The sequence below is a fragment of the Dermacentor albipictus genome, chromosome 2 (assembly GCF_038994185.2).
Source record: "Dermacentor albipictus isolate Rhodes 1998 colony chromosome 2, USDA_Dalb.pri_finalv2, whole genome shotgun sequence".
Lineage (NCBI taxonomy): Eukaryota > Metazoa > Arthropoda > Arachnida > Ixodida > Ixodidae > Dermacentor > Dermacentor albipictus.
In genome coordinates, this window is record NC_091822.1 from 111739797 (window position 1) to 111801772 (window position 61976).

General features: G+C 46.2%; 1 protein-coding gene across 1 annotated transcript; it reads left to right on the forward strand.

Annotated features, from left to right (window-relative positions):
• Window positions 1–930: 930 nt before the first annotated feature.
• On the forward strand, window positions 931–51515 carry LOC139055764 (nose resistant to fluoxetine protein 6-like). The gene is made up of 15 exons (XM_070533296.1): window positions 931–1015; window positions 4069–4280; window positions 5886–5994; window positions 15024–15080; window positions 22899–23078; window positions 26086–26179; window positions 26659–26745; window positions 28287–28452; window positions 30887–30969; window positions 31715–31837; window positions 32856–32976; window positions 35590–35779; window positions 42727–42869; window positions 49966–50025; window positions 50821–51515. Exons 1-15 carry the CDS (start codon window positions 931–933, stop codon window positions 51052–51054), a joined length of 1944 nt encoding a protein of 647 aa, XP_070389397.1. The 3' UTR covers window positions 51055–51515.
• Window positions 51516–61976: the final 10461 nt, after the last annotated feature.

Genomic DNA, 61976 nt, shown 5'->3' on the forward strand with positions numbered 1-61976 from the left:
TCTGGAATGATGAACAACAGACTGCCATTGCGGAGCTACAACGTCGATTGTCTTCTCCTCCTATGTTCGGTCATATTGATGAGGATCCTGACAGAGAAGTGCGCACTGACGCCAGCAATATCAGCCTCGGAGCTACCCTGGTGCAACGGCAAGACGGGACTGAACTAGTTATCGCGTACGTGAGGCGCACTCTGTCACGGGCAGAGTCAAATAATTCCCCCACAGAGAAGGAGTGCCTCGTGGTTATTTGGGCTACCACAAAGTTTAGCCCGTATCTCTACGAGCGGCCATTTAAAGTTGTGACCGATCATCACGCTTTGGGCTGGTTGACCAACCTCCGAGACCCTTCTGGACGATTGGCGCATTGGAGTCTGCGACTCCAGGAATTTAACATCACCGTCGTATACTAGTCAGGTAGGAAACATGAAGATGCTGACATCTTCATGTTTCCTACCTGACTAGTATGTTGTACTGACTAGTAGTAGTACTAGTAGGACTTGTAGGACTAGTAGTAGTACCTGACTAGTATGGCACCTGTTGAATCTCAGAATCCTGACGAGGCAGACGACAGCGCCTTCCTGGGAGCTCTCAGCAGACCGGACCTACTCACTAAACAACGATCGGACGCTGAGTTAAGGCCCATCATTGATCACATAGAAGGGGGCATCGCGTCCATTCCTCGCCCACTTTCGCGACGGTTGTCATCATTTTCCCTTCGAGAGGGCATCTTATACAAAAGAAACACAGGTGCCGGTGACAAACCACATCTTCTAGTAGTGGCTCAAGCCCTTCGCGACGACATCCCATTAGCCTGCCATGACGAGCCGACATCTGGTCACTTGAGCTACTCAAGGACACTGCACAAGGTACGGCAACTGTACTACTGGCCTAGACTGACTGCTTGCGTCAAACGCTACGTGAAGGGATGACATGAATGCCAGTGCCGAAAGTCACCACCCTTCAAGCCTGCAGGCCTTCTATGACCCATCGACCCTCCGGTACGCCGTTTCATCAAGTTGGAATGGACCTTCTTGGACCATTTCCCTTTTCTTCCTCCGGCAATAAGTGGATCATTGTGGCATTTCATTACTTGACGCGTTACGCTGAGACTAAGGCACTAACACGCGGGACAGCATCTGAAGTTGCCCAGTTTTTTATGCATCACATTGTGCTTGGGCATGGCGCACCATCATTCATCATCACTGACCGAGGGACGGCAATAATTAATCAGAGACGATTCTCCTCTTTCATACCCCCAGGGCGGTTGGACACCTACTTCAAAAGTCTCATGGCGTTGGCTGTATTCATCTTGATTTTGGCGAGGGACATGTCGTTCGATCCGTTCACCTCTATGAGCATGCGAAGCACACGGATATTGGTGACGAGGGGTGCGGGGTTGCCATCTGTGAGATTAAGTGCGATATTTTCATAATGGCATTTAGCAGTGGAATATTTCGGATGGCCGCCACGGAGAGTAGCCTGTAGAGGAGGAGTTCGCACTTCGCCGGTGAGCAGTGAAGCTGCAAGCGTTGGAGATAGGTCTCGACTGTTTCAACGGCGGGTTGTAGTGCCGTTTCTACTTGGCCGTCACTGCCTTGATGGGCCCAGCTGGTTATATCGTCAGCGTAGATGGTGTGGGTGACGCCATTCACTTGCTTCAACTCTTTGCCGAGATCGATCATGACGCGATTAAAGAACATCGGGGAGATAACAGAGCAGTGGGGGGGTGTCCGCGCTACCCAGAGTGTGGGCATTGTAGCAGAGGTCCCCAGCGAGAGGAAGGCCGTGCGATTAGAGAGAAAGTCTGTGACGTAACTATAAGCGCGCGCTTCGAGATTAAGGCGTGAGATGCGGTCAATAATGGTGGCATATAGGCTATGCTGTCAAAGGCTTTTTCGAGGTCGAGGCCGAGTATAGCTTTAGTAGTACGTGTTCTACCTTATAGTATATGGTGCTTAAGTTGTAGCGTGGCGTCTTGGGTCGACAGGTGGGCCCGGAAGGCAATGACCGAGTGAGGATACGCTGCAGTGTCTTCCAGATGGGTGTTAATTCGGGCGAGGAAGGCATGCACTGTAACCTTACCCACACATGAGGTTAGTGAGATGAGGCGAAGATGATCGAGGCTAGGTTTGCCAGCTTTTGGAATAAGCCAAGAATTTAATTAAATTTTTGGTAATTCCTCTACTGATTTATTCATGGATTGATTTGTGATTGTTGTCACTGAATCTTTTTGCCGCAAACGCATTTCGACGCTGTGACTTACATTGATTGCTGCTGTAAATCTAGCATTGGAAATCGGAATCTCTAGGTAGGATGTACATAGGGAAAGGATCGGAAAAGGCTTACCGCCTTCACAAACATTCACAACATTCGTATTGTTCGTGGCTTCAGTATTGTGTCGTATAGTAGCTCTGTTATTGACGTACCAATTTCATTTTGCGCCATTCAAACGTGCTCGAACCTGTAAACAGAAAGAACTTCTTCCAGTACGTGTTAGGAAATTCGAGGCACTGTTAAAGGTATATTTTTCCAGCTATTTCCAATGTGTTCTTAACCTAAATAGGAAAAAAATCATTCCGGGGTTTAAGTGCTAAAAGTACAAAAAGCGTGATCTGACCATAACGCACGGGAAGGATAGCGGATTAGTAGTGACGACCTGGATTTTTCTTGATTGGGCACCTAAATCTAAATGGCAAACGGGTGCTTTTTTTTGCATTATGCCCGCATTGAAATGCGGCAGCCGCGGTGGGCATCGAACCAGCGACATCGAGCTTAACAGCGTAACGCCATAGCCGCGAAGCATATTGTCACGTAGTAGTGACGGTAAAAATAGCAGCAAAACTGTGATTAATGTGATTAATGAAACGAGCGTTTTATTGGGCGAAGTTGTGCCCTCGAAAACAGGCTACACTCAAAGAACAACCATAGCGGCAAACACGATCGGCGGTAGTCGAAATCTGTTCAGTAGGTCAAGCGCGTCGGCTTTTATACAGCAGTCGTCGAACGTTCAAGGCTAATCGCTGGGACCCGCGTGTCTTCCACAAAGTTCTACACCATTCGCGTCACGCGATGAAATTAGACAACACAAGGTTTGGCGACAACAGACAGCGGATAGAAGCATTGATAACATTCCAGAAACTTCCATACATGCAGGCGCGTCCCACGCTGTGCGATAATATTTGTTAGGCGGCGAAACGTGGTCGCCCGATAAAGACAAGTGCACGTGTCAATCCCTCCCTCTTAAAAAGCATCGACACGATGCTGCAAACAAACGAAAGTAATATAGAAATGCACTCGTAGCAAAGAAAACAACAAAATAAGGAAGTTCGTCAGCATCCATCAACATACGATGTCTTTTGTTCTCTGGCGCGGTTGTTGAAACGGTGTCCAGTTTCACCCACATGAACTTGCCACATGAAACATGCCACATCCTAGTCAACACCCGACGCACAACGTACGTACGGTTTTGTGTGTTTCCTTCCACATGCGAAAGTCCGAGGGCCGCCACTGCGACTGCAGAGAGGCGACGCGTGCGACAGCACCACTTCGGCCTCTTTTAGTGCCAGTGAATTGAGAAGATTAGACAAAGGGTGATAATATGCAGTCCACTCACCTCAATCTGCGGTTTTCTTAGTGTTTATTGGGTTTATCCTGCAGCCATGAATGCGCATACGCTGAGTGCCTTCATTATTCATAAGTGTAACATGTGTAGGTTTCAATAAATATATTTTGAGTAGCACCTGTACTGGCATGTCTTTCTGTGTCCTTGTCAAAAATAGTAGCGCTGAATTGCTTTCTTAAGAAAATAAAAAAATACACATCACCAACTACCCCCGTGAGCTGTTTTCTTAAGCGAACATAGACAGTTTTGGGTAAGGGCCGCAGGTGAGACCGTCCCACTGTTTTCTATCGGGTTTGTGTGGGTTCATGGATGTACGCAAGTACTGTGGAGTTATGATTGGCAGGTCCGGTATGGCCCGCCCCCTCCCCCCTTCCTTCCCAAAGGCGCAAACCATTCCTACCGACAGCTCTGCGATCTCAGTGTAAATATAATTGTTCAATGCGCAGTGTTCGACGCTTCCGGCAAGTACCCCACGGGCCTGTTCGAGGGCACCCGCGCGGATATGGGAGCATTCGACGAGTGCCTCAGCATTGTACTACGCGACGACTATGGGAACATGCTGTCGCGAGGGCAGTATTGCAACCTGATGATATACGTCACGAACGGCTCAGCTGTGGAGGAGATGGTTCGCTCATTCTCGGATGTTTTGCACCCAAGGGTAAGTGAGACTGAGTTTTATTTGTACTATATTCCCCAGGACAACGCTATATGGAGTAGCACGTTTTTTTAATGCGATGCAATTGTTCGTCTAGTCGCAGCCAAGGTCACAGCAAGGTCATGTGTAATGACGTGCCAATATTTTCTCCAAAATACGCTGGTGAATCCAGGAGATAAGGCAACTTGAAATGCCGACAGGCATAGCATACAAACTGCACTTAGAGTGCGAACTAAAGCGACGCGCGGCAGCAGGTGGTGCACATGAGTGCATACGTGAGATCAATGAGAAACCTGTCTTCGTTGCTGTGGACGCCATTTCATTGGCTTCATGACAATGTGATCATACATTCGTTATCATGTCGTCGTCATCTTTCCGCCATTTTATGTATTACACGAAACGGTCTTCAGCTCGTTAGAGGCAATAGATAGCGTTTGGCGACAAGATCAATTTTTGGATTAGTAGCTACGTACAAACGAGATTCGTTTCCATACTTACCGAGGATGGCACAACCTCCGAGCATTACAGCAACCGCGTGGTCGCTCAGCGTGGAGTACTGAGCGTGACGCTGTTGAAGCTAGCAGCCATTGCACTCGCCGGCATCCTTTCATGCACAGTTAGGCTCTCTATCTATGCCGACGACATCTGTATTTGGGCATTGGTTGTGACGCGACTTCATCTTCACGGGTGGATTCAGAAAGCAGCCACTTTACCATCATCCTACATTCGGAAACAAGGAGTTCCAATATGACGGGAAATATGTGCAGCGGTAGAATTTACCTGGAAATAATTGTCTACATACGTGTTATCGTTCGACGCACCGCTAATTTTGCACAACACAAGTCACAAATTTTTGGGGTGGATATTGACAGAAATCTTTCCTGTACCAGTCATGTGAATGTGAAAAAAATGTTCCTAACAAGAGAGCCTTGGGGAGTGTCAATACACTATATCCTGCAACTGTACAGGGCCCTCTTTATTGGATTCCTGCGGTAAAATCTACAGCTTACATCGAAAACCTGAAGAAATACCCTCAATACAATCCAAGGTATCCAGGCCGATGCATTCAGGATATTTATTGATTTACCACGGAGCGCTTCAACGTGTGAAGTCATTGTAATCGCTTAAGACTACACTATAAGAACGCACATTACCATTGTGTAAGGAAGAAGAGCACCAGGACAAGGCCAGCCTCTCAAGGACACAAGAGCAGAAGGACACAAGGACTCATTAGCACAAGGACAAGGCGTTGTCCTCTTCACTCCTTCGGAACTCTTCATAACCCGCAATGATGTTCCCCTCCCTTTCGCCACTGTGGATATATCAGCCGGTTTCAGCTGAATCGTTGTCTGCAATCCGCTTCCTACAGCTCTGAAGGCTCTTTGCGGCGAAGCACTTGGCCGTGTTAAGCTTCTTGATGACATGTTTATAGCCTACGTGCCGGATGCTTCGTATGCAGAGCTCACTGACTTCTGTGCACTTTCCACGTCTGCTTTGCCATCAGCTAACTTATTCACACCTTTCATTGCCGATGACCTTACTTTCGAGCAGCGTTTCCAGCTTCTTCACCGGCTTGCCCAATTCCGTTCTTCTTTTGATGTCGCTCAGCCTACTCTGGATCGCACGTCAACCGTCAGCCACAACATCGACACTGGCTCCAACGCGCGATTGCGGCAGCGCCCACACCGCGTCTCCGCCAAGGAGCGCCAGGTGATCAGTGAGCACGTGGGCGATATGCTTCAGCGTGTCGTCATTAGACCTTCCAATAGCCCGTGGGCATCACCGGAGGCTCTCGTCACAAAAAAAGATGGTTCCATTGGGTTCTGCATCGATTATCGCCGTCTTAATAAGATAACGCGAAAAAATGTCTACCCTCTACCGCGCATTGACAACGCTCTGGACATCTTGCAAGGAGCTGAATTCTTCTCTTTGTTGGATTTACGCTCGGGCTACTGGGAGGTCCCGATGTCAGCATTTGATCGCCCTAAAACTGCGTTCATTACTCCAGATGGTTTATACTAACTTAATGTGATGCCATTTGGCCTATGCAATGCGCTTGCTACGTTTGAATGTATGGTGGACAATATATTGCGCGGCCTAAAATGGAGCACGTGTTTATGCTACCTCGACGACATCATTGTGTATGCCCCTGATCGCATCTTCTTCGCTTTGTGCAAGTGTTGACGTCCTTTACCAATGCAGGCCTGCAATTGAACCTGAAACAGTGCCAGTACACCGCGCGCAAGCTCATGATTCTAAGTCACGCCGTATCATAAGACGGCATTTGTCCCGACCCATCAAAACTTTGCGCTGTGGCAGAGTTTCCTAAACCTAAGACGCTCAAAGAACTCCGCGCCTTCATCGGCCTCTGTTCTTACTTCAGACGCTTTGTTCGCATTTTGCATCGATTATATCACCTCTGACACAACTCTTAAGTGGGGCCAATGACCTATCCTCCTTGTCTCCTGCATGCAACACCGCATGCGGGACCTTACGCCGTCTCCTGACGTCTCCGCCTATGCTGCGACAGTACGACGCCACCGCCCCAACTGAAGTGCATACCGATGCCAGTGGTGGTGGCCTTGGCGCTGTCCTTGCGCAGCGCAAGCCTGGCTACTCCGAGTACGTCGTTGCTTACGCCAGGCGTGCGCTCACCAAAGCGGAACGCAATTGCAGCGTCACAAAAGAAGAATGCCTGGTCATCGTTTGGGAACTCGGGAAGTTTCGCCCTTATTTATATGGCAGGCCTTTCAATGTGGTTGCTTACCATCACGTGCTTTGTTGGTTACCCTCTTTAAAACACCTTAATGGACGCCTTGCCCGATGGGCTCTACGCATTCAAGAATACGAGATACACGTCATCTGCCGCTCAGGTCGCACGCAAACTGACGCTGACGCTTTGTCCCGCTCTCCGCTGCCAGCCGACACGGCCTACCGCTCCAGCATTGAGGCGGTACCCTCGGTCGACATCGACACCTCCGCATGAAAACAGCGCAAGGATCCTTGGGTGGCCTCTCTTTTGTATCTCCTTTCTGGCTTACCTGCATCACCCCTCTCCCGCTCCCTGTGTCGCCAGGCTGCCCATTTTGCTGTGCGGGATAACCTCTTGTATCGACGCAACAGCCCGATGGTCGCAAGTGGCTCCTGGTTATCCCTAGGACTTTGCGTTCCGACATGTGTGCGTCTTTCCATACTGACCCAAAATGTGCACACGCAGGCTTTTTGGAGATGTATGAGCGCCTGCGGCAACGTTACTAATGGCGAGGAATGTTTACTTTTGTCCAAAAGGTTGGCCGCTCGTGTCCGTAATGCCAACGCCGCAGATCTCCGCCTTATGCGGCCCACGGTTTATTACAGCCGCTTCCGTGTCCTGCTCGTGCCTTCGACCGCGTGGGAATTGACCTATACGGGCCGCTACCGCTAACACCCGCTGAAAAAAGGTGGGTTATTGTCGCAGTTGTTCACATTACACGCTATCCTGAAACCGCTCCTGTACCTACAGCGACCGCCAGGGACGTTGCATCCTTTCTGCTCCATCGTTTCATTCGTCGTCATGGCCAACCTCGGGAGCTGCTGAGTGATAGAGGGCGTGTGTTTTGTCGCAGCTGGTTGAAGCTGTGCGTGCTCAATGCCGTATAGTTCACCGGACTACCACGGCGTACCACCCTCAAACTAACGGGCTTACGGAGCGCTTCAATCACACCCTTTGTGATATGCTCGCCATGTAGGCTTCATCGGAGCCTACAAACTGGGACATCGTCCTCCTATTTGTCACGCACGCATATAATACGGCTACAAAAAGTACTACAGGATTTTCTCCATACTTTCTTCTCTACAGCCGCGATCTTTCCCATACCATCGATGCGGGTTAGCTTTATACACCAGACACGTCAGAATGTGCTCCCGTTTCAGCCATCGCCCGATGCGCCGAGGAACGCCGTCATGCCCTAAAGTACACCTCCGCCGACCAACATCGACAAAAAGCCAATCGTTATCACGATGCTACGAATCCGAACTTCACTCGCGGAACACTTGTCTTGTTGTGCATGCCTTCTACCTCGCCTGGACTTTCGACAAAACTTCTCTCGCAATATGATGGACCATACTGCATCGTCGAACCCATCTCTCACATCAACGGTGTCATAAAGGCGCTTACACCGACATCCGACAAGCGCCGCCATGGGCGGGATGTTGTTCACGTTCACCGCCTGAAACTATTCTATGACCCACTCGACTCCACGTTGTAACTCGCCAGGATGGCTCCGCTTTTTCACCAGGGCTAACTGTAATGAAGAAGAAGAGCACAAGGACAAGGCCAGCCAGATCGTCTGTTCTATGCCTGCAGTGCAACCAGTGGGCCAGCCGGATCGCCAGTGCATAGCAAGAGTGTGAGCCGTTCGGGCAACCAGCTGTTCCTGCTCTGCGTCACCTGCCTTCTCAGTTACGAACAGACGCTGCCATCTGAATTGTTCAATACACCGCATTACAATTGAAACAATGCGTGTGTAACGAAGGCACTTTGCCCGGAGTCCTACCTAGCACCTCGCAAATGTTCCATTAGAAAAGTCCAACATCACATGCAGTGCGACTCCCTTTGCGCACTGTGCCTCTCTTACATCAGAACACGCACCTGTGGAGAGACCTTCAATTGCAACATGGTCTGCAAGCCATACTAAATAGGCATCACAATCCCAGGACTTCAGAAAAACTCGGACATACCGTCTTATGCACTCACGAAACTTAGTTGACACCTCTTGTGCGGGAAATACAGCCCCTGCACACGCGTCTATACTCCCTACCATCGTTTTATATTTCTGTCTTACTCTCTTGCGGTCACTGCGTTGTTATTTCATCGTCATCACACCATCTTGAATCCGTCGTCATCGTTCCATCATCGTCATGCCATTGTTGACAGCAACTCGTCATCAAAAAGGCAGCATCATGCTGTCGTTGTCGTTCAATTGTAGTCATTTTCTCGTAGCGATTGCCATGTCGTCAACCCATTGTCGTCATATTTTTGTTTTGGCACTATCGTCGTGATTCAACCATCGTTATCACATTGTCTTCATGCATCTTCGACAAACCGTCGTCGTTGTACAGTCGTGATCATATTATGGTAGCCATGCCTTGGCCGTCGAACCATCGTAATCATTTTAACATCGTCATCTTTTCGGTATCGCTCCAGCATCGGCATCATGTTGTCGTCACACCATCGTCGTCACTCAAGCATGGACATCTCATGGTTGTCATAAAGTCGTTGTCACAACATTGTACTCATACCCTAGTTTTCATGCCCCCATCACACCATTGTCATCATAACATCGTCGTCACTCCAGTTTAATTATTGCGATGGTCGTCATGTAGTCGTGAAACCGTCGTCGTATACCATCATCGTCCCTCCTTGCACGAATTTGCGCCGTCGATACCTTTAAAAATGGTTCACATGACATAGATAGTAACCAATATGATTACTGTATTAGTTTCTTTAGCTACAAAAGTGCAAGATCCTAGAGAAAAGCTCTAAATTAGCTAACACTTGAGGGCATAAAGTTACCATGTACAAAAAGATAATTTCCTTCTTCAGCGCGGATTGCTGCTTGTTCAGAATGCTTCCTTTTTTGTTGTGTAAGTACGCGTGATAATGCACCGAAGACCCACGTGAAGGTTTCTGCTAGCCAAGCTACGTTCAGGTACACCTCCCCCCTCCCCCCCCCCCCCCAATTCCCCTCCTGAGCAGCCACTCGGATTGGTTTACAGAACCACATTCTGAAGCATTTAAGAAATGTCGTTAAACTGAGAGTAGTAGACGGAGTTCAGGTAACATCTCATGAGAGGTCACGTGAGAGCAATATTAAAAGCAAAACCATGACATATCTACGTGAGCAGGATCTTTACAGACGAAATGTCAGATATCGAGAGGACGTCCCACAATGTTTAGTCGATAGGCTGTCGGACAGGTGGTAGCCTCAGTGAAAACGTTCAGCTACTCAATCGAGCTAAGTCCAATAAGCATATGAGCGGAGCTAGCTTCTCTGTTAAGAATAACAGATTAGCATAAATACGGCACCTAAGACATGAAAATTGTTTCATCTTTTACCGTTGCTTCGGAGGTGGTCGTGAATATATAAGGTCGCTTACTTTGTGCATCTATATTATATGGATATGTACAACCATGCCGCACTAAGGTCCTGCCTTCATGTATGGGCTCTTGTTTGTCGCAATAATTTTCTACCTTTTTTGCAGCTACTATATTTCAGGAGCTACTTTTCCTACACGAAGCTACCTCTTGGTCGCCTGGCAGTCTGCTCTTTAAACGACTGCAACCAACAAGACATGCAAGCCTTAGTGGCCATCGGTGTGTACTATACGTAGTCCTGTGCTGAAAACCATTGCTGGCGCTGAAGACTGTTGTGTTTAACGCTAGCATTTCGTTAAGTGTCCATAGCAGCTGCTTAAGTGCGTCTTAGGCATGTTTGAAGGAACCCACAAACTAGCGCTTTATTTCATACATGATTAAGTGCACTTGGCGGTATCTAATAGTTTAGGAAAAGTCAGGAGTGAAAGCAAAGAGACAGCATAGATATGCCCATGCACTGCTCAAGGGGTATAGAAAAGTACAAGCGCCGGTAACCATATAAGTCGGCTGCTGCAAGGCTGGGTGATATTACACTTGCCAGAGGGAAAAATTCATATGTGCTCTACGTTCATGTGTTTCCTTAAACGATACACCGCCCTGTACATATGCCCTGTACCGAGCACAGCGTTCGCTGAGTTCTTGCTCAAGTTATGCCAACAGCATGAAAAAAAAAAATACATACACTACGAGAAATCCGCGGCCGAATTTCAGAGCTCATACATATGTGCGTGTTATTGTGACCTGAGCAGCCAAGTCCACCTTTGGTAATTTCTGCAAGGTCAAGGTTTGTTATTACGAGCCTAGGGATTCTGCTGTTCTTTAGGCAACGGCAACGCTGAGGTAATGATAGCGAACTGGCACAGATCTTCAATCTTGGTATCATAACGTTAGAATTTCTCTTAACATGCACAAAGGCTTGGGCACACAAAACAAATGCTAGCGAAAAAAGAAATCGAATAGGAAAAAACACAGGCCGCTTGCGTGAAGCGTTCTCTCCGTGGGCACATTAACCGATCAATGAAACCTGAAGATACTCCATGCTTCTATAATGTGGCACGAAGCTTCCTTGAGACACGCCCGCTGCAAGTTTGTGTCGGGCACTGAACGTGGCATTGTACTAATCGCTTGAGACTTCACATGTTGACAAAAAATAAAAATAAAAAGACCATTCAGACGTCCCCGGTGGGTGAAAATCTCAGAGGGGCGTTCTCTAGCTGTGCGCATGCACTTGCGTCTGCGACGCCAGCGTGAATTTATATACCCTGTTTCGCTTCGACCGTGATGGCGTTGCTTTCATCGCCGAGCTGCTGTGAGAGCAGCGAGAGCTGCGCATATGGGTTGTCATGGTACCAGTGCGAGAATTTCATTACAGAAAATTTTCTCTTTCGGAGAGGGGCGTGTAAGGAAGAGAACGAAACGCATCTGATTTTATTACGATGCAATTAGGAGAGCTGCACGGCCAACGCTCTGCGCGCCCTTCCAGTCCCTGATGTCTTTATTGAGACGGTTCAACACGCTGCCTCATCGTCCCAATTCGTAGCGTCGTTGCCATATGGCGCCGGCGCTGCACCTCGCTCCCGTGCATTGTCTTAAGCCCTATCATGATCCTCTGCCTCCTGTTACATCGTAAGCCACAAGGATGGCTCTTTTCATGCGGGGCATAAATGCGCGGAATGATTTCACTTCAAGTATTTCAGGCATGTTCGTTCCGTTATTATTGAAACGGAAGAAGGTTTCCTTTCATGCATGTCCGTTTCACGACGACAGGCATGGAATATTTCTGAATACAAAAGAGAGATTATTTTCCTTTGTTTCTTTACAATCGGCAAATATTAGAGGACGAAGAGCACGACGTCGACTAGCGCGTTAGCGCAAGTGGCGCGCTCGTGTTGTGATTCGTGTCTGATTGAAACAGCCGCCACATGGATGCATGCTAACTGTTCTCTGAGTAATAAACTCCATTTCCCACCCTTCTATTGCGAAGACTTTGTTTCACAACTATCCTCAGTTAGCAGTTGAGTGCAGCTACATCAGCTCAACGTAAGTGTTGGCCGACGTACCTTCATATTCGCAAGGCAAACAGCCTGAGTTCTTTAAAAAAGAAGTAGACCTGCTTTGTGGATGAGTCAATACCACTCCGTCAATGGCTAAATATACTTGTTGAATTCACCTTGGCTTGTACCTGGAAGTGCCGTTTGTCCTTCGTTTCTCATTTATTCCCCATGTAGTTCGGTTATTCGTAATTGCATTATCTGTTTCAACCGGATTTGTGGCAACCATGAACTTTCGAAGCAGTAAGGTGACTTGTGTGCGTGTCTGCTTTGTAAATTACTGAATGAGCTAATATTACTGAGTACCGGTGCTGCGTGATATTAGCAGACTTTCCATTTCACGAAGTGTTTGTTTTCATAAGCTTGAGGTTTTATAAATAGGGATATGGAGTTTGAAGTATTACTGGCTTGTTTGTCCCTAAGGAAGGGGTTTTTTCCGTGCACACCAAGGGCCCTATAACGCAAAACTATTCCAATATGTTTCTATTCCAATCTCCTGACGTGAAATTTGCGTAGCCGCTAACGCAAGCACCGGGCGGTCACCCGCAGGGTTGTCTGAACAGACCAATCAAACGCTCTCCTCGTTCATAGGAGGTCACTTTTCCTTGCTTGAAAAACAAATAACATTGCCTACACTGAGCGGCTTGTCGTACCTAATTAGATGACAAGAGGCGAGGAGCACGCTCAAGTGGAGAGGGATTCGATGGGGCCGAGCCACTGCACTGAAAGTCGATAACCAGATGAAGAGGGTGGTGCCGGCGTCTACGATTGGTCGGCTTTCTCTTACTTAGCTTGCGGTGGCTGGTTGAAAATCGCGGCGGCATGCAACGGAAGCTCAAGAATGACGTTGAAGCGGACCCTCAGCAAAGAAGAGTTGGCAGAATGAGGCGGTAAACGTGCCGAAAGTGCTCGAAAACATTACACGGCCACGCAAGAAGTTTTATTCTACGCAAATACACCCCTGCTGTCCGGCAGGTGCGAGTAGCCAGCGTCTGAGCGATCGGCGGCAGCCATCTTCTATTCCTTTCAGAACGGCGCAGCCTGCGGCTGTTCCGAAGAAAATCCAGTTTTGTTCGGCAGATTAATGCATCTTTATCGCGTACACGTCACTTTGACGCGTGGTGTTCTTGCGGTTTTGCGACATCGCGTGACAGGCAGGTGAAGTGGGTGCAGCCCGAAAACATTTTACCGATAGCCGAGGGCTAATGGCGAAAAGGGGTCGAATAAGAAATAACTGTTTTTCTTTTTTCTGTCAAATCATGCATAAGCATTGTGTACACATCATATCAGATGGGGAGGTATCGCGGTTTTTGTGACGTCGCGTGAGGACAGGTGAAGTGGGGGTAGTCGAAAGATGTTTTTGACCAATCGTGGAGGGCTGATAGCAGAATTGGAATAGAAACGTTTGGAATAGTTCTACGTTAGAGCGCCCCAATTCTCACTATGCGTGGGATCGGCATAATTCTTCAGTTTTGTTAACTCTTTAGTGTCGCCCCCTTTCCTACGCCTCGAAGTGTCTGATTGCGTAACAGGGGAACCGGGACCATGGAGCAGAAGAGAAATAGGAATTTGGTAAGTCACTTTGACTGAACTTTACTTCACATGATGCCTACATGGGGGTGGGGGTGGGGGGTGGAGTTATAGAACACACTGGTTTGGTCGCCGGGAGCTCTTAATTTTGCCGCAAGGGAAAGAAATAGCAATTAATTACGTCGCCAATAAAATAACACCCGTAAAACCAACATATCATTTTAACGGACGTCTGTGTCGGTGCTCCGAACACTGTCAGCCTGCCATAGAGCAAGTAGTGGCTTTGAGTACGAACTTCGTGTACTACTCAGCATCACCGCGCCACCGCCAAGAGATCCAATTGGCGGTGTAGCCAAGTGCCACTAGAAGCAGCTACTTTTAAGACACTCATATAGCCAAATGAGGGGGACACTCTTCCTAGTTGTGCATACGCGTCGTATGCTTTGACGTTGAGATGCAGGGACAAGTAAAAAAATTTGCTTACGTTCTCGAAGATCTATTGACAGGTATAGTTTGACGAGAACAAGTGTTTAGTTCATAGCGTAGCTTAGAGGCTGCGAGAGTGTCAGTGTGCTTTTGATTTCACAGTAGGAGAAGCTGATGGGTTTGCCTCAAAACAGTCTATACAGGGAATGAGTGCCGGGTAATTTAACTGCGCTTCTTTTTCTTCTATGGATAAATAAAATTACAGTTTTGCATTCTTAAAATATTGTGTTTCACCACTCAAATGTTTAAACATAGTCACATAGCACAGGTAGCAACAGACAATTTTTAAGGACATGACATACCATACATGCTGGCCATTGTTTCCAACAACCCCTCTGAGACAACTAGTTATTCCGGCTGTAGTGTTATTTAATTTAGTTCGCTTATTTGAACTTTGTTACATTATCACAGCATAAATGCTTCACTTTTTTGTGCTGACATCAGGCTTTAAGAATCAAGCTGTCGCTTTTGAATCATTTTGTTAAATATAGGGTGCTTCCTATTACAGGGTGTTTTTATGTATTCTACTCATCGCCGTCGCAGCTGGTACCTATGTCGACTGCTTCATGAACATAGAGCCGAAGAGCAAGAAAAACCGCAGTACGTACGGTCTATGTTTCTGTATTTTACGATACCGTAGCGGGCAGGCAGTTAAAAACACGTTTAGACAATGATGTTGCTCGACCTGATGCATTGTACTTGCGCACTGTTTCCTCTGCTGGATAGAAAGTTATTATAATACCGTACAATACGAAGCCGGTTTTTATCGGTGCAACGATCGATTGTTCTTGACCCAGTCGCGCTGTAGGCAATGCCTTGAAGGAGGGAGAGGTGTAATAAGCGAAACGATCAAGGTTAGCCCTTTCAGAGTCGCTTGTTTTCCAGACGTGACGAGCTGCCAGTGTCGGGTTTCTCTCTCGGATACTGTATAACAAACACAACTGTTTGTATTTGCTTGTGAAGAAGTTAAAAAAAGTATATGGAAATTGGCAAGTGCTTCTTTTGTGTTGTCCTTATGTTACTGCCTGACAAGAGGAATTTAAAAAAAAATATGGTGGGCCGAAACGCAGAGCAGTGCCGGTACGTCAGTGACGCTGAAAGGGTTAGTGAATCTAATAGGCAGGATGGATCTATAGGTGCTGTGAGTAAATTCATTCGTCCATCCGTTCATCTTTTGGTTCAGTCGTCCCTATGGCACTAAGCAGCGTTAACAAGACAGGAATTGTTCCGTGAACGAGCCACATGTATAGCTCACAGCCGCCGAATCGCAATTCGTTGCCGCTCGTGACGCGATTCTGTGGACTGGGGCCGAATCTTATAACGGTTTGGTTGGGAAACCGTTCGTCTGGCCTCACCTGATTGGTTAAAATTTTAATTGCGTCACTGGTCGTCAGAGGCAGCCGGGCGGTATCGCAATTTATGAATACGTCACGCATCTGCCAATCATCTTCAAAGCGAACCGGTCGTAGGAACCGGCGAAGGGGTAGTCCGCTTTGGGTTCCGTTTCTGTGGTTTGGCTGATGGCTTGCGACCACGGCCGCGCGCGCCGGTCGCGTAACACCGGAAACCCGCGGGCGTCGCGCGCGCGTTCGTTGGTTGCTTCGGAGACTATTCAGAGCTCTTCGTCGTCTGCTTGGCGTTGCTCTTTCGTGTTCGACCACGGCTGGAAGTGCGATATGTGTTCGAAGAAGTGACGGATAATGAGTTGTACCGCCCTTGCCGGCTTTTTAAATAGACCTTTTGCAGGCTACGCTATCATATGGAGGGGACTCGGGTGCAAGCGTGCCAGTGGTCACTCCACACAAAGGAAGGAATTGCACGCTGCGGTTTATCGCCACCGGCCTCCAGCTCCCTGAGGTCGGTCGGAGGCGAAGGATTCATCGGAGTGGCCTAGATCTCTGCTGCCGATACTGTCCGCAAAGTTGCTCTCACAATTACTGTGTTGCCCGGTAGAAGGGCTGGGTCAGCTTTCCCGTGACATCCGCATCGAAGCCAATGCCAAGAAGATATTTGCACGGTGAGATCGAATTCCCAGTGCTATCGACAGCGTGAGTAGCTCCCAGATCGCCGTTCACCAATCAGAAAGGTTCAAGCTAGGCTGGTTCAGCGCTTCCTTCGTTCGGCTGATAAAACTATACAGTCTGGATGGGAAGACATTGTGGAGATCTCTTATTTGGCTGCCCTTTGTCTCTAGTTCGGGAGTGCCACACTTTGCTGCTCAATTTCACGGCACAACGCGCACCATCAGCACCATACCCTTCAATTTTACTTCGCGCAGGCAATGCAGGGCCCGTATATCGTAATGTTCGATTTCAAGTTCCATTGCTTCGAACACGCGACGCGCCGTGGGCCACATCGCAGGGATAGCGGCAGTTTGGCGGTGAGTGAGTCATGTCCGAGTCGATGACGAAGGGCGGAAAAAGAAGAAAAATTGATATAGTCGGCTAGTGAAGGTGTCCCTAAGAACCAGTACACGGTTTGGTCGCACTCGCTACTTAAGAAGTGCTGGCAGTGCGTTCCTGTTGCGTGCATCGCGCGAGCTCCTGGTAGCAAACGACATAGCGCTGCGCTCTGCTACTCCAACACATTTACGCTTGCGATACCGCCTGTCGGCTGAGAGTAAAAAAGAATGACATAATAAAGTTCTTCTCCATTGCGTAAACGCCCGGCACCACACGTTTAAACTTCAGAACTTGGCGTATAATATTTAATTTATATTTTACATTTATTTTATTTATTATTATTTACATTTATTTATATTTAATTTATATTTTACATTTATTTAGGGACGACGACGAAGTGTCTTTTGATACAGCGCTGTTCTTTCTAGCTCCGGGTTATTTCTGTGAAAACCTAAGTTCATCCGCTGGTCCTCGCTCCCTGCTCAGTCGCAATGGAAGTGGACGACCCCGCACGTCTGCCGGCGACGGCGGCGTCAGCGGCGGCCGCCTCCAGGAAGCGGATCGGTCAGCAGAGCGACACCGACAGCGAGGACACCCATGTCTACTCTCTCAGCAGTGAGGACACTTCCGATGACGACTTCCAGCTTGTACAGAGCCGCAGAGCGAAGCGACGGAACACCAGGACGTCCTCATCGTCAAGCACGGAAACAGTGAGACAGACACAGAGGCCGGACGCCAATACCATCATCTTTGTGCCCCTGCTTCCCAACGTCAACATGAAGCTACTTAACAGGCAATCTGTGTCGATGTCACTGGAAGCCTTGGTGCCAAATGAAATATCGGACATTCGAGTGAACACCCGAAAAAATCTTCTGGCGGTTGATGTCCAGCATGCGGCTGCTTTGACCACTCTACGCAGCGTAACGGACCTCGATGGCATTCAGGTGCGCTCTTACATCCCTCTGGGATCTGACGTAGTCACCGGCGTTATCTACGACGTAGACGTCGCCATCCTTAATAACGACTTGCCGATTCTTATCAAGCCAGCCAATGATGAGGTCATCGTTGATGTTAAGCGGCTAGGCAGTTCACGCTGCGTGAAAATAGCATTCAAGGGCAAACATATACCCTCGCATGTCAAGGTTGGACACTTCAGACATGCAGTGCGGCCTTTCATTGCGAAACCTCTCCAGTGCCGCAAATGCATGAAACTGGGACACGTGAGCAGCGTCTGCGAAAATCAGGCAGCATGCCCCCGCTGCGGAGAGCCCCACACTGCAGATAAATGTGGCGCGACTGTGGTGAAGTGTTCAAACTGCGGAGGATCGCATGAAGCTTCATCGAAGAAGTGCCCACATATTAAGAAGGAAATGGCCATCTTGAAAGAGATGGCGAGAGATCATTCATCTCATCGCGAAGCCGCCGAAAAAATCAGGAAGCGACGTTCACGTCACCGGCGCTCCTCAAGACAGGCTTCTCAAGGAAGGCGCATGCCACTTCCTACAACACCACCTCCTCCTCCACCGCCTAGGCCGGACAATGTGGAAAGGACCGCGAAGAGCAAGTCCACTGAGAAGGCCACATCTGCCGAATCTTGGCCGGCTCTACCAAAACGACAACATTCACCAACAGAATCACAGCAAACTTTCGCTGGACAACCCCCGACGTCTACTGTCGGCGATGTGTGCGACCAAGACAGGCAGGTGGCTGATATGCTGCAATCGCTAATTAATACAATGCGCATTATACTGAACAAGCTGCAAACACCAGCAGCTCGAAGCGCTCTGCAAATACTGGATGCACTAAATCCAGTGCTTGCTAGCATCGTTTAAGCACCATGGCTCGACCAATAGTCCCCTTCCGCACTGAACTTAAAAGTGCGTCGATCTTTCAATGGAATGCCAGGGGTCTAAGGACCCGTATATCAGACTTTCGCCAATTCATTTTCACAAATCGCTTCCCCATACTGGTCATTTGCGAACCAAATACATCAACTCCACTCAGACTGTCCGGTTATGAATCTTTCGTCTCGTCCACACGCGGTGCGAGCACGAAAGTGATCATCTACATCCGCACGGACTTCACATATGTCGCTAACGCAATAGAGCCTCATGACGACAACCAATATGTCTGCCTAAATGTCCAAAAGAAGAATGTGTCATTTACACTAATTGGTGCCTACATATCCCCAGCGGGTCACTTTGACGGCGAACGACTCAAGAAAATATTACTAATGAACAATGGTCCCTGGGTTATCACAGGTGACTTCAACGCGCATCACCAGCTATGGGGAAGCACTAAAATGGACTCCAAAGGCAGGAGCCTTGCCTCCTTTGCTGCCGACCATGATTTGTGCTGTGTAAATGACGGCAGCCCTACATTTCTGCGAGGCACGACCTACAGTAGCTGCTTGGACTTGACTTTGGTGTCACGGCGCTTTGCCTCGAGCGTCCAATGGTTTACAGACGTAGAAACACATGGAAGCGACCATATTCCAACATACATAACGATTAGAGGAATTGACCAACGCTCCTCTACTGTGTTGCGTACAGTTGATTGGACAAAATTTAAGAAGGATATGGATGACACTTGTCGGGAAGGCCTCTCACACACTTTCGAAGAAACAATCGCAGAGGCATTGAAAACGTCCATGTGCTCGCTTACAAGGTCAACAAGGCGAACAGACTTGGACGTGGAACTGGATAGGCTGCGTGCGACACGCCGACAGGCGGAGAGGAGGTATCGGCGCACGAAGTCCGTCTTGGATCTGAGGGCTTCACGGCGCATACAAAAGAAAATCCAGCGTCGCATGGATAAATTGGAAGATAAGCGATGGAAAACATTCTGTCAGTCGCTTGATCCCCGAAAATCGCTCTCGCACATATGGAGAACGGTTAGGGGTCTTCGCTCATCTCCGCATCAAAGGAAGCCCTTCGCTGCTCTGGCCCTCTACCAACTTCGCTCGGAACTTCAATTGGCTGAAGAGTTCTGCGCACGGATTGCTGGGTCCGTGGCCATCATTACTGACGCAACATTGAATGACATCCCTGAGGCACGTGTACCAGAAATCAACGTGCTATTTTCACTCGAAGAGCTCGATGCTGCGTTGGTGACTTGCAGGCGTTCTTCGTCACCAGGACCTGATGGCATCACGTATGCTGCCCTATGCCACCTTGGACATGAGGCACGTGATGAGCTTCTCAACTACTACAATGAGTCTTGGCAGAACGGCGCCGTTCCTAAACAATGGAAATCGAGCCGCTTGATCCCCATTCTGAAACCTGGAAAGTCACCGCTTGAGATCTCATCATATCGTCCGATTGCGCTTTCGAGCTGCGTCGGCAAAGTGATGGAAAGAATGATTCTTGCCCGATTGGAATGGTACCTAGAACGATTCAACATCTATCCGAACGCCATGACAGGCTTCCGTCGGGGTCGCACGTCCATAGACAACGTCATTGACATCGTAACATGGGTCCAAAATCAAAAAAGCCTCAAGCGCCTGTCTGCGGCACTTTTTCTGGATATAAAAGGAGCCTATGATAACGTCACCCATGAGGCCATACTAAACTCACTTGAGGCTGTTGGAGTTGGTGGCCGGATGTATCAATGGCTTCAAGACTATTTGACTGAAAGGCGTTTTTTCTTACAGACCGAAGACGGCCCAACTTCAGACCATTACATCTGCCGTGGTGTGCCGCAAGGTGGAGTGTTGAGCCCTATTTTGTTCAACCTCGTCCTGGTAGGACTAGTGGATTACCTACCGCAGACAGTACATGTCTCAATATACGCCGACGACATTTGCATCTGGGCCTCTGCGGTGACTCGCCCTCAGCTAAGAGCCAGGCTTCAGCGGGCGGCAACCATGACGGCTTCTTATCTCCGAGAACAAGGCCTCAGTGTGTCTACTGAGAAGTGCGCATTACTTGGTTTTACGCGGAAACAAATGTCATCGTATCCTGTTACCATCAATGGTCAAGCTGTATTCTATGTTAAGACACATCGGTTTCTGGGCGTCATCATTGACCGCAACCTCTCGTGGAGCCCTCACTGCGTCTATCTGAAGAAGAAGCTAGTCGCCATTGCTCAAGTCTTCAAATTTCTATGCGGGAAAAACTGGGGTACACCAGTCCATTCTATGTTGCAGCTGTACAGGGTTCTGTTTCTCGGACTCCTACGTTACAGCCTACCAGTGTTGTCCAATGCATGCAAGACGAACTTTCGCACCTTGGAGAGCATACAAGGTCAAGCCCTACGCACGTGTTTGGGGCTGCCTCGGTGCACGTCAACAGCAGCAACAATTGCCATCGCAGGAGACCATACAATCCAGACACATGTAGCTGTCGACTCTCTCAGAGCGCACATTCGCCATCTGTCAAGGATCCCCGACCACCATTTGGCCTCCCTACCAGCCGAGAGACCTCAAGCGACCTTTTCACGAATGATTAACGCTCATCAAGAGTACATACCAGCAAGTTTTACACCGGCGGCGAAGCCTTCCTCCCCCCTGTGGTGCCTGCGACAGCCTCAAGTGAATTTTGATATTCCTGGAATTACAAAAAAGTCCAATCATCCATCGCCGGCTCTGAAGCAACTTACACTCCTATTACTGCACCAGACGTATCATGACCGCATACACATATATACCGATGGTTCAACCTCACCTACCAGCTCAACTGCCGCATTCGTCGTTCCAGCCAAGAACGTTACAGTTAAATTCAAACTGTCGCACACGACTACATCTACATCGGCAGAACTTGCAGCTCTCCATGCCGCTATGATGTACATCACCGAAGAGCCAACAGAGAAGTGGGTCGTATTTTGTGATTCCAAGGCAGCCCTTCATAGCATCAAGTCCGCGTTACGTCACAGAACTTACGAGCAAATGACATCTGAAATCAGGGAACTGCACCACCATGCTCTGGAAAGAGGACACCACATTGTATTTCAGTGGATTCCTGCTCACTGTGGCATCGTCGGCAACAACCTAGCTGACAAGGCTGCCCGGTGTGCCCACGAAGATACAAAGACGCGTCCAACACCTTTGGCGAGGTCGGACGCTGCCAGAGAACTTCGCCTACTTGCGCGCAAGAAGTCCCAAGATCTCTGGACATCAAGTGGCTTCAATTGCAGATTACGTCAACTGGACCCCACGCTACGGCTACAACTGCCACCTAGCCTTTCCCGCGGCGAAGCAACCTTGTTGTGTCGCTTGTGGTTGGGAGTGGCGTTCACGAACGCATACTCCTACCGTATGGGAATGGCCGAGAGCCCGATGTGCGACTCCTGTGGGTGCGAGGAGTCCATCGAGCACGTATTGTGTACCTGCCCTCGCTACGATGTCCACCGCCTCCCTCTGCGGGCAACTTTACACAGACTAGACTCGAGACCATTCACCGAGTCAAAGATACTCGGACCGTGGCCACAACCGTCACTGGCTCGAAAAGCGATTCGTGCACTAGTGCGGTACTTAAAGTGCACGGGCTTAAGAGACCGCTTATAGTGTCATTGTGTAAGGTGTCCCTCCCACATGTACTCAGTGCTGACTCTCTCCCTTTCTTCCTCTTTCTATTCCCCTTTCCCCCACCCCCAGTGTAGGGTAGCAAACCGGATGCTGTTCTGGTTGACCTCCCTGCCTTCCCTACCCTTGCTTTCTCTCTCTCTCTTACATTTATTTAGCAAGCAGAAACATTCTGCAATTCCTCGATTAGCTCATCATATAATGACGTACACTTCAGAGGTGGCACCCTGTCATCTATTGGTTACGTCCTCCCCTTCTTCAACCACCGGCTTGGGAGTGGCACATTTAGTGAGGTTAGCGGTGAAGCGAACGGTTCGTATTCCCAACCGTTTTGAGATTCGGCCCCTAATCGGGTGAGCTGCCCCCGGCCTGTTTTACTGGCGCAAATCAAGGGCTCGCGAAAGCGTATACATGGCACTGATCTAATCGTGAAGTTATAAAATGCATTTCGTTACCCACCCTCACGGATATGTGCGCGCGCTACGTTCTTTTCAGGTGCTCTGTTCGAATTCATCGCGGCCTTTTCCGCGACGTCCAACACCCGCATGCTGCTTAAGGTGGCCGACAAGAATAAGCCAGACCACTACGCCTTGCAGTTCCTGCACGGCGTGCGCTTTTATGGCATCGTCCACATTGCCCTCGGCCATTGCGGCTCGGTGATGTCAGACACGTGGTGTGAGTAGGTCATGCGTGCTTCGCTTTTGTATCCGTTTTGCCCCTTCTGGTTTTGTTTGCTTAGTTTACGCTCCTACCGACGTCAGCCAGACAGCGTCGGCTACTGGTGACGTTGGCTGTTGATCGTAACGCGACTGAACCATAGAGAAAGATGTGACTGAACTCTCGCTGAAGAAGCGCTCGTGCTCATGACGACTACGAACGCAGAGCGAGTCAGCAGGCAAGCGCGTTGTTATGAAAACTTTCGCACAATAAATCCATATCTATGCGGCTATGCCGTGACGAGCGCATTTTTTGAAGTAAACCAATTTTCTGGGCTTCACCGCCGATGATGGTGCTGTTCGCAAACGAGCTTGACGAGAATGATCGCGTGCGGAAGCACCCGCAACGCGTAGTTCGAAGTAGTAAATGAGAAGAGGGGCATATAAATAAAGGCCGGGAATTTAGTATTATAAAGAGACTCTTTGTTAGCGAGTTACTACAACTTTTCCGCATCGGATGTGCTTCAATCTCGCTTTCGTTGGCCGATTCCGCAGTTTGTGCAAGGTAAAAGTGTGGGCCGATATGTCACCGGGTACATGCCTGTGGCTGCCCTGATGTTTTATGAATATGTACGAATATTGCACTCCGACGAAGGCCGGCCCTCCTACCTAAACGTCAGTGAAAAACATATAGCATAATGTTCGTCTTTTTTCCTTTCTGAATGTTATACCTTCGGGACTGCCGGGAAATCCTTCGTTTCGTAAGTATGTATGTATATATGAAAAACAAGGAACGGGGTTAACCAAGGATCCCGACTTTAATAATCATATCATAGGAAGCCATTAAACAAAGATACCAAGGATAACATGCGCAAAATTACCTGCACTGAATAAATGAATAAAAGAAATAAAAAGATAATGGCAGTGGAAGGGGAGAAAGGAACAGCTTGCTGCAAGTGGGGAACGATCCTATGTGTTCGCATTACGCGTGCGATGCTTCTTATATCAGGCACATACACAAGGGGGGGGGGGGGGGGGCGGCGTGGCCTTAAATTAACAAATTTACCCGTTTTTCGCAAAAAATATTTATGGCGCAACATCTTTTTATTCAAAAAGGAAGTACAGAAAACGCCGCTGAAAGTGGAGAATAATCCCGTGTATTTTAAATGAGGCTTCTACAGTTATCTGTCGAGCCGCCTGACGTAGCCACTTGCTGCTCTGATAATGTGGGTATTTTTTTAACGTACCGTGGTGGGAGCAGTACGTCTAGAACCGCAGTGTACTGCGCTCCACGCGGTTGTACGGAACTGGCGGCCACGCATCGTTACGCAGCTTCCGAACTAACAATACGAGTCGGTTCTGGCACTGAGAATAAACGAGGGATACAAAAGAATTGTGATTGTTCCGAAAATATATGTTTTTTTCTAGAATTCTTCCAGAGCTATTTCAAAAAATGCCACTAGAAATCGTGACTTAACACTCTCAGTTTACTTGTTTTTGGCAGTGTTCCTCCTGCGCTTCTTTCATGCGCGAGTGTATTTGATGTGGTCCCTTGCTTGCCAAGTAAAAGAGAGGTGTATCTCAGTGGCGTTCCTGTCAGATGTGAGATTTCGCTTTTGTGGGTTTGAGATTACTTATGGCGACTAGCGGGCATCATTCACATATGTACTAGGGAAGGTACCCCTCCCCCTCATTTGCATAGAAAAGTTACTTTGGGTGTCACCCCCCTCACTTCCCGGAAACACACACACACACACACACACACACACGCACACACACACACACACACACACACACACACACACACACACGCACACACACACACGCGCACACACGCACGCACGCCCCCGCACACGCACACACGCACGCACCCGCACACGCACAAGGACACACGCACACACGCACACACACGCGCACACAAACACACACACACACATGCGCGTGCGCGCGCGCGCGAGCGCGCGTTTCACCCAATTTTGCACAACGGAGTTCAGATTTTGGGCGTTCCAAGCACCCCAAAATGTCCACAAACGAAGGTGTATTCTAAGACGTCAATGCAGAAAGCTTTTCTGGCTGAAATAGAATGCCACACCACTTCTGAAGACTACGCCGTATTTCTCACTGCAGCGTTCTGACAGCGAGTGTGCGCGGTCATCTAGTAAGATGTAGTCAGGTTTGTTCATGCGCGCGTGACCCATGCTTGTTAATGTAGTTCGTAAACGAATCTTTACAAGTCTATACGGCTGGCAAAACTATTGCCATTACCTCGTATAGCTGTCTGTTAATTTGCTATTGCAATCCATGCTTCGCCTTTGCGGCGGAACTGCGAGTTCCTTTTTTGTTTAGGTTGGTATTGCAGCCAAGGACAACTGGGTGATGGTCGACAGTTAGAAAAGACCTGGTTCTTGCGAAAACGGATGCAACGGCAGACAATTTATGAGAGCTCGTAAAGGTTACGACTCAGCCAGCCCAGTTACGTGACTCAACCCTACAGGACTTCCAAGATAAAGTAGCCTCGCTCAATAATAGGGGTATCTTTCGTGGTGCTCCATCTTTTTTGCTAAACCAATAGTCGTCCTTAGAAATTGCGAGCTGGGTTTGAAGTTTGAGATAAATGCGGGACGAGGATGATTTGCATTGACTTAAACTAAACTTTAATGCTACATTGTCAAGGCCGCGAGGTATACGTGGACAGAAAAAAATTGCGCTAGTGCCTTTTTGCTCATGCGTGCATCTGCTTCCTGGTCGGATGTCATTTTGCTGATAACACGAAAGTTGCGGACGGTGCGTGAATACGTTAAATGTTTTCGGACTTAACTAGAGCTGTGCAATGTTATCTTTCATGATCCGTGTGAACCAATTTATTCGCTTTGGTACGCAATCTTAACAGACTATAGCTGTGTTAATCCGCTGCCTTGAGGACGCAGTGGCCATTTCAATGTGGGCCTTATTGCACGTTCTGCATATGAAGCTATTCCTTAGTATTTATCAAGTGACGCCGTACGAACTATTTCTACTCTTTTCAGCTGGGCTGCTCAACTTGTTCCTCCTATCAGACAGGTGGTCATTTATGATCATAACCGCTGGGTTCAGCAGCGTCGACACATTTTTTTTCCTGAGGCAAGTATAGAAACGTCTAATGCGACTTATATACTATATGCTAGTAACACAGCCGAATTTCACCTTAGCTATATTGAAGATTACATAAATGTCCCAGTAACCTAATAGAAAGGCCGTCAAGCGGCAGAAGCGTATGTATTTTATTTTGAGGGGGGGCGGAGGAGTGGAATCGGGGGTTAAGCGTTTTGTTGCTATTTCCAAAGAAAAAAAGACATCATGACTGTTTTCAAGTATACCGAATATGCGAAATAGGTAAAGAAAGCGTGTCGCTTAAAATTATGGTGTTATTCTTAGTTATATGGTTGGCTGTGGTATCCAGATCTCCCTTTCTGTGAAACTGTGCATTCAGACGGAACAATTTGATGAATTGGTCACTTGATCAATATTTTTGACATTGCTTATTTGTTTATGTTATCGCATACATTCTATTCGTGTGCTCGGATTCTCGAAGACCACATTCTTCTTTTTCTTTTTTGCAGCGGATTCTTTCTATGCTTTACTGTAACAAGGCAGAGGAGAAATGGACCAATTGTCTTCGTAATCGGCGTTATCAGACGGCTGATTAGGTAGGAAGCGCTTCTGATTGTTCTGCGTTTTGTGGAGGCAAATATGCGTAGCCATTCAAAGCCTATTTTAATGCGAACAGGACCATACTACAAGGAGGCAGGACAAGACAATACCCTCATCGAAAATATTTATTACGGCATACCTCCGCTTGTTCGAAAAAAAACGTAAAACTAGACCCGAGGAGCACGTGCAGAGAGAAGCCTTCAGGCGAGACAAATCGACAGAGCGAATGTGACAAAGGATTCGAAAGGACACGCATGTTCCTTAGGCCTGCTTTCTTATAAGTGGAGGTGTGACGTAATAAATTGGTCAGTTGAGAACACCGTCTTGTGCTTTCGCCTGATTGTGTCGTCCTGTTTGCGCTGAATTTTAATATGAATACGCAGTAACTCGCCCGTGAATGAATTTTGATGTGTAACCATGATATGCAAATTTATCAAGCATCCTAAGAATGGACACAATACATGGGAAATTACAATCGACTTCACATATAGTTCATACAGACTAATCACACATACAGATAACATACAAACTACATCAAACTTCATGCTTGCGCATGTCAGAATAACTTGTCTACGTCTTTCGTAGTTACCGGATGTGCTTGGTCAAGTTAGAAAAACTATTGTAGTGGTCGTAACATTCCTATCTTTGTAGATGTTGGTAACTTGCGGCTGTCAAAATGAGACAGCCTAGTATTCAGACAAATGGTATATAAGAGAACATTGTTGAGAATAGCTCAAGGGGGGAAAATAGGTTGAAGAGAAATGGAGTTTCGGACGGATGGATGGAGAGACGGGCGGGCGGGACTATATTATCTTCCGAGTTTTGGCGCCATGGCCCAAACTCTTCCGATCACCACGAATTCAACTTCCAAGATTCCGTCACAATTACATATGTATAATGATCAGTCATTTAGCATCGAGTGATGTTAAGAAAAAGCAATGAGTGCAGGGTCGATAAGCACAGCCAGTCTTTAATCTCTTGCCCACGAACTATGATGGATTTATAATAAACGTGTCGATGTTATATTATTCCAAGGTGTTGTAGATAATGAAGGAAAGAAATGTGAACATGGCCGAATTATCTTTTGGGCACTTCTATGTTGCTCCTTTTAGTTTTGTAGTAATGAAATCCTCATTTAATTTGCTGTCAGCTTCTTAACGCTTAGTCATAGCAAAAAACGAAACAGGAAAATTACAGAAAAAACTATACCTACACCGCTGCTGATTAAAAACGGCGCGTCACACAGACATGGCTGTGCTTACAATAAAGAGACCCTGTTTAGCAATTTTCTCCGCATGGATGTGAATACGATGCACATTTGTAAGGCAGAGGGTTCAGTTAACACACAGTGGTAATGCTCATGTTCTTGTTTTTCATACCACTACTGAAGAGTATCGGGAAAAGAGAGTTCTGTGCACGTAAACGCACATTCTAGCCGAAGGGGTGAAAGTCGAGCAGAGATGACGACATTCTCCTGTTTTCACTTAAAGGAGACTAATTATATCACAGGAGACTAATTATATCATTCTCTCTGCAGGACTTGCATTCCACTGTTTTTCATCATCATGTGCCTATACGCGCTTCAGCCCTTCGTCACGGGTCCCAACACGAAGGCGTTCTTCCAAGATCTGCACAAGGAGGTGGCCTCTCATTGGTGGCACTTGCTTCTACAGATCCGAAATTTCGATAGAATCAGCGAACGAGTAAGTGCAAGCTTGACGAAAGGCATCTACGTACTGTATGGTGCATTTCGTCGTTGAAATATACCGTCACTACAAATGCTGGTGGCCTACACTCCAGCGTTACGTTACATGAACGTTTCGCTTGTTTCAATGTGAGTTTTATTCAAATACACGTCACAGTCACGTAAGTGCGTGAGGTCGGCACATAAGGAATGGTTACTTTTCCTCGAATGCGTGCTGGGGGTGAATTACACAACCCTGGAATCTCTCTTGCAAATAAGTGAAGTTTACCCACAATTACAATGTTTCGCATGTACGTGACACTGGTTGGGACAAGCAGGTAAGGATGATTAAGTTTCAAAAGGTTCGCAATAATTATGATACCATAGAGAAATTCAAGACGGACAGCGAGAAAGAGTGGTAGCTGTTAAAAGCCGAAACGACGAGCAGGAAGGGTGATGCTGTCTGTAGGCAGCAGGTGGGATATTTCGAGAGCATTGCGATCTGCTTGAACATACATAGGCAGTTAATTTCTTCTAAGTGAAGTCAACGAAAGTTAGAACAGTGAGCCCGGGAATGGTATTGATTTCGGCACACGTACTCTTACTGTTTAAAACCACTAAAGCTTACAAAAGAGCACAAAACAAAGTTTGTTCAAACAAAGTTGTCTTGCCTGTACATATTCTCTTGTCTCGTGTTTTGGCACTTTAATAATATATATTTATTCATTTTCAATCCACCCAGCTCAAGTCACTAATAAATCATTGTATCATAAACCGTAAAATAATTATTATATGTGTCGGTTTGACTGATTTTTGTTCAGGCAATTTAGAAATGACTAAAATGACTGCGTAGGGATTCATGCTCATTATGAAATTAGAGATACGTCCTGTATGGGCTCTTCAAATGTTATCAAATACAGAATTCTCACTTGGTTAGATCGAAAGTTCTTGTGTGTGCGTTACCTTCGCCCGATTGTATTACGCTTCGCTACTCCTGGTACTGCACCTTGAGAGCAGCCTAAAGTTTGGTCAGTGACCATTACTTTATGGACTTTGGTAAATGGCGACTATTTTTTGCTTGTGCTTCAGGTTTATTCAAGCTCGCATTTATTCTGGAAATGCATACATGAACGGACATTTTTAGCGCCTAGCACGAGTGAATTCGAAAGAGCAGATGATTTGCTAGTTCTTAGCACTTTCTTCACACAGCCCAGTCTCCTTTTACTACTACAACAAATCCCCAGTATTACACATTTGCACTTTCCTTACCTTGCCCTTGCCCTACTCTTTTTGAAACGGTCTCCTCTCCAGCTAATACATACAGTAGACTTTGCCACCACTGAGTAAGGAACATCCTACTGGAACAAAATTTGAAGTACCATACATGCATTGATGCATGGAAAATCCACATTGAAATCTTTCACGGAATATTTTATGATGACCACATGGGCAAAGAAAGTCGGGCACCACTGATGCTGATAAGCAACATTATGTCCAATGCCTTGCCCTTCCATGATAGGCGGCGTGAGCTCCTTGTACTTGTTTCCTTAAATTCAGGGGATTAGCTTTCTTGGCAAGCTTTAGGCAATTTTCTTGAAAGGGAAAAACTGTCAACCCCTCGACTGCAGTGCAAAGCTACAAAGGAAACCCACATAATTTTTATTTTAGAAAGAGGATTTCGCAGCCGAAAAAAAAATGCGTCCTGGTCCACGACTCTAACTTGGGACCAACGCCTCATCGGCGTGGTATTGATAACTCGACAAGGCGAGTTGTAAAATATTTCACCGTCTCTCTACCATCGTCGAAGCTCCTGGTTAGCTCAGATGGTGAATTGACCGTCCCGGTAAGGCTTTGGCGCTACATTCAAGTTGCCCAGGACCAGGACAAGCTCTGTTTCAACTTTGTCGATTTCTTTCTTAGAAACTTATATGGGTTTCCTTTGTAGGGTCGTGCTACAGTTGGGTGGATCACAATTTTTTTCTTTCGTGAACTTTCCTCTACCTGTCGGAATTCTGCAGGAGTTATTTGAAAGGAAGTGGCATTGCGTACATTAGAATGATCGAACTTTATTTTTCCATCGCCTGCTCTTCCCACGCAATCAATCGAACCTTATTTCGGATGTAAATACCAACCACACCTTTTTGTACCCGGTCATTTTCAATGTACCCGTCCGCCACCCCATCTCCCACTCTTGATGCTCTTCAGTCACCCTTAGTAGCATGCAGGTGACTATACACACGCCAGAGGAAATCTGTGTTTCGTTAAAACGCTTTCTGTTTCCTAATGACAGCTATTGCTGATTTAGGGGGTTCCTATTGGCGTCTTTAACAAACGCGTGCCTTAAATGGGCCAAGGGGGTAGACACAAGCCAAGCGTTTTCTCTCTTTCTCTCTCTGTGCTAGCAACAGTGAACTTTGTTTATGTGCAGTATCCCTTTTTTTTCCTCGTGCCAGAATGTCATACCGCACGTGTGGTACCTGTCGACGGATTTCCAGCTATTCGTCGTCTCTCTTGTTACACTGCTGATATTCAAACGGTGAGCTCATTGAAAAAAAAAGATCATAATGGGAAAAGCCGCATACAGAAAATATGCATTCGAGATGTTTTACTAGTTACAGTGCATGGAAATGTTTATTAAAAATGTATTATGCATTTACGTGTTGCGTTTATAAATTAAGAAAGTGACTCAAAAGCACTACGGCATTTGTTCTCAAAGTTGTCAAATTCAAAGGAAAGCGACCTTACACAAACACGCCAGTAATTCATTTTTTAAAATTTCAATTATTTGCTTATACCGCAGCACTTAATGCTCATACAGCAATACGATCCTCTCACGCGTGTGCTTACTACGCGAATGTTTTGACTATATGCGTGCTTTTGCTTGTAGATGGCATAGCTTCTTCGTGACCTAGTTGGATACGTAATGATATAATCGTAGTGTTATTCGCGATTGGTTTACTTCCAAAAGGAAGATGGAAATATGAACACACCTACAAAGAATCCTGCACAAACTAAATGACAGTTTTTAATCCAAAGTACAAAATTACGAGTATTCAAATAAATTCACCGATGCAAGAAGCAGCGCGATAGATAAGCTTCACGTAAAAAAAGTTTATTTACCGTGCAGACACCATTGGCCATTTCCTTTTACATGAGTAAATACCAGATTAGATACTCAAGGCTCCCCGGTTCTTTCAAATAATCGTTTATTGTTTGCTAGAAAAATTCCACCATCAGAACTATCCTGCCGATGTTGTTTGACAAGGACACTTGATGCACAGGCGCAGGACACTTACAGTCGGAGCATTCGCCATTCTATCTCTACTGGGCTGCATTGCTGGAACGTGCGTCGTTGCAGTCTTTCAGCTCTCGCCGTTTATGATCTTCCCAGGATCGATTGTGGAGTAAGTATTGAAGATCACTGCCAATTCAAAGTAAATGCGGTCACTGCACGCAGTGCGAGAAAAATTCACCAAACCCTCTATTAGCATCGTAGCAGTCGTTTGTTTTTATTTTTTTGCGATACTGTACTCGCGGACAGCTTTCTGTGGCTATGAAAGGAAAGCTATGAAAGGAAAGCTTTCTGTCCTAGGAAAGGAAGGCGTGGCTGCTGCACATGTGCGGCTGCACAAGCCATCCGGCAGCATTTCACAGTGCTTTCGGAACAGACGCGGAAGCGACGCAGCTTCCACTTGCGACGGTTTCGCTTTTCTGCAGACAGGGAAGAGAAACGCCGCAAAATAAGTAAACCTTTACACTCGGGGATGTGTACTGTCTTATTTAACTGTTGCCAATAAGGTGCTTATGTTTTGTCTTGCCCAGCCTAAACTAACGTGGATTAAAACGCGGGCCACTTTTCTGAAGCGTTCTCATTTCTGCGTGCTTCTCCTGCGTAGCTTTTCCTTAATAGCAACATAGCTTGTCCGCGAGTATAGGTAACTGGGCACGATAAGAGCAGCGAGAGTGCGTCCCCAAGAAAATTCTGACCATGGACCTTATCAATCTACTGCGCCGGAGCACAAAGCGCGTTTATAATCTGTGTCACTATGCCTGAAAGCTATTTTTTTTAAGTTTTGAGATAAAAGACATGCACATCACGCCTCAAGACTAACACAGAACATTTTTGTATAACTTGCAGCAACGTTGACTTGTAATATAGTCGTTATATATACACAGGAAAAGTGATGAAAGTCTCTAGGCTTAGATTTTAACGCAGTCCTGCTACGCGACAAGCCACTAATGCCTTTCTTGCTCGCTACTTTTAGCGGGCTACGTCAGTGAGCAAAACCGGAAGCCGTCCATGGCCTGTGTTTGTAAATAGCGGAAGGGGTCTACACACCTTCTCTAATCGAAGTAAATGTCTTCCGCAGGCTGTAGCGTTGTACTTTTATTCTTTACAAATTGTTTTTTGAATCGTTTCAGCGTGATGGTGCGAACTCTGGACGAATATTACATCCGGCCCTACTATCACGCCGTGTGCTACTTTGGCGGCTGCATGACGTACCTCGTCTTAGATGACTTCAAGGAGAGGAAGCTATCCAAGGTACCGCTTAACCAACTCTCACATGCCAAGACAGTACGGACGCTTAAAAATATATATTTTGGATAGTTTAGGTGTAAAGGGTTAGTTATTAAAAATATAGTAAGGGTACATGATGACTAATTACTAGTTGCATTGCATGAATTGTGGGTAGGAATTCCCAGCCCTGACACGCAAGCGTGAAGTCGCGAATATCGATGTATTTTCTTTTTTTGGTGATATGGCCCTTTAGGTTGAGTAAAAATTTTTGAAACTTGCCAAGTTCAGTCGTTGGCTCTTCTAGAACAAAAGGTAAGGCCCAATCAAGTGTGCAAGCTGCTCAGGTACCTACTGATTTTCACATTTTCAATGGTGTTCCCAAATGAGTCCTTTTTTTTTAAAGAATACCAAATTCGGAATTAATAACTGTGCTGTTTCGAGATATACAATATCTTTAAGCTCCGTTGACCATCCAGTTAAGTCTGCCGGGAGAGGACGCTAAGCGTCTCGCGCTTCTTATGTTCCGCATTTCCGGACATAACACTACTACTACTACTAGTACTACTACTACTACTACTACTACTACTACTACTACTACTACTACTACTACTACTACTACTACTACTACTAAAAATAATAATAATTAAAAGCAGCAGCACCAGCAAGCAACTAGCAGCTACCGGCAAGCAGCAGCTTATTCTTAAGTTCACTGCATGAAGAACGCCTTTCCCTGCGATCTTCGATTACCCCTGTCTTGCGCTAGGTGATTCCCACTTGCGCATGCAAATTTCTCAATTACATCGCACCGTCTAGTTTTCTGCCATCCTCCACTAAACTTTCCTTCCCTTGGCACCCTTTCTGTGCAACTATAATGGTGCATAGTTTATCTGCCCTACCCATTACATGTCCTGCTTAGCTCCATTTTTTTCTCTTTATGTCAACTAGAATATCGGCAAAAACGCTCTCTTAATGCCTTTAAACGTTAGGCCTAACATTTTCATTCCATCGCTCTTTGCGCAATCCTACCCTTCACTGTTCTCCCGCTTGGTTGACCTCCAAGGTTCTGCTCCAAATATTAGCGCCGGTAGAATGCAACCACTGTGCACTTCTTTGGAATGAAAGTGGTAAGCTATCACTCAGATTTAGTAATGCTTGCTGTATGTACTCCAACCCATTTTTGTTCTTCTGTAAGTTTCCCTTGAGAATCAGGGTCCCTTGCGAGGAAAAACCTAGACAAACGTACTCCTGTACAGACTCTAGAGGATGACCCGCTATCTTTAATTCTTGTTCCATTGCCATACTGTTGAACATTATCTTTGTCTTTTGCGTAGTTATCTTTCACTTTCACAAGGTCCTAGACCATATACTGTAACACATACACAGTGTTGCTGAAGAGGAAAATGTCGTCTGAAAAGCGAAGGTTATTGAGATATTCGCCTTTGAGCCTCCTTCTAAGGCTTCCCTATCTAACAATTTGAATATCTTTTTAAGCATGCAGTCAATAGCAGTGGAGAGATTCTGTCTCCTTGCCTGACCCCTTTCTTGATAAGTAACTTTCTATTTTTGTTGCGGAGAATCGAATTAGTGTGGGTCTCTGTAGATATTTCCCAAGATATTCAGGTATGCCTCCTCTACTACTTTATTACGCAATGTCTCTGTGACTGCTGGTAACTCAGATGAAACAAATACATTTTCATAGTCTATGAAAGTCAATATAAAGAGGTTTACAGTAGCCCGTAAATTTGTCAATTGCTTGACTGGTGACATGGATGTGATGTAGAATATCTCTTCCTGAAGCCAGCGTCTCCTCTTGGTTATTGATATCCCGTGTTGCCCTGATTCTACTGGAAATTATCTTGGCGAATATTTTATACAGTGCTGAAAAAATTTCGTACATTGTACTTATGGTTACTCGAAGTGCATCGAAATCAGCCTTTTTCCCACTCCACGCCCACCTGAATCCAGCCGGGCCGCGAATTGAGCCCCCAATCTTGTCTTGACAAGAAACACGGCGTAGCCATTGAAGGAGGTTAGTCCTGGTTAGTTCATGATAGTATCCTATGTCTCAGCGCCATTAAGATGCTAATACTCGCTTCCACCTTTCTCAATGCGGAAGCACATTTGCAAGTGTAGTTGCCATGTTTCACATATTCCCTCTTCTTTTTTTCCTATTTTGCTCCTCCTCCCTCGTGTATCGGCAGCTTCTGCTTGCATTAGTTTGCCACTGCTGCTGTTACTGTACCGAATATTAGCAACAGATATCTTCTTCTTGGTTGTGCTCGCTCCGAATTTACTAGTATGGCAATTGGTTGCCTTTCCGATAACTACTGTATTCTTTTTATGACATGCCTTTTTAGTGAGTTCTCGATCTAATGACCTGCAAAAGGCGCTTGGGGGTAAAATAAATAAAAATAACGAATCCATAGTTGCCCCTTTTCGCACACGTAGTGCTCCCGCAGCTCGAGCTGATGGAGAATTCTCTCTTTGTTTACAAGAGGCACATCGTGTGACACAAATTTCTGACAGAGAGAAACCGTGTGTTACAAGCAAGTTTATTACTGTGGTCCACATGGCATACAGATTTGGGAGGTTCCTTACTAAGTCTCTGAGTGATATGTTTCGCGTTCATTTCTCCAGCGGTTCGAGCAGCTTTGCTGGTACGGCTCCGTGGCCTGCTGTCTCCTCTGCGTATTTGTGAAGTTCGCCTGGTACAGAAGCCCGAACCCGGTGTCAACGGGCGTGGCACTCCTTGCGGCATTCTTGGACCGCATCCTCTGGACGCTCTTCCTAGTATGGATCACGCTAGCGTGCTCTACTGGACGAGGTGGTAAGCCGGCAATTTTTTTGTTTTTTTGTGTCATATTACGATATCTGAATTCGAAGCATTCTTTAGCTGCCTCCCCGTGTTTTTTTCGCGTCGTCGTCAGTAGCCGCTGTGGCCTTCGGGATCCACCGGCATATGCGCTACAGCCGGTCTGGTTGTGAGCAGTTTATTCGCGCGTGACGCCATGTGGTCTATTCACTTGTGGTCTCGAACTCGGCCCGTCTGGATTAATGTTGTTGGGCAGCCTAATTCTTGCGCCTTCTACGCCCAATCGTGTGCTTAAATGCGAAATATTATTTACTCTCAATAGGCGCTTTGCGATCGGTTGCTAGGAAATCAGGTTCTTGGCTGAGCTCGCTTGAGGCCTAGCTAGAAATAAAAGAGGGCTACAGGTCCGGCGGTGATATTTGAGCCGGGTTGTCCTAGCGCAGTAGCCCGATGTTCTGCCCATTAGGCCGCATGCGCATGCATGGCACAAGAGTGTAAAAGCCTTAGCGATCATTCCCTCATCGAAGTTAGTGTTTTGATACGCTTGGGCAGTCGTGTATGTTTCCACTTGGAAGAGTGAGAGACTTACAAGAGTGAGAGCGCGCTTTACCGCTACTTGGAGAGAGAGACAGGGAGATGAAGGAAAGAGAGGGAGCTTAAGCACATGACGTCCTGCTAGCTACCCTGCGACACGTGGAAAAGGGGACGAGGGATTAAAAGAAAGAAATAACCACGAAGAAATTTTGACAGGGAAAGCGCATACATCCCATGTTTTGCTGTATAGACCGTTTTTTTCTATCGCCTGTCTTGTGGTTTGCCTACACAGAGTAGGCCTCACTTTATTTGGCAACATGAAACAATTCGCCTAAATAAACAAACTGTGAGATTTAGAAAGATAACGCTCACTTTGTTTTGAACATGTCTAGATCAATAAATGAAGCCTTTCTCAGTACATAAAGCTCACTAGCGCGAACGGATGTTTTGTTGACTCGTCCTATGTACAGAGTAATACCTTCTAAGTACAAAAAACAGCTCATTAATATTCCAGCGACCTCAGCGTTGTCTTTGGGGTTTCTCTTGCGAAGTACAGGGACAAATAAATATATTGGATTGATTAGCGAATATACGTTTACCACTTAAATCTGCGCAACCATATGCATGCGTTCACATGGTTTATGAGTCTGCCATCAATGCCTGAGAAGGAATGCAGTGATTACAAACCCAATCTTTGTTTTGTTTCCGAGCAAAGCGCATTCTGCCCAAATGAAGCGTCCACCTCGGGAGGCAGGTATTCGGTACAATGTAAAATTTGGTAAAGAAGGTGCTTTACCACGTAGCAAAACCGTGGCAAACTTCCGCAATGGGAGAAGAACGCGAAAAGTTTCAAGCGCGTGCTTAGTAGAAAATTCCCACATCGTACATCTGCCTCTTTGCATAACATTTAACGGGAACGTCACCAGTAAGTTCCCCAAATGTAGATTACGAGTGAGTTTTATCTGCTGTCTTTTTTATCTTCGTGTTGCGAGAAAACAGAACTGCAGTTTTCAGTTAAAAAAAAAAAGCATGATTCTGCAGTATCTTTATGGAAATATTTACTCCAGTACGTTAATTAGCGGCAGAGTGCTGCAGACTTAGAAATCTGCGAAAGTAAATGAGAACATCAAGGTATTTCTGTGTTTAAGGATCGCTTAATTGTCATCTTTAATTTCCGGTGACAGTTTTAATCAGTCAAGTTGGTGAAACAAATTGATTGCGGAAACAAATTGATTGCGGCTTTGTAGTGCCTGCCAATCACTGCCGCTTAGATCATTTGTGGCTTTGACAGGTCTGACTATTATTCATACCCGTTCTTGACACAATATAGCATTATTATACTCATTGAAGAATACAATGCAACAAAACAACACTAAATAACAAGACTGTCTAGCAGAACACGAGAATTGTTTCTTGCCACATCCGAATGTCGTAATAAGATCTCTTCTCAAAAGCACGGATAGCATGAATTCACAGAAAGAAAGCGGGGAGCTAAAATTGAAATTGTATCTGTGTCGAGTGATGGGCACCCACGAAGAACACCTTCAACAACCTAAACACAGTCCCGAGAGTAGCACATGGGACTGTGAGTCATTTTGAGTGTAGCAAACCAGAAATCGATGTACCGTTCGTAAGGTGGTAAGCATGAAAAAAATATAATAGGGCCTTGTGGTGTCCCCTTCCCTTCATAGTATTTGTCAGAAGTCCCATTGTTCCAGCTATTAACGTATCTCAACTTTGCCAATTCTCTTTTCTTCATAAGAAAATATTTGAGAACATTTGGGAAGGCGCGACAAAGTTCTTTTTTTACAAAGTGAGACTCTGTCGCAGTTTCCATATAAATACTATGCTTCTACAAGGATTGATCTGAAGTTCGTACTTGTGCGAAAAGGTACAGTTCAATTTATTCCATTTGAATTGTAGTGTTGGCGCTTAATCTTTGGTGTAACAGAATGTGGAATGGGCGGGAAGCGGCAGGTGGTTCTGGGTGCAGGTATGGATCGATAGAACGTGATCCTGAAACGCTTGGACCGAGGTCGCGCGCACTGGGGGTAGTTTGCTTTGTTCGTGTCGCGGCGCAACGCGGGAACCGCTTTCTTTTTTTGCGGGTTGAGAAAGAAGTCTGGAATAACTACTGATGTCCAATACTACGACTGCAGCATTTATCCTTATCTGGTGCAGGTAATAGAGGTGGAGAGGGTCTCAGTCGGTGCGCATCTAGCTGTTAAAAGATGGCGGCAAGAAACCCATCCTTTTCGTACAATTTCACATGCTGGCGAGGTATGTTATTGTGAGGTAACATCAGCGCAAAAGGGCGGGTGATCATTGTCACGATCCTCATCACCACAGACACTGCGAAACATTACTACGGCCGCAAAGTGCAGAGATATACCGGAAGTATGCGATCACAATTGTCCCGCACCACGGAAACCCACCCCATGCCTGCATACTTTGTAATCTGATCGCACCATCCAATTCTCTTCTGTTGCAGGAACATTCCTTCGAAAAAAAGTTTTTGATAAAGGGTAGAGAAACTCTTTGCATGTAGTGCGTACAGCCCTGCTACGGCATTAGTGATTCTGTGAGACAATAGTCCTATCTCTAGAGAGAAGGATGTATTGATACTTCGATTTATGTGCGAAAAAAAGAGGAATCTGTGAGTACAGGTGAAATTATTTTCTGTGGGATTTAGCAAGACAACACCACAATCTCAACGCTGTTGAAATGGTAAAAATTCGGCTCTTTTACTCTTTTTTATGATGGCCAAGTGATACGATCTGCTCCCGCAGCATTGGTTTAGTTACTCTCGCGTCCTGCTTCTAAGTACAAGGCCTCATGGTCTATTCCCCGTCGCAACCACCACATTCCAATAAGGCGGTATCCAAGAATGTTCGGCTATGCTCAGATTTAGGCGCATTTCAAAGAACAGCAGGTGGTCGATATAAACCATAGTTTCACGCTACGGGTTACGGATTGGATTCGAAGAGAAGCGAAGCGTAGCAGGGGGCGGCAGAAAGTCAGGTGTGCGGATGAGATTAAGAAGTTGGCAGGGACAACATGGCCACAATTAGCACATGACCGGGGCAGTTGTAGAAGTATGGGAGAGGCCTTTGCCCCGCAGTGAGCGTAGTGAGCTGATGATGATGATGATCATGATGATGATGATTCACGCTACGGCGGCTATCACATAGCCGATGAGTTGCAAGTGGTCATTAACTGTGTAACGTGATTTAATTTGATTTCACAGTTCAAGTGATATCGTTGTTGATATTCACAATGCGCCTGCCTGTTGCGTAATAACTGGAACCATCTCTCCAGATATACAGTACAGTGGGTGGTGTTTCGTTCCATGTTGTTTTTTTTTGCAGCTCTATACGGTAGCTGCTTTTTACCTTGGCACAGATACTCGTCAAGTTCGAAGGTGGTTGCATATCTGTGGTCACTGAATGTCCTCGCATGATAAGTCTCCAACTCCCAAAGCGAGATAATTCTTCCGGTTGTTGCATGCAGAGGCGATCAAAAAAAGAACTATTCTGGCACAGATTATCTCAAGATGTATGACGACGGCAAGGTGATTAGCACTGAAGCGATGAAGCGACGCGCCATACTGCCGTCGCAGAGACGCGTTATGCATGAATCGTGTAAACAGCTGACCCCCTCTGGCGCTTCCCACTATAGCGGCGGCACCACGAGGCCTGCGCGTGGCGGGCATGTGAATATAATATCTCCAGACAAGATTGCTTTAGTATGCATGACACGGCTTCGATACCACCCAACACGATATATGTTTTTTTAATGATTTTTTGTCATTCAAGAGGCGGCCTATGCACGCAGTGGCACATACACAGTGATTTCAAGTTGGTGACAAAGATGTTAATTGAAGAGCGGGGCATACCCCTTGGTACATGGTAAGTGAACAAATTTGGCGCGAAATAGGTTCATTCAAGAGGGGCACCTAAATAGTGGGCCACACCCAGTAACTAAATTTAGAGTGAGCGAGGTTCATTGAAAACGGGCGCATAGCCGATCACCCAACTCGGCCCGATGGTTGGTTTCTGATCCTGTTTTCTCAGCACAGCGGCACGGTGATGTAGGCATCGACCACGTATAGAGTGCCCAGGGACCCATGTTAGCAGCACAACGGTTGATAGAAAAGCAGATAGTCCCCAGGAAATGCGTGAAGTTCCCCAAAAGATGCTTATTGCACTAAAAAAAATATTTCGCGGAACCCCTCTCACGATGACTGTCGACAGCGGTGTGTTAGCATTGAATTAACGTAGCGGCGCAACGTATTGCCACCGTCAAAACGAACTATGTAAGACGAGTGTACTGAGACGGGCCTCCTCTTTCGTGTTTTCCAAAAACGCTGGCAGCCATGTATCGCGGCCGCCACGAAGCCTGCGCATGGCCACCGAAATGCATGACGTACTGGTCTCCTCTTTCTCGCTTCTTTCTGGACTTGACTCGCCATCTACTGACGATGCTGAGAAGCCGGCCCATGCCCTCCGAGACTACAAGCGTGGTGCACCTGTACCTGCGAACACTGAGAGTCGTTCCTTCGCTTGTTGAACACTCAGTAATACTTCAGTACTCAGTGATCCAACTTGGCCAGAGATTCATTGAAGAGCGCACATACCCAGTGCATCCTTGGCGCAGCTCACCAAAGCACCGGCGTGAGAGTGAGAGAACTCACTTTATTTGCACCCGTCAGAGAGTATGAGTGATCGGGGTGAGACGCAGCTCTCCCTTTCACCGGCAGCGTTGCTTATGAAGCGCACGCAGTGCTAAATGTGTCTACTGTAGAGTTGCACATTCCCTGTGACACATACCTAGTTACTAAAGTTGGGGGTCAAACACCTTCACTGAAAAACGCAGACCTAGTGAAAAAAATTGGAATCAAACATGTTCGCTGAAGACCAGCAAAAACCGAGTTTCACATATCCAATGCTTTAAGTCGTTGTTTCCTTGAACAGTGGTATCCACTCATTTCCGCATCCACAGTGACTGATGGTGTTCGTTTAATAGGTGTTCGTTCAATAGCGTTGAACACAATGCCACACATTCAGTAATCGCAGTTGGCCCGATGATTCGTTTTGAACTCTGTTCCCTCAGCGCAGAAGCCCGATGCACCACCCATTATACCGCGGACTAACCTTCGGCTCCCCTTTCTTTTTGTATGCAATGTGGGTACGTTGATGTCTCGAACCCTTTTCCATCCAAATCGGATCACCGGGTAGTCCGTGCTATATAGGTTAGGGCATTTCGCTGCTGTGATGTGGGAACCGGATTCGAAGCCAGTTGTTGGTTCAAGTTGTGTCACGGATATGTGACATTGCGTGTGTGCCCCTGATGAGGTAATCCATTTCATGTCAACTTGAATTGCAGGGCATTCGATACTGCTTATCTGGCGCTGTTTAATTACCCTTTTCTCCCCAACTTTGATCCCGGCGTATGTGAAGCTAGGTTTGCGCCACACTTCATTGAACCTCTTTGATCTCAATTTCGGTGAATGAGTATGTGCATTTGCGTATGAGGTGCTCTTCAGTGAACGTAGTTACCACAAATTTGGGTCATTGTGTGGGTGCCATACTTGAGCGAACCTCTTTCACACTAACTTGGGTCCCTGGGTGTTTTGCTGGGGGAGTTCGGTTACTTGGGTCACAAGCTCACCATCGCTGCAAACATCTGTGGAAGTTGTGGGAGATGAGGCAGTATCATCCACTAGTATTGCCGAACCGATTGAGACATCGATGTAAATTGGATGGATGTATATAGCAAGCATGCAATGTGTATATGTGCAAGTGTAGAGAAAGTGTAGACAGAAGGCAACTGGAGCAGGCAAAGATAAACAATCTGCATTGAACATATCGCAGAATCCTGTATATATCTCGTTAGTTTCACCATCACCCGAATTTATCAGGTATAATGTTTAATGAAGTAATTAGCATAAGAAAGGATGTTAATCGTATTACCGTCACTAATGATATCGAGAGCATGAACGCACTTTCAATTTTTTGTCGTCTTCTTGGTGTCACTCTGTAAGTTGTGATTCATAGTATCGCAACTTGTTATGCTTGTTCAAAACGCGCACTGCGACCGGTACGATAGTATTTCCCTCTTCTTACCCATTTATGTCCTCATCGTCTTCCTCAAGGCGCTGAGACATGCTCTCAATGTAGGTGCGGAAAAGAGCACCTCTTCCTCTCTACAATCACTCTCTCTCTCTGTGTGTTAACTTTTGCTTTTGGAGTACATGTATGCAAAATTGAAATCAGTTGCTATATGCACTCATATGTGCCAAAATCAGCTAAATAGGCCTTTCCTAAAAGCATATAGCGTCAATTTATGTCCCTTCGAAGTCTGGCTAAGCTCATAAGATGAGGCCTTAGTGAAGAAAGGGACCATTTCCTCGTTGTTTGTCTCTGCAGGGGCTCTATCGAAGCTGCTATCCTGGAACGCTTACGTGCCGCTGAGCAAACTGTCCTTCGGCGTCTACCTTATCCACGTGCCTTTCCTCCACCTCTTGTTTCACGCGTCGAGGGAACGAATGTTCTGGTCGGTGTTCAATCAGGTAAGTTAAAAAGAAACTGACTTACCGGAATTATTTAGAGGGCGCAAACGAGTAATGCTTGATGAAGGCATGTGCTGATGTCGAAACGCTGCTTCTGACCTGAAGCTTTGTATTTTATCGCCCTGTCGGTGGCCTCAAGACTGCATTTCTTTCTACTCGCCGCCGTGGTTCAGTGGCTATGACGTTGCGCTGCTCAGCACGTGGGAGCGGGTGGCACAGTGGGCCGCGGCGGCCGCTTTTAAATTGGAGCGATATGCAAGAAAAAACTCATGTTGCCTGCATTTGGTACGCCGTGAAGAACACCAGGCTCTGAAAATTTATCAGGTGTCGCCCACTGCGGCGCGTCTTATAACCAGGTTGTGCTTTCGAAACGTAAAATCTCAGAAGTCAATTTTCTGTCCATCTCCCTGTGAAACGTTTGTCTGGTTTAGGTTTCTGACCCCAACGCGTCTTAACCGTCGTTGAACAGAACCGCTACTTATAGGGCGGATTCTTGCATCATAACTTCCCCTCGCGCACATGATCACTAGGCGCTTGGTGAGTGCTCTGTGCAAGCATATATAGGGCTCAATTCATGCGAAGGAAGAATTTGAACAGTTCCTCGTGCTTTGTGGAGGCGAATAAGAATAATAACCTTTAAGGTTTCAAAAAAATCTATAGATGTTCAGTGCGACCTGTGGTGTGACACAAGAGTATGCGATAAAGTGTAAAATAAGAACTGCTCATGCGCGAAGGTTTCGAATGGAAATGGTGCCATGGAGCGCGTTACGAGTGAAGAAAGAATAGGGCCAATAAAAATTTGATCCACTGTTTGAAAAATACCTATCTCCAACAACGTGCACGTGCACGAGCACATGACGGTTGGAACCTCCCGCGAGTAGCCATGCGCGGGTTAGCCGTGTTCGTGGAAAGGGGGATCCTGGGGGTTGAGCCAACGCCGGGTGTTCGGACCTTTAAGGCACCCCGGCGTAGGCAACACGCGTTTTCGCCCTCTGCTTCGCGTAGACGGTGGTACCCCCGGACTTACCCAACCGGAGGAAATTGCCTTTTCCTGTCTCCGTCTCCTGAAATCTTCCTTTTTATCCCTCACTTTTTTACCTTTCCTGTCTTCTTCTCTCTTCCATTTACTTCCTTCCTCCTTGGCGCAAGGGTTAACCAGATGTGGCTATCCTACCTTGGGTGCACCATATTTGGTTATAGTGACGGCGTATGGCTGACGTCGTGCAGACTTGTACGCAAGCTAGACCGCGTCCCCTTGTTGAGATCCATGGTGGGTGGTTGGCGCTGCTGCCGCACAAATACATGTTCTTATGGCAGCGCAAACTTCTGTCGTAAATTATCGGTGTATGAAAAGATGCCGCACTGAAGCACCGTTGCAGTTTTCTTTACGGAGCAACGCCCCATCATTTCCCACGTACTATATAGTCCACAGTGAAAAAAAAAAAAACATGCCAGTAAGAAAGCTCTCCCCATTTCTGGTAGCCAAGTGCCTGAAAGACAAAATCGGGGAAGCCTCAAAAATGTCTAGCGGGGGCCTCCTCCTAGAACTAAATGACAAAGATCTAGCGAAAGGCTCTCGGAACTTACTAGCTTTGGCGACGCGACAGTGTTCAATTTCACCATACAGAACACTAAATACAAGCCGAGGCGTAATATCAATGGAAGACTTTATTGACCTGAGCGATGAGTAACTGCTGGAAGGCTTCCAGTAACAAAATGTTACCAAAGTTCAAAAAATTGTCAGCCGCAGAAATGACCAAGAAATCTCGACACAGCATGTTGTACTTACCTTTAAAACAAGTGTAATGCGTACCTCTCTGGATGCAGAGTACGTAATAGTAAACGTCAGACCATAAATCTCGAACCCAAGACGATGTTTCAGGTGCCAAGGGTTCGGAAAGGCTTCACATGTATGCCGAGGCCAAGGAACCTCTGCTAAACGCAGCTCCAATGACCAGCAATATGACAACTGCACTTTTTTCCCACATTTTATTAACTGCAAAGGAGACCATCCAACTTACTAGTGGTCTTGCTCTTGCTGGAAAAAGGGTAAAAAAGTAATTTAACTAACCGTGAAAGAAAACATCTCGTTCTTCGAAGCCAGAAAGCGACTATCGTACAATTTCCGACGCAGTTATGCCGCTGTGAAGAAGGTTGGGGCAGCGTCACAGAGGCTTCAGGAGTCCTCCGAGCCTAAGCAGAGGCCTCAGCAGTCCTCCGAGCCCGAACACACGGGAGTGGTCCCGTATTGACCCCTTCCGCCTCTGTGGTGGAAGCAGCCAGTGCCGCTCCATCCTCTTCGAAGGACCTGCAGATACCAGTTCCGCAGGGCCCTAAAATCAAACGAACCCCAAAGCCCGAGACGTGTTTCGGCACCCAACTCTCGGTCCTCGAGCGCTTCAGAGAGAGCGAGGGAGGTCGACCCAATAACCACGCTGTAGTCGACGCCAAAAGACAAGTGCTCTCTCGAGCGCGGAAAGAGGGACCAAGTCCCAATAACCACTCTAAATAAGAAAGCGATAACTTAAAGTTTATCAATCCTTTGTATCAGCCTTCTTTAGATTTATGTCACCTAACATCTTCCTTATCTCCTATGCACTCGTATTACCATTTTTTACCTTACAAATTCATAATGGCTTTATTATCCACTGGAATTCAAAAGGTCTCTTACATTACATAGGTAACATCAAAGAACTGTTCTTTAACTTCTTTCCGGTGGCCTTATACTTACAGGAAACAAACCTAAGTGCAAAACACAACAATATTTTAAAAGGTTTCACTGCTGCACGGCGCGACCGTACTCAGACGGACCCGCTTTCGAATGGTGTAGCCATTGTTCTGCAGGGTGGTATTGCAGCTAGAGAAGTTCCCATTACTAGTCATATATAAGCCGTTGCTTTCACCGTTTTAGCTTACAAAACCGTCACCATTTATTCACAGTGTATTCCGCCTCACACACATTTTACTACTTACCACTACTATTCAATTTAACAGTTCATTTACCAGAGCCATTATTTCAGTAGCGGATTTCAATGCTCACTGTACTCTTTGGGGCAGCGTCAAAACTGACCAAAGAGGGCAAGGCTGCTGGTTGAACATTTTATTCTGTCAAATGATATATACTTTTTAAATTCAGGCGCGCCGACTTACTTTTCACTGACTTCCCGCACTTTTAGTTTTTTAGATTTAGCTTTTCGCTCGCCATCTCTTTTTGCTGATTTTAAATGGGAAGCTTTGGACACGTCATATGGTAGTTATCACTTGCCCGCAGTCATGAAACTTTTATCATCAACGCCAACTTTTGTCACTAGGCCACACCGGTGGAAATTACAGCTCGCTGACTGACCGGTTTTTATGAAGAACGCGAAACTGGAAGTTGTCTTTTCGCCAGAACTAAGCATTGACGAACTTAACATAAAAATCACTGAGGTCATAATGTCAGCGGCAGAAAAAGCAATACCCGAGTCATCCGGTATTGTGCGCAAAAAACTAAATCCCTGTTGGACAAACGATGTACCGAATCCGATAAAAAGAAGAAATTAAGGCATGGAGAATCCTATGGAGGTATCCCACTTATAGCAACCTTCTAAATTTCAAACAGGCCAAAGCCAAAGCACGATTTATTCCAAGATAGGCGGTGAAACCATCATGGCAAAAATACATATCTTCAATCAATAGTACAGTCAAATCAAAATGATTGTGGGACCAGGTGAGGAAATTTAAAGGAGAGTACACGTTGTATAATATAAAACAATTTACATGTCCAGGCACACAAACACCACTACAGGATGAGAATAATCTATTAGGCCAACACTTTTACAACATCTCCAGTTCAGCAAACTACTAACATGCATTCCTGAAATATAGAGGGTCGGCTGAGAAACAGAGGCTGCCCACTATTGGGGCTTCAAATCAACTTGATAAAACCGCCTCACAATGGAAGAATTGACCAGAAGTCTCTCTGCTGGTAAATGAAACGGCAACAGGTCTAGACCATGTCCACTGCACAATGCTGGTACACCTATCTCAAGCATCAGTAGAAACACAATACATATGAATCTGGACAGTAATGCCTACACATTGGAAAAATGCAGCAGTAAAACCTTTTTGAAATCAGACAAACCCGCAACATCCCCAAGAAGCTGCAGATCCATTGCATTAAGAAGTTATCCAGCCAAATCCTTCGAGAGTATCATAAACATATGACTCATATTCATCCTTGAATCAAGAATCCTAATAGACATGGACCAGTGCGAATACAGTAAGGGCTGCACGACAACTGACCAACTCCCACCGTGCGACTAGAACATCAAATACGTAGCACGTTTATGCACAAACAACACTGTCTTGCAATTCTATTTTTCAATTTAGAAAAACCATATGATACCATGTGGTGGTATGGAAGTTTAAAGGACCTTGAGGACTTGGGAGTTCGTAGAAGAATGATAAACTGTCTGTCTGATTTTATGGCAAATAGAACATTTGAGGTGCGTCTTGGCACAATATATTAACGCACACTTACAAAGGAAAATGGCGTTCTACAGGGTTGCATTCTGAGCACGACACTCTTCATCGTTAGAATGAACTCTGGTAATAAGATTGTCCCATCCTATGACATGCACTGAACATATGTCGACGAGCTTCAAGTGGCTTGCCGCACTTCAAATCTACCCACTTGCGAAAGACAACTACAAATAACGATAAATAATTTCACACAATGGGGTGACGAAAATGAATTCAGTTTTTCAACGGAAAAGACTGTTACAGTTCTCTTCTCCCAGAAGTGAGGGTTACACTGCAATCCATTTGTCACATTGGATGGTACAACGTTGCCGTTCAAAGAAGACCACAAATTTTTCTGTGTAACTTTTGACACAAAGCTGAACTTCCTAGCCCACATTAATACAACTAAAATGAGATAGATTATAGCCCTAAATATTCTCAAGGGGTTATCGCACTAGCACTGGGGATCTGGCCGAACTTGTCTACTACGTATATACCGGTCCCTTGTACGTAGCATCCTCGACTATGGTAGTGTAGTTTATGCTGCAGCTAGGCAGTAATACATCAAGCGACTTGATCCAGTTAATAATCTCGGCCTACGACTGGTGAGCGGTGCCTACGGAACATCGGCTATCCAATGTTTATATATTGGCTGCAATGAGCCTTCCTTACAGCGTCGCAGAGCCCTACTTACACTTTCCTATGTACTGAGATTTCGGTCATCACCACAACATATATGCTACAGCATCGTAACATAGTGCAAATCACAGGTACACTACATAAACAAACCGAACATGATTCTGCCACTTATCTTATGACACGAACGATACTGTCAGACTTTGATGTTCCTCATGAGGTCCCTCAGGTTGCTGAAAGGCCACCAAATTTTCCCCCTGGTACAAATTTTCATAGCTATGCGACTGTACACCAATGCATCTAAAGAAAAAAATACATTCCACAAGAACAAATAATAGAAGACTACCGAGCTATTCGAGGAAAATATAAACACTACACGGAATTTTACACTGAAGCCTCTAAAGCACAAGCATACGTAGGTGTCGGGTTCATTGGGGAAAATTGGGGAAAATGGCATTCGGATAATTAATTTTTCTTCAGTCTTTACCACCAAAGTTTATGCTATATGGATGGCAGTAAAAAAGTTACCACCGAGAAGCAGATGAATGCTATCATATATACTGATTCGTTGAGCACACTCAGAGCACTAAACCTTAACTCCGCGTCCAAACCTCCACTTGGCGATGTCTTAAACATGGTGGCCTATAATACATACGGACGAACCATACGATTCAACTGGATCCCAAGCCATGTTGGGATACAAGGGAATGAAACAGCAGATAGATGCGTGTTCATTGCAGCGCACGAAGGTATAAAGCAAACGACACTTCCATGCAGAGCGATTCATAAGGCCGTGGCGTCAAAGTGGCAACTAGAATGAGACTGTTGCATAAATAACAAGTTACCTACAATAAAACTCCTGATTGGTGAATGAAAGTCATGCAGTCACCAGCAACGCTTCTCTGAGGTGGTAATATGTAGACTCCGAATTGGGCATACGCACCTGACCCACAATTTTCAACTTTTAAACGAAAACCTGCGAACTTGCGAGAAGTGCCATGAACCACTTACAGTAATGCACATCATTATGACGTGTCCACATACTGAAAGCTTTTACAGAACCTCTATAACTTACGTATCTTTACACCCCACCTCAATACTCGGAGATAATCCGCCAGTGCGCTTCACTAACTTGTCGAGCTTTTTAGGAGAAACTGTTTTTTTGCACAGCATATAAAGTAACGTAGCTTTCGCTGCTTTAAAATTTGATTTCTTAATATCTTGTGGCTGGCACAGGATGGCCTTAGTCGATTTTGCACCATTAAACACGAATCTGCTGCCCTATCTCTAACAAACTTATTGTGGAGGGTCTCCGTAGAAATCTAGTCAGAAGGACGGCAGTAAATTACTTCGAAAGCCAGCCCCCAAATCAGCATGATGCAAATATTCCTGAAATATATCTTTATATTTACTTTTGTTATCATTGTACTTGCAACAAATAAATGCAGCAAAGACCCATCATAACAAGCTTGTCAACGCAGCGTAATTAGTCATATAAAAGATGAACAGAAGAACCAGTAAAGCATTCCAGATATAACTAACAACAAGTGTGCACGTTTCAGTGCAGTAAACTCTACAGGTATATAGTTCAGCGTGACCAGAATGATGTTTATTGTTTCGGGCAAAAGCAAAAGCTACTACATGTAGTCAAATGCACATGAACCTGCAATGCATTGAGTGCAAACGTCGTCGCTGCTCAGAAAAGTGGATGCCGAGAGAAAGGTAGCGCAGCGAAGTTTGCCATGAAACTACGAAATATGCAGTCGACTTATAGAAATTGCGTCGTAAGACTTTGTCCATCACTGGACCTCTATGAATTTAATAGTGGAGTTGAACGTCCCTCCTGCACTGCTCAGTGTGTTATAAGGAATGCTCAAGTGCGGGAATCCCGATTATCTTTGACCAACTGAGGTTGTTTAACACGCACCCAAAGCACTGTACACGAATGTTTTCGCAGTTCGCTCCCATCGGATCCGCTCCGGTCACGTGGCCGAGGAAACAAATTGGCAACGTCGTGGTGAGCTGCGCTGCGCCATTGTTACTGAATCACCGCGACGGGTTGTGGACATAAGTACTGGCCGATAACGGCGATGATGGGGAAATACGATGATTGCACAGTGTCGCTAACTCAAGCAATAGCAGCAATGGCTTGGGGATGACTAAGCTGTACTGTGGTTATCATTGCAGTTAGTGGTTAATTGTTCCCAGACAGCACGACACACTGTAGACAAAGACAGAAACGACCATACAATTCCTGACCGCTGTTTGTATGGGCGGCCACACAAGTGGTTATAGCAGCCGCAACAGTGGAGAGAGTGAGGAGAAGAGAGCTAGCCAGATGCCCCTTTGCTATAACTTGTGCTAAGGCAAAGGGACAAATAAGCAATGAAAGAAGTTATTGGAAAAAGTACTATTTGAATGAGGAGGTGCGCATCGTAAAAGTTAAGTGCAACGGCTAAATCAAGGTACTATACGAGAAACATTAGTGATACTGTTAAGCAGCTATTGTTGCTTTTCTACTCACACTTGCATAAAGAGTGATTTTGGTCGCCGGGAAATAAATCGACGACATAAGTGGCATAGCTAGAAGTAACAGCTTTGCAATAGCCGTACTATACCATTATAGTCTCTAAAAATCGATGATGTGATTGAGCTACGTAACGTAACATTCACAACTGATGCATCATAAGGCCTGAGACCAATACGCCAATTTCCATAGGCTTGTTAGCATGCGAATTTCCTCCAGAAATGGACCTTTCTGGTGTTTTTGCAATAATAGTGAACAACTTTTTTTTTCTCACTCTCCTTTCAGCTCACGTTGCTGTTTCTTCTGCTTGTCTGGAGCTTCTTGCTCTCCTATTTATCTTTTCTCATTTGCGAGGCACCTACAGCTGCTCTCGACAAGTTGTTGTTCACCAGGCTAATTGGAGGAGGAGGACGAAGAGGAGAAGAAAACTCGGAAAAAGCACAACCTGGAAACAATCACCGTGGTAGCGACGGGAACAATGCGGAGAATGCAGAAGACAGCGTCTGCTCTCGCTGCTAAGTGGACAGCAAGCTAGAGACGTGACGTCTGCTTCTTCAATCACGGCGAGATTCTATTCCTACGCGGAATATTGTGGCATAGCAAGCACTTGATGTCCTAAACGGCAGCAAGCGCAACGGTGCACATATTGTTCGAACTCAGCCATTTATTACCGCTTTGAGCTTGTGACTTTGGCGCTAATACTGCTGAGGACGATGTTACAGGTTGTAGTGCCACCATGTTCTGACGCGATAGTAGGTACCTCCGACGAAGGAGGAGTTGAGTGTGCTTCTTTTGCGTAGTTAATAGAGGACTTGGGAGGGAATACAAGCTGCGCGTCTTGGTCGTGTTCACTGTAACTGTTGCTGGACATCAGGCAACCAAGTGAAAAATCATGCACGATTTTCCCGACTTATTGAACTATACCGTTGTCTGCATCTTTTTTTATCAGTGACAGAACAAAGAGCTGGTGGTTTGTGTGATATTGAGATGCTCAAGTGCTGCACTCCTTGACCAGAAGGCTAAAGAAGCACAAGTCAAAATAATCCGCAGCCTTCCACTATAATGTGTCTCCCCTTATTTGTTTATTTCGTTTTGTATACTTTTGCCGTCTGCTAATTCATCATCATCAATCTTTTTTCCATTTCATCGATTGTTATGTGCTGATATTTCTTGACACTGTTCATCCTCGACATGAAGTGCAATGCTTTCAGTTTATCTCGAATAAGCTTTTACGATGCGATTGAGAGTGAATGATTTTTTCTAACCTCTACCTTTACCGCTATATTAATCCCGAATCTGTACCTCATGTTTTGTTTCACTGTTAGCGACTCCCCCTTTGGCTGCCGAAGGGCAGTTGAGAGTATTGTGTATATATGAGCAACGAAACAAATCCATGGATAAATAAATAAATAAATAAATAAATAAATAAATAAATAAATAAATAAATAAATAAATAATTTATTTATTTCTTAAAAAGCATGCAAATCTCTCCAATTCTTTACTTGTTTATGGTTTCCACAGATTCCTAGAATGGAATGTTTTGGAACCTCTGATGTGCTTGCCGTTCTATATCGTCGTTACTACCCATGTCTAGTAAATGTTAAGACGCACTGTACTGAGTGCTGGGCGAAGAACCGAGTTCCCGTCAGGTAAGAAGAAATAGCATCCCTTTCTTTTAGACAACCTCTCGGGCTCCCCCAAGAAGTGACTCATGGTGCGCCTTTTCCATTACAAGTGCGTACGTTGTAACAGTGTTGCAAGACGCGTCGTAGTCCCACATGTTCATGTATCCAGACCACCTCGCTTTCCGCGACATCCGGGCCCATTTCCTGGCAGTCTTCCACGGACGCTGTTCTTATGAACGATACCGGCTTCCACAATTTTAATTATTACTCCTACGTAGGCTATTGCTGGTGATGTACTGCAAATATAATTTATGTGCCTGCTGACATGAGCGAAGTTGTTAATCTTAAACCCTACGCTTTTGTGACCGTGGAAGTTACAACAGGTACTTAATGATTTGGAGCACTATGCCCGATAGGGGTCACTGGAGCCGCATCTTCAATACCCGGTATACAAATGACGGCAGTAAAAATGGCACTCGGGGACCAGATACCACCAGCCACTGTGCTCAACTCCATTAAAAAGAAGCGGGTGCCCATGTGAGCACACCACGGCTTCCGCTCTTAAGGCTAGAGTTCTCAGACCTTGCTGTATAATCAAACGGTCTGGAAGGGGGCTTTGTTTGAAAAAAAAGACTAAGAGACGACGTTAATCACCTGCGGGCCAACGGGAATGATAGAACAACGGTCGTCACTGGTCACAAAATGAAATACAAGAGTGTTTGTAGTCGTAGAAGCCATGCTATTTGCAGCTATTTGGAAGCTCAGGACACGCATTTGCTGAGCGTAGTATATGCCAAACCGGCCATCCACTTAGGCCGCTATTCAGCGAAGGTTTTGGGACCGCTCCTGGTGGAGACCGCAACATCGAATACTTGGAGAGCGGAGAGAAGCCATGATGTTGCACGCGCCATGCGTGTTGTGAAGAGGGGATGTCCGCAGCGTGTAACACGCAGGGACGTCAACAAGGGCTCACTATCTTCGCAGGCTTCCTCGAATTTATCTCTTTAGTTTAGAATAAGTTTATCCCGATAACTTAAGTACGAACGTAGCGAGTCACGATAACCGCACGATACCACCAAGACGATAACATCCCAGTAGCATTGCACCATGTTCCAAAGATTGACGAAATCTCGTCAGGCAAGCGTGCGGCACCGCCAAATAAACCGGCACTCGCCGAAGGTTCAAAAGGAAATAAGACACATAATGATGTTTTGTTACCTCTGCGCGCCTATTGTTAAGACGCATTGTGAACAAGAGACCAGTAGCGGTCTGGTAACGTGAATACATGTTTTATTGCCTTTTGAACTTTAGACGAGTGCAGGTTTATTGGACAGCGCCCCACATAGACGACACATGTTAACGGAAATATCCTGGTCCACGTAGTTTTGCGATGCGTTGTTCGTTCGATCAATGAAGAACACAAACACAGTTGCAAATGAACAAATTGTCACTTCTCCAAAGGCAATAAAATCTTAACAGATGTTTTAGCGTATGCTAAAACGAATGAAGGCGAAAGCCTGCGCGCTGACGAAGCATTAATTACATTACTTGACATTCTCATTCGAATGAGTTGTTACTTCCCATTACTGATCTCCGACCAAAAGTTGTGGGTTTGAGTGCCTTATTCACATCTCTCTTATCTGTGCCTTAATTACCTTGCCTAATCTTCGCTTCATCCACATGGTCACCATATCAAGATTATGTAATCCGTATGTTGGAAGCCGTTCAGAATAGGGCAGCCAGATTCATTTCTGGCAACTACGACTATCATTCGAGCATTACCCGAATAAAACAAGACCTTTCATTTCAGTCATTAGAAGATCGCCGCGCCATTGCTCTTTTATGTCTGTTTAACAGGTAAATTTATACTAATAACTTTCACTGTTCTCCGCTTCATGCTCCTGTGCGGACATCTTGTCGCATTCACAACGCCTTTAGTTTCATGCGCACTCATGGCGAAATGCAGGCATTTAACTCATCACCACTACCAAGAGCTATTGCCCATTTGAACAGTCTCCCGGATCACATTACATCCATCTCCAATCCTGAAACGTTCCGTGATAACCTGAACTCGTTACTTATTAATGTTGTATAACAATGTTGCACTTTGCTATTTTTGTCATGTAATTATTGTTTCCCCGGTTACTCAATGCCCTTCAATGGGAATGTAAGGTCATGTGAATGAATAAATAAAGAAATAAATAATTAGCTCCGAAGGTTTTGGGTTGGGCTCCCACCAAAGGTCGCAGGTTCGAGTGCCTCAATTGCCTCTATTTAAAGTGCCTGTGCTTGAATTAACATCGCCTTAACACCGAAGCTTGTGGGTGTGATGGTGGCGCCATCAATTTTGGTGCCATTGAATTTCGGCCTCACGAAAAGCCGTGCCAAATGTCGTGGGTGGTACTATCAATTTAGGTGCCATTAAAGTTTGGTGCCATAACGCCGAACGGTCAATTTTTCGATAACGCCGGGCCACGTTTTTTTCAACCCATGAGGCACCTAACGCTTTCACCTTAATAACAGCGCAGGTGACCGTAACCTCGAAAAGCGAGTACACTAATACTTCGAGGTAAAACAAATCTCGGAAGCGAATGCATTGGGCGGCTCATGGGACAAACAATCTGATGTCTGGCATGACGGCACCAAAATTAGTTGAAACCTTAAACCCTGTTTGGGAGCCGAACCCACTACCCTGGTGTTACTTAAGGCGAATTAAGACCCAGGACCTTTGGTGGATTAGGTCGAATTAAAGCATTTTTTGTTTATAAGAAACCCTGTAGCCGAGACGATGAAGAAGCGTCCGCACGACCTGTCCGGCTAATTAAAGCATATTTAAGGCCCAGTTAATTAGGATAGAGATTAGGCATTCGTACCCACTGCTTTCATGGAAGTCGAACCGGTTTGCAAATATTGGAGCTTTGGTGTTTATTAAGGCCGCAATAACTAAGGCAGAGTTAAGACACTCGAACATACGATATTTGGTGGAGGAAAACAAGAAATGAAAGGTACAACTACCGCAAGTAACGTTTTTCTTGGATGCTGGACAACAACAGCAAAAAAAAAGCAAAAATACGTTCTTTGATTTTCTCTACGGCGTATACCTTTAAGCAAAAGTATGTATGCACAAAGACGAATACTCATTGGGGCAAATTTCAACGTGATAGTGTTAAGGAGCCCATGCCGCTGAAAATCCGGCGTCCAGCGTCTGAGGCCGTTTCGGCATGGAGATTTTCGAACCACACGTATCCAGGCCGTTCACGTGAGGCAAGGAATTCATTGAACCAATTGAATTTCTCAAGCTAAAATATGTGGAAAATTGTAAATTACCATTTACACATACCTACACACATAGCTCTCGGATTCTAACCTAGCTGGCGCTACCCCCCGCCACCTTACACTCTCCGACTTTTGTCTCCCTCCTCCTGTGTGTTTTTTTTCTGTTTTTCACTGACTTCCTAGCCCTAGATACATGGGACTCCGCCTTCCTCTTGCCCTGCATCGTTGCCTATATGGCAGCTGTAAATCTGCCAAAGTGCCGGGAGAAATCAGTCACTGCCACAACACTCCTTTCTGTTGGATGCACCTGAGAACGACCGGGCACCCGGTCTGGTGTCTTCACTACCAGCGCCGACTGCCTTTTTCTTCTAAACCCCGATGAAGATCGGTCCACCGGTCGAAACTGTTGAAATTAAATACTTGTTCTCTTTACCTTGTAGCACCGCTCAAATTCTTTATGTTTGAAAAGTAGCCTGAAAGGTAGCCTGAAAAATTCTTCTTTACCTACTATATATATTGAAATACCAGGGTCGAGACGACGCTTTCTTCCAAGAAGGAAAAATGGCGCCGATGCAAAAACGAACACGAGCCGATGATTGATGATGACTTTGTACAGATGAACATGAAGTCCGCATAAATGCTTACACTAATTTCCCCCGTGAACGGAAGCCGCCAGCCTGGCCGCACATTCGACAGTGGAACGGAGATGAAAGGGCTTCAGGTGGGAAACGTGCACGATCTCTGTTCTGCGGCACCGTCGGTCCGTTGGGGCATCAACAGGTGTAACGCGGTAGTTCACTGGCGAGGTCTGCTCTATGACTTTGTAGGGGCCAATATATCGAGACTCAAGCTTCTCACGTAAACCGGGTGTTCGTGCAGGTGTCCATAGGAGCGCCTCGTCACCAGGGCAGTAGGAAACGACGCGTTGAGAGGCATCGTACCGATGTTTGCGATCGTCTTGGCTGGCTTCAGTGTTCATATGGGCGCGAGGACGACATTGTGCAAGACGAGGCACAAACTGGTCGCAAATGAATGGTGAAGCGTTGACGGAGCCAGAGAAGAAAGAAACGTCGAGTGATGATGTTGGGAAGCGGCCGTATACTAAGAAAAACGAAGAGTATCCGGGTGGTCCGTTCAACGGACGTGTTGTATGCAAATGTTACAAATGGGAGAATCGCATCCCAGTTACGATGGTCAGGTTGAATATACATGGATAGCAGGTCGCACAGCGTGCGATGAAATCGCTTTGTTAGGCCATTGGTTTGAGGGTGGTAGCTAGAAGTTGTCTTGTGCACGGTGTTGGACGCTTGCAAAACTTGATTAAGAGTGCTTGAAAGAAATGCCTTGGGTCGGTCGCTCAAAAGAACGTAAGGCGCCCCGTGACGTAAGTAGATAGGCTGCATGAAGGCCGCTACTTCTGAGGCAGCTCCTGAACGTATTGAGGCTGTTTAAGTGTACCGGGTCAAGTGGTCAACAGCAGTGACGATCCATCTGTTGCCGCCTGGAGTAGGTGGGAGTGGCCCGAAAGGGCCAATGCGGACGACAGAGAAGGGTTGTTCTTGGCAAGGAAGTGGTTGTAGCGTCCCGACCGGAACAGTAGTAGGTCGCTTACCGTGTTGGCAAAGTCTGCACGAGTCAACATTTCTGGCTATGCTCGCGGAAAGACCTGGCCAAAAGAATCGGCTGCGTATGCGGTCGTCTGTTTTGTGGTAACCCAAGTGGCCTGACATAGGGTCATCGTGTTAGGCCTGCAGAACTGCAGCGCAAAAAGAGCGTGGTATAACGGGAGCCCATCGATGGTCTTCCGGGCGAAAAATGTACCGGTAGAGCACGTAGTCTTCGAACTTGAACAGTTTGAGCTGCTTTCGTAGCCTAGCATTTGGGTGGAGATGAAACACCGCTAAGGCGCTTGATGGTACTATGACAATAAGAATCGGCGCGCTGGTAAGTGGAAAGCACTGAAGGGTAGTTTGATAGAGTCAAGGAAGAAATCGGTGTAATCGACGATGCGTCCTCCGTGCAGCAAATTTGACTAGGGGATGTGATGTGCTCCGATGATGGTGGTAATGGGCATCGTGAAAGATCATCGGCATCTTGTTGCTTCCTTCCCGATTGGTATATGACATCGAAATGATATGCTTGTAATCTGAATATCCAGTGGCCAAGGCGTCCAGACACGTTTTTGATTGTCGACAACCAACATAGGGCATGGTGGTCGGTCACAACCGTAAAATGTCGACCGTGGAGATATGGACAAAATTTCTGAATGGACCAGACAACAGCCAAACACTCTTGCTCGGTTATCTAGTACTTCTTTTCCGTGGAAGTGAGAACCCGGTTTCCATATGCAACAACCTTTTCGCAAAATTCGTGGTCGCGCTGCAGTAGTACGGCACCAATTCCTTGACCACTAGCGTCAGTATGCAGTAACGTGGGTTCCTTGTCATCAAAATGGCAAAGAACAGGTGGCGATGTTAGTGCGTGCTTGAGTTCTTGGAACGCGGCTTCACACTGATCGTTAAAACCGAAGGCACTTGAACTAGCAAGGAGCTTGTGGAGGGGCGAGCCAATGCTGGCGAAGTTCCAGATAAAACGTCAAAAGTATGAGGTGAGTCCAGTGAAGCTGCGCAGCTCTTTTCCACAAAGTGGGCGTGGAAAGTTGAGCACTGCGGAAATTTTGTCCAGGTTGGGCTGGATGCCATCTTTGCTAACGAGATGACTCAGGACTTTAATCGTTGTGCTAGCGAAATCGGACTTCCACGTGTTTAGTTGAAGTCCGCGATTAGAAAGGCATGTGAGCACTTCATCTAAGCGTTGCAGATGGTCAGTGAAAGTCGATGAAAACACGACGATGTCGTCGAGGTAACATAGATAAGTTTTCCACTTGAGGCCACGAAGAAGTGTCGATCATTCTTTCAAATGTGGTGGGAGCATTGCATAGACCGAAAGGCATTACGTTCAATTCGTAAAGACCATCCGGAGCTGAAAAGGCGGTCTTAACTTTGTACGCTTCGTGCATTGGAATTAGCAAATATCCGGAGTGAAGTTCAACGCTGGAAATTTATTGCGTACCTTGCAGAGAATCAAGGGCGTCATGGATATGGGCCATCGGATATACATCCTGACAGGTGATTTTGTTTAGCGCTCGGTAGTCAACGCAAAATCGTACCGATTCATCCACCTTCTGCACTAAAACGACGGGTGATAACCAAGAACTGGCGGAGGGACGTATGATGTTTCTTTTCATCATATCGGCGAGGTTCTCCTCGATGATTTTGCATTCGGCCAAAAAGACTCGGTAGGGACGACGGCGTACAATAGTCTAGCCATCGGTGTCGATACGATGGAAGGCAAGGGAAGTCTGTCCGAGTGACGAAGTATCCATATAAAAGGAGGCCTGATGCTTCGTGAGCCATTTTAGCAACGCTTCACTCTGAGCATGAGTAAGGTCAGGACTTATCACGGAAGCAAGGGCAGATGAAGCAGATTTGCCCATTTCAGGAAGAGCTTGCGAGGCTGCAGGGAGCAGGGAGACTGGTTGGGTATCTACATAACTGGTCACTGCGGAGCCTTGAGGTAGGAGGATTGTCTCAGTGGTCGCGTTTAACGCGGCGAATAATGCAGAGCTTTCTTTGAACCGCACCAGGCAGGAGGCGAAGAAAACCCCACGGGCAAGACAGCGGCCGTAAGGAGTGATGAACACGTCGCCATTGGTGATGTCTGTAGAAGAGAGACTTATGATTTGTTCATGGCCTCGAGGCAGTACAGAATCGGCAGCAGTGAGAAAACGCAGTCGTGGCTCATCGGCACTCCCGCTGCAATGAACTGTCGCGGTCATTTGGACTACACGTTGACAGCAAGAGATTAAAGCTGACGCTGACGAGAGAAAGTCCCAGCCTAAAATTAGTTGATGAGCGCACGGGAATAAAATCGCGAACATAATGTGATGGCGGATACCATCAATGAAGATGCGTGCTGTACATTGGGCTGATGGTCGAATGATTGCTCCATTAGCCCCAATCAGGGTTGATCCAATATAAGGCGTCTTCACTTTCCGCAGACGAGAGCACAGGTCCGCCCGCATAACAGATATAGTAGCTCCCGTCTCAATCAGAGCTAACAAAACGCACACCCTCCAAAGACACCAATAACATGTTCGACGGACGTTCAGGAGGACTTGGAGCTTTTCGCGGCGATGCAGTTTTCCGCCCAAAAACTGCGCTGGCTAGTTTTCCGCTCGCTGGACATGGAGTTGGGAGACAGGGCAAAGTGGCGAAACACAACGTCGGAACGACGATGCGGAGCGGCGTCTCGAGGCACGTGTGTTATGTGCGGTGTTGGAGAAGTCGGCCGGAGATGGAAATCGGCGAACGGGAGGATTATCATCATATGTGCGCTAGACGCGAGGAGGCGACTCATCGCCTTCAAAGGCAGCGTAACCACGACGTTTGTCTTGCTGGCGACGTCGTCTAAACCGGGAGATATGTCCTCGAAAGCCACAGTAATAGCAGACAGGCTTCGACGAACGCAAGGCAGAGTAGTAAAGCGGGTTCGGAGTGCGGGAGACTAAACGTGCCAGGTGATCGTGAACAGGCGCAGGTGGTGTGATTGCAGACGGCGTGGCTGGCATTGCAGCAACCTGGGCGTAAGAAGCCGGTTGTGGGCAAGGAGAAGCGTTGGTATGGTGGGCGTTCTGCAGGGAGGTCAATTCTTCCTTAATAATGCCGCGCAGGTCAACCGAAGTAGATTGAACGTGAGCGCTGCTGCAAGGGGTGAGCCACGCGCTTGCAATTCGTATCGAATTATGGCTCGAATGATAGACCGGAGTTCAATACTTTTTGCCAGGGGTTTGCCGGAAAAGTCCGGTTGCAAGCGGATTGAATACAGGGCGTCGAGGCGCTGACAGACGTAGACGACGTCCGACACCATCGAACGGTTTTGAGCGGCCAGAGCGTTGAAGGCAGTAGATCCTATACCCTTAAGATGTCGCACGCTGTCAGTTTCTGGCACGGCGACACGGCGGCAAAGCGCGAGGATGTCCTCAATGTACGAGGTATACGAGTCGCCATAGTGCTGGACGCGGTCAGGCAGCTTCTTTTTCGCAACTTCCGAACGAATCGTGGGTGTGCCAAAAAGCTGCCGTAGCTGTTCCCTGAAAGACGACCAATCACGGAAGTCCCTCTCGTGCGTGATTCAGGCACTATGTATTGGCTACTTGAGAGACGTAAAATGGTACGTTGTTTAACCTCGATGTCTCGTTCCAGTTGTATTCGCTGACACGATCGTAGTTGTCGAGCGAGTCTTCAACGTCCTCACCAGGCAAGCCAGAGAAGATTGCAGGATCGCAATACCGGTTGTTGGCAGGGCTGGGAGTGCGGGTGCATGGCTGGCACTTGAACCGAGATGGTGGACGCTGCGATCTGGTCTTGCGACATGGCGGCCTCATGGCGTAAGCGGCGTCCCAAACGTAGCTCCAGGAGAGATCGCGAAGTCGATTGAGGTCGAAGGGATCTTAAAGCGCCTCCAACACTTGAAATACCATGGTAGAGACGACGCTTTATTCAAAGAAGGAAAAATGGCGTCGACGCAAAAACGAACACGAGCCGATCATGGACGATGACTTTGTTCAGATGAAGATGAAGTCCAAATAAATGCTTACAATATATATATATATATATATATATATATATATATATATATATATATATATATATATATATATATATATATATATATATATATATATATATATAACGGCATAGATCCAGGACCTCAAAGAGGTGTGACGTAATCTTAACACATTGCTATCACATTTGCCTCTAAACCACCACAGTCTTTTCGAATACCTAATTATGAGATTTGCTCTGACATTTCTTCAAATATACATTTGTTTATCCTCTATACAGTGACAAATGATCAGAATGATTTCGTCACATTACAAATTGTTTTGAAGAGGTTTTCCGTATGGAGCTGGAAATGGGCCTTCACTATTAACTTGCAAAAGTCGGTCCGAATGTGTGAATGTGTGAAGGAAATGCCCCAAAAATTTTCTTGCACTGTAAAGTGTACGAAACTGACTTCTGTATCTGAGTATATATACCTCGGAGTGTACATATCGCGAGATCTGAGTTGTCATCGTGGCATCCTCTGCGTAAGCATGTCGAGATTTAGGTTTTCGAAGACGCAATGGAAATAACTTTTCCTGAGAAATTAAAGATTTATAATTAAAAATGATTATTCGCTCAGCTGTAGAATATGCCTCTTCAATATGGGATCCCTGCTTTTCAAATGCATAGATAAATTGGCATGGGCACCAAATTGAGGCGTTCGCTAAGTTTTTAGCGGTAATTTGAAAATTTCAGTGTCTCGTGCTTATTGCCTGCATATCGCGGGGGAGGCGAAGCGCAGGGACCTGCGTATACTTAAATTTCAGCATAAGCTATTTCAGTGCAAATCTGGCATACATCACGACATAAACTCGTTTCAACCAACTTATTTATCATTGTTCAGGGATTACATACTTCCATTTAAGGAAGTCGC

Coding starts and splice junctions, on each gene's coding strand:
- LOC139055764 (XM_070533296.1), top strand. CDS start 931: ATGAATGCCAGTGCCGAAAGTCACCACCCTTCAAGCCTGCAGGCCTTC. Junction 4,281..5,885: donor CGGATGTTTTGCACCCAAGG/GTAAGTGAGACT, acceptor GATGTCGCTCAG/CCTACTCTGGATCGCACGTC. Junction 15,081..22,898: donor GAAGAGCAAGAAAAACCGCA/GTACGTACGGTC, acceptor CGTTCTTTTCAG/GTGCTCTGTTCGAATTCATC.